Source organism: Selaginella moellendorffii, unplaced genomic scaffold (genome assembly GCF_000143415.4).
Source record: "Selaginella moellendorffii unplaced genomic scaffold, v1.0 SELMOscaffold_3, whole genome shotgun sequence".
Classification (NCBI taxonomy): Eukaryota; Viridiplantae; Streptophyta; class Lycopodiopsida; order Selaginellales; family Selaginellaceae; genus Selaginella; species Selaginella moellendorffii.
The window spans coordinates 3897779-3953640 of record NW_003314264.1 but is presented as its reverse complement, the minus strand read 5'-3'; the positions used below and the strand labels follow the sequence as shown (position 1 = coordinate 3953640).

General features: G+C 46.4%; 7 protein-coding genes and 1 non-coding gene across 9 annotated transcripts; 4 read left to right on the top strand and 4 right to left on the bottom strand.

Moving 5' to 3' along the window:
- Window positions 1-21457: 21457 nt before the first annotated feature.
- On the top strand, window positions 21458-23025 carry LOC9643676 (cytochrome P450 72A15). The gene is made up of 4 exons (XM_024668533.1): window positions 21458-22133; window positions 22191-22417; window positions 22471-22712; window positions 22758-23025. The coding sequence occupies exons 1-4, from the start codon at window positions 21863-21865 to the stop codon at window positions 23023-23025; spliced, it is 1008 nt and encodes a 335-aa protein (XP_024524301.1). The 5' UTR covers window positions 21458-21862.
- Window positions 23026-25777: 2752 nt separating this feature from the next.
- LOC9655458 (pentatricopeptide repeat-containing protein At3g26782, mitochondrial) lies at window positions 25778-28798 on the bottom strand. The gene is made up of 2 exons (XM_002963419.2): window positions 26182-28798; window positions 25778-26132 (listed from the first exon to the last, which is right to left on the bottom strand). Exon 1 carries the CDS (start codon window positions 28672-28674, stop codon window positions 26185-26187), a length of 2490 nt encoding a protein of 829 aa, XP_002963465.1. The 5' UTR covers window positions 28675-28798; the 3' UTR covers window positions 25778-26132; window positions 26182-26184.
- A 2249-nt stretch (window positions 28799-31047) lies between these two features.
- Window positions 31048-32196, top strand: LOC112344215 (polygalacturonase QRT2-like). The gene is made up of 3 exons (XM_024668532.1): window positions 31048-31546; window positions 31594-31803; window positions 31961-32196. Exons 1-3 carry the CDS (start codon window positions 31048-31050, stop codon window positions 32194-32196), a joined length of 945 nt encoding a protein of 314 aa, XP_024524300.1.
- Window positions 32197-32293: 97 nt separating this feature from the next.
- On the top strand, window positions 32294-33784 carry LOC9643675 (protein MRG2). Its single transcript, XM_024668531.1, has 8 exons — window positions 32294-32365; window positions 32428-32481; window positions 32542-32555; window positions 32621-32921; window positions 32985-33139; window positions 33190-33356; window positions 33412-33496; window positions 33557-33784. Exons 1-8 carry the CDS (start codon window positions 32294-32296, stop codon window positions 33594-33596), a joined length of 888 nt encoding a protein of 295 aa, XP_024524299.1. The 3' UTR covers window positions 33597-33784.
- Window positions 33785-37245: 3461 nt separating this feature from the next.
- On the bottom strand, window positions 37246-37317 carry TRNAQ-UUG. Its single transcript has one exon. It is a non-coding gene; the product is annotated as a tRNA-Gln (tRNA).
- Window positions 37318-37379: 62 nt separating this feature from the next.
- LOC112344154 (pentatricopeptide repeat-containing protein At4g33170-like) lies at window positions 37380-39567 on the top strand. Its single transcript, XM_024668408.1, has 2 exons — window positions 37380-37470; window positions 37524-39567. Exon 2 carries the CDS (start codon window positions 37618-37620, stop codon window positions 39271-39273), a length of 1656 nt encoding a protein of 551 aa, XP_024524176.1. The 5' UTR covers window positions 37380-37470; window positions 37524-37617; the 3' UTR covers window positions 39274-39567.
- On the bottom strand, window positions 39521-41473 carry LOC9643673 (amino acid transporter AVT1E). The gene is made up of 3 exons (XM_024668407.1): window positions 41207-41473; window positions 40288-40889; window positions 39521-40228 (listed from the first exon to the last, which is right to left on the bottom strand). The coding sequence occupies exons 1-3, from the start codon at window positions 41424-41426 to the stop codon at window positions 39698-39700; spliced, it is 1353 nt and encodes a 450-aa protein (XP_024524175.1). The 5' UTR covers window positions 41427-41473; the 3' UTR covers window positions 39521-39697.
- A 1648-nt stretch (window positions 41474-43121) lies between these two features.
- Window positions 43122-44791, bottom strand: LOC9643671 (mitochondrial outer membrane import complex protein METAXIN). Of its 2 annotated transcripts, XM_024668411.1 has the most exons (7): window positions 44628-44791; window positions 44230-44567; window positions 44077-44156; window positions 43953-44013; window positions 43705-43888; window positions 43432-43643; window positions 43122-43373 (listed from the first exon to the last, which is right to left on the bottom strand). In XM_024668411.1, the coding sequence occupies exons 1-6, from the start codon at window positions 44785-44787 to the stop codon at window positions 43474-43476; spliced, it is 993 nt and encodes a 330-aa protein (XP_024524179.1). In that variant the 5' UTR covers window positions 44788-44791; the 3' UTR covers window positions 43122-43373; window positions 43432-43473. The 2 variants fall into 2 exon arrangements, with proteins under 2 accessions (XP_024524179.1, XP_002963461.1); XM_002963415.2 differs by having other exon boundaries at window positions 43165-43643.
- Between the last annotated feature and the right edge of the window lie 11071 nt (window positions 44792-55862).

The window sequence follows — 55862 nt, the reverse complement described above, 5'->3', positions numbered from 1 at the left end:
ATTGATATTTTAAGAATTTATTGATAGCAGTTTAGCATTTAATAGATTACTTATGAAAAACTACTGCTTACAAGTAGATTAACATCACTATTAACCATTTTGGGGTTAATGAATTTTTGAATAAACAACTTACTTATAATCACAAGGATATGATATAAGAATCATAATGTCTTGATGGCTAAATAAGAAACATTACAAGTAAAGCCCATATTATTACTACAAAGATTGACACTAGTATTAAGTGTTAACTCTAATCAACAAAATGCAATATAAATGTTATACCCCATTAATAAAGATTTATAGGCAAGCTCATGCCACTCTCTTTCTGACTAAATTTAAAACTAATTTAATACTAAATTACTTAAGGAGTAATAGTAAAGTTTTCTAAAAAAGAATTAAGCATTACAACTCAAATATTCTAATAGCAAATGTAAGTAAAATGCTTTAATTCTTTATTGCTTTCTAATCTATGACATACCACTTGTAAGACCACCATAACAAATATATATTGAAGTAGGGACTCTCAATTGTATAATATAAATACAAGCAATGAGATCACATCTTATTACAAATTGCCTTTCAAAAAAGAGAAGATTATTTACATATTTGATCATTCATCCATGATGACTCTTTTTTCAAATTAAACCTTAAACTTATATTTGCACTACTTTAAATTTAATCTAAGAAAAGTTTGTAAAAAAGTATAATAATGACTACTTGAACCAGTAGATTAATCTCTATACTCTTGATTGATCCACTCATAATCATACCTAAGAAGGATTCACTAATGTCATGCTAAACAATTACAAACTAGCCTATTCACCAATTATATGGAGGTATACTTTTACCCTAATATAGTAGTAACTCATGGATAGGCTAATATCAATCCTTAAGTATAAGTTCATACATCTCAAAACCATCTAATGAGCCCAAGCAAAAACTCATATATAGGTGTATAAAATATTATGTGCCAAAATCTATACCCAAAGCTATATGTAAAGCTATAACAACCAAATATATACCCATTCGGATTATTATTTTCCTCTCTGCATATACAACAAGATTAACTACCCAATTTTATTACATAAAAATCATTGAGACTAATCCTTTTGATACTAAATATAGTGCACATGGTGTCATCTTATACTCTATGATAGGATAACCATAAAATAGAATCTAACTCTTAGATATGTGTGCCAAGGGCAATCAAGTATAAATTTTGGGCCACTAAATGAAGGATAAGCTATAAGCATATTGTAAGCTCTTGAATTTAAACTTCATGGGAGGTAACTCAACCTAGTACTATTTAAACCCAAGGACATGTAACCCTAAATATTTCAAGACTTTTAACTAATTAAAAAAGGGAGTGCACTCTTATTTTTTATAAGCCCTTTTCCTTTTTTATTTAAACCCTAATAGACCGTATTTTATATTGTTTTGTTTGGCTATTTATAATCTACCACACTTCTTTGCAAGTTCATGCTCTCATGAACAAAAGTTGAGAGCTACAACTCTCCCAAGAACCTCTCTCTCTTAACATCTTACCCTTCAAGTTGAGCCCAGTAGAAGGCAAACTAAACTTGCTAGATATCAATGTCAACATATAATGTGATTCCCCTAGCCAATTAACAGAGTTCGATTTGAAACCCTTTTAATACCAAATGTAAGTTCTTAAATTTGGACAATATTATTCAAACCCAAGGATGCCTAACCCTAAGTATTTTAAAACTATTAATTAATTGAAAAAGGGGGTGCACTTTTATTATAGGCTTTTTTCCTTTTATATTTGAGTCTTTATAGACCATTTTTAAAATTGTTTTCTTTGGTTGCTTACACATACTTAAGGAATGAAGGAATAAAACCACAAAACAACACTTAAATAGTAGCATCTTAACACTAAAACTAAACCAAAACAGAGTCAAATAGAGTTTTACACTATTACAACATACTGATGGCTTGATATGAGGATGTAGGTATACCACTAGCTAACCTGGTATAGAGCTTTAACTTAAGCTCAAGTTAGATGTAAACTAAGGATAAATATACCCAATAAAGAACTAGATAATATTTCAAATTAGTCAATCATACTTACTACCTTTAATATATATTTAAAACCCCCTATAGACCCTACATGAAAGCATGTTTTTAGTCTCTGAAAAACTCAAAAACTTACTAAATATGAAATGATGCTAAATTGTGAATTTGGACATAGGAGAACTTAAATTGGAATGACACATAGGGCATGATAGTATATAATAAATTATTATGTACCAAATATTAAAGGACTAAGCTCAATATCACAAGTAAGTGAAAACCAATGAATAAGTTTATATAATTAAGCTAAGTATGTTTAACTAATAACACTTAGAAATTCCATTATTATGCTTTTTTGGGCAAGTGCATATGTGAAAACTAGTTTCTCAACTAATTTAGGTAGAGACTAATAAAGGGAATCAACAATATTAATATCCTACTATTATAGTAATAAAAGAAAAATATTTGTATCAAACCCAGAAAAGATCTTTAACCAATTAAGAAAATAGGTGCACTTTTGTTTATTGGCCCTTTCCTTTTATATTTAAACCCTAAATCAAGTTTGTTTGTTCTATATTTAAACTCTAATAGATTCTTAAACCACTACACTTTTTTACAAATTCACATCTTCGTGAATAGAAGCTAAAAGTTATAACTCTCCTAAGAGTCTCACTTTCTTGACATCCTTTTTGGTCGAGCCCAACTAGAGAAAATTAAACTGGCAAATGTTAATCTCAACATTGTAAGTGACTAAATTTTTCCATTTTACTTTAGTCACTTAACCACACCTCCAACCACTTGGAGGAGTCTCATTCACAACCTCCATAAGTCCCACTCAGGACTTAGGGCTTGCTAGCCTTGAGAATGGCATCCATGCCACTCAACCTTTGCACTTGGTCCCAATGCTCCACGTGTTCAGTCCCATGACTGACACCCCAAAGCACCACCAACATACCAGCTTGTTACGCTAGGCCATGCCCAATCACCTTGGTCACATTGGTGGTCCAACACCATTTGCATTGCAATCCTATCTCTCCAAGACTAGGCCATTTGTCCATGAGTGGTCATCCCAGATCCACTCTTTAGCATCCTTAAGATGTCTGTAGACATGGGGAATAACCTTCCCCAATATCTCCTTTCTGGTCCCCACCAAGTCCCTTTCTGTCCTTGGCCGTATTTGCCAACACTGCCACTGGATCAGGGCCCACAGGCTCGACCACTAAGTCCCACGGTCCTCTGGGACTTCCTCACCACACGACTATATCTTTGGTCACTACACCACAGGACTATTCCTCTTCCTTTCCACAGTTTGGGCATTTGGGACAACATTTCGGAATACCGTGGCCTTACGCAAGCCTTGTGGGTACTCTCCCCACCTTCCGCCTTTGGGTGCTCTAGCCATGGGCTTTGAGCGAGGTTCTGTTGAGCCACACTAGGTATCCAAGTAGGTAATGCCACCCACACTTGGACTGGGAGCATCGGCCAGTCGATCTCCCGGGGGAACTATAGCCAACTCTTGAACACTTCACCAAGCTACCCCGCTTGTCGGTCCATATTCACTCTAGTCTTGGACTTCCCAATGGTCAGTTCATCACCCAACACTGGGTCTGGCCTTCCTGGGCCAAACTGGCCTTTCTTGGCCAAACTGGCTCCATTGCAGTCCTCCCCCTTACTATACTTTTAGAGCTCACCAAACCCCCCAGGGTCTAGGAGACGAACGCTTTGGGCTTTCACCCTCTCAGACTCGAACTCGGACTCGGACTCGGACTCGGACTCGGATTCGGACTCGGACTCGGACTCGGACTCAGACTTGGACTCAGACTCGGACTCGGGCTCGGGCTCCGTCTCGGCCTCGGCCTCGGTCTCGGTTTCGGCCTCAGTCTCGGTCTCGGTCCCGGTCCGGTCTCAGTCTCGGTCTCAGTCTCGGTCTCGGTCTCGGTCTCGGTCTCAGTCCCGGTCTTGGTCTCGACCTTGGACTCCATCTCGGGTCCTTCTCGAACTCCATCTCGGATTCCATCTCGGGTCCATCTCGGACTCCATCTTGGACTCCGTCTCGGACTCCATCTCGGACTCCATCTCGGGTCCATCTCGGACTCCATCTTGGGTCCATCTCGGACTCCATCTTGGTCCATCTCAGACTCCATCTCGGTCCATCTTGGACTCCATCTCGGACTCCACCTCGAACTCCAACTAAGGTCCATCTTGGACTCCATCTCGGACTCCACCTCGGACTCCAACTCGGGTCCATCTTAGACTCCATCTCGGACTCCACCTCAGACTCCAACTTGGGTCCATCTCGGACTCCATCTCGGACTCCACCTCGGACTCCAACTCGGGTCTATCTCGGACTCCATCTCTGACACTTCCACGTGTCATGTGTTGGTCCTTTTGGGTCCCTTTTTGGAGCCTCATTTATTGCTCACTTCATACTTGTTCCTTGAAAACTCCGTTGGGAGTTCCACTCCCGCTCTCAACCTTTCAAGTCGGAGCCTTTTAATCCAAACGTGTTATGCTCGTTTGGCTTTTGCTTCGGCCACTACCATGTGGCACCCTTTCGACTCCACTTTGGGGCTTAGGGATTTGTGTCTCACAACTCCACCACCTATAGACGAAGTTTGATGTTCTCATCGAACAGTAAACCCTTTTATAAAGTAACACCCGCAGGTATTATCATTTCCATCTTTGGAACTCTGCCAATATTTGTCTATGGTTTGACCCCGAAGGCTCACTATGCCTTGTCCATCCTCTAAGGGGCATAGTCTCTCCAACATAGAGACTCATTTGGCTAACTGAGGTGGTTTGCTCCCTTTTATTGGTTCAGTTCTCGCTAAACCTGTTAGAGACACCTTCTCTAACTCAATTCCACTACTCATTCTTGAGTAGTCCCAAATTCTATTGACATAACCAATTCACCTTGGAATTTTTTAATTTTGACTTCTCAAAGTCAATTTCTTTGGTGTCTTTGACACCTTTCACTACACATATTGTGCAACTTCACTTCCCATCCTAGGAAGCTCCCCACTTGAGGGCACCATTGTCCTCCTTTCTATTTTATACCACTTTTGGCACCAAGTTCCAACCATCGTAAGTTGTGCTAAAGCTATCCATAGCCCTATCCTTTGGCTACTTCGCTAAGTCATTCAGCCATTGTAACATGATTCATGCATAAGTGTGAAAGTCCTTAACTATCGAATTTCGTTCAAAGCCCTCTTTTTGAACACTTGGGAACTACTTCCCTAATCTTGATAGCCTCGCCTCATGGCAAGCTTCAAGACCACGCTTCTGTTGTGCCAATCTGATTTCGCGCGTTCTATGAACCATTTACACTTGGCTGACTAGGTACTTATTTACCTAGGGAAACGTTCAAGAAACTCTGTTCCTTAGCTTGCTAAGGCTTCTCCTTCGCAAACTCGCTACTCGCCATATAGTCTAACATGGATAATTCCACATTTTTGACTCTCCATAGCATCGTGGTTGCTAGTAGCAACATCCTTGAGCACCCTCTTGATTCTCCACTCCCAATTTGCATAACCACCGTTGGTTATGCCTTTTGATTTCTATAGTTCAATTCCATCCCAATACTACTTGCCTTTTGGCCTCATATGTTTCCTTTGGTTATTCTCCTCAAAACTAGAAGGATAGCTTTGCACCTTCTACCATGCCTTAGCAAGTATTCATAGGGATGAAACTACCTAATAGCTTAGGGAGTGGTTCCTCAATCTGGGCATACTCACCTTATAATCCCACATACCGGAATTAACATTGCTACTTATGGGCCTCTATATGCCCATTATTAGCCTTGCCAAAATCCCATTTTTGGCTTTGTCTAAATCGGGTAGACGGATTTCTCCCGTCTTCAGAACCTTGGACGTTTGGATAACACCTTCTATCCATCATTCGCTAGGGACTTAGTCCCTTGGGCCTTATCTAATGCCCTTGTGACTCCAAACACCACCTTTTGGTGTTCTAGAGTGTTTGGGTGTCCCAATGATGGCATCCTTGACAATGAGTATTTTCTTTTATGACATTGACTTACTATATCGTAACATAAGCAACTTATCCCCGATAAGGGTATATTTAACTTCTTTATGTCATTAAGAAGTCTGCTACCTTCTACCCATTTAACCAATTACCTACTCCTCATGCTTATTTGCCTTATAGTTGTCAAGTTCTACAACTCATTGTTTGGTGCTTCCACACCTCTATCATTATCTAGGTCACCACACTCCAACCACATGCCTTCCAGCATAGGCTATGCCATTCCCATTTCCATTGGGATTCCCTTGGCAAGGGGTTCTCATGAACCCATCAACATAACATCAAGGCATCACACCTTGGCCCATTTGGTGTCTCCACACCATCAGCTCCATGCGTTTGCCTTTATGACACTTTGCACTTGTGTCTAGGTTTTTGCCAAGACCAACATAGTCGTTTCTCATGCCAATACCTACACCTCATGTTAGCATTACACCATAGTGTTCGCACACAACTCTGCACCAAAGTTGTTTTTTCTAGGAACACCTTTCCTAAGACTTTAGGATGGCACATTTTGCCATCGATGAGATACTCTCTGTTCTCATCCTTGAATCCTATGATCCCCCCCCCCCCCCCATCATTCGTGGGGTACAACACACCTCAATCCAAATACTTTTATCAATCCCTCAGGATTATTCCTTGACTCTATTTGAGTCCTCCAACTTTTTGGACTTTATCATCCGACGACCTATGAGGTCCCACCTTTGAGGTGCCAGCTCACTGGAGTACAACTTCTTGTATTCAAGTCCTACTCACAAGGACCATATTTACAAGTGTTACTCCAACACTTGATTTGTTTTCTTGGGGCAACCTTTTGCCCCTTAGGACCACTTAGGACCATATGATGAGAATACCAACTCATCCTCTGAGTACACCCCCAACTCTTTGGGTTGTTCCAGCATTTATTAGAGGTAGCTCTGGCTACCATTTCAAGGACTTGTATCTGTAAGGAACCAACTCGCCGAGGTGTTGTAGGCTAAAGGAACCCCGAAGGCTTGACCAAAATGACAAAGAGTTCATCGGATGGGACCAAGTCGAAGATCGAGTCCAAGACCGACTCTAGGACCGAGTTCGAGATAGAGTCCGGAATCGAGTCCGAGGCCGACTCGGGGACCGAGTTCGAGACCGAGTTCGAGACGGAGTCCGAGATCCGAAATTGGGTCCGAGACCGGGTCTGAGGTCGGGTCTGAGATCGGGTTCAAGATCGAGTCCGAGACTGAATTCGAAGTCAAATCCGAAATCGAGTCCGAGATCGAGCCAGAGACTAAGTCCAAATACTAATACGGGTCAAGGGGCAAGGGGTGAAAGCCCAAAGCGTGCGTCTCCCAGGGGGGGGGGGGGGGCTACAGGGGGTTCCAAAAGTATAGTAGGGATAGTGAGGTCCAGGAACCAGTTTTGAAGGGACTCTCCAGTGGGGCTTCCAAACTGATTTGAGGTTGGGACTGGGATCGAGGGGCCTTGGGTGGGAGTGAGCATGGACTTGGTTGGTGTCGGAGGGGCCATCCAAGGAAGTGCTCAAGAGTAGCTCCCACTCCCGAAAGGGAAACCGATTGCAGTGCTCCCGGCTCATGTGGAGTGGTGCCCACTTGAGTACCATGCGGCTCATTGGTCCTCGCCCTTCCTAGGGGCTTGGGCCTTCCTTCGGGATGGAAGTGGGGGGGTAGAGGTATCCATACCAGGCCGTTAGGCCATGGTGTTTCGCCCCAGCGTCCCGAAGCAAGTGTTGCACTCAAGACTTGGGATTTAGAGGGTCCCATGATCAAGTCATGTGGTACTAAGGGATGTTAGGAACCTGGAAACTTGGTGTGCTTGGCTGCTTGTGCTTGCGGGGAGTGTAGCCGAACCTTAAGTCCAGTCTAACCCGGGGAGGGGGATTGGGAGTGATTTGGGAATCCGTGGATGGATGGCTAACACTCCGTTGCTCGTGCAGTGAGTAGCTGAAACCAAGTAGGAGTTGGTACCATAGGCGAGAACCTTGGCAAGGGAACTTGGCAAAAGCCAAGGCAGTGTTGGACGGATAGACGAGGTAAGCTGGCAAATTGGAAAGGAAAAATTTATGGCTTACAATTTGGGTATCAGAGCTTTTTCCTCAGTTCTAGCGAAGGATAGAGGCGGATTGCTGGGAGATGGCAAGGGCAGGGCATAAGCGAACCCAAGCGGAGACTCCGGTCGAACAAGAGGCTATGGATGAGGAATCCTTGCATGAGGAGGACTCTAGTGAGGAAACTTCCAAACAGGAGTCTGGTGGCGAGGTTCGGTCGTCCAAGGCTCGGTTGGACGTGCTAGAAGGACAGTTGGCACAGACCAATGCCCTACTTGAGACTCTCGTATGCAAGCTAAAGCGTGACGAGAAGCGGAAGAAAAAGAGAAAGACTACGGATGTTGGCAGCGCAGAAGGTGCGGACCCTTCGGCAGGGACTGAGGCAGAACCAAACAAGGTCGAACAGACCGAAGTAGAATCAGTCCCTCAGGCAGTTCCCATGTACAAACCAAAGCCCCCACCGGTCTTCAAAGGAGTGAATGACTATAAGGTGGTGGAGGATTGGTTTTACGATATGGAGGACTACTTCCGAGCGTTGCAATTACCGAGCTCAGAGAAGGTCCCATGTGCAAAACCATACTTGGCAGATAATGCCAAGTCTTGGTGGAGAACGACGGAGGCCAACGAAGGACTAGTGGCCACTTGGGACATGATGAAGGCGAGGATCCACGCAACATACGTTCCTCCGAATGCCACTCTGCATCTGAGAGATGAGCTGAGTAGGCTGAAGCAGACTGGAACCATCCAGGAATATGTGAATGGGTTCATGGCAAAGAGAATACTTGTCACAGACATGGGGGACATGGATGCGTTCCATGCCTTCATTTCAGGTTTGCAAACCTGGGCTCGCGGTGAGGTGATGCACTGGAACCCGACCAACTACAAGGAAGCGTTGGATGCGGCCATCAAGGTGCATTTCAACGATAACCTGCGAAAGGGGAACAAGACGGGGTCGGGAGCCACGTTTAGCAAAGGGGCCAAACCAAGGGGAACGTATAGCAGGGGGAAATTCAAGAAGAGTTTCTCTAAGAATGAGTCCTCGGGGTTCCGGAAAGGCAAATCCGGTAGCCAGCGAGCGAGTACGTGGGGAAGTCAAGCGAAAAGAGACAAACCCACGGATAAGAAGGTCAAGTCGTATAGCAGCGTGGGAAACAATGTATGCTACAACTGCGGTGAAGCGGGACACTTTTCGAGGGAATGTCCCTACCCGAAGAAGGCCAGAGCCAATATGGCCATCAAGTCGGGTGAAGTCCAAACTGAGGTATGTGATCTAGTCCCTAACTCAAAGTTACTCATTACACGAGCAACTTTGGTAGAGAGTCGTTCGCGACATCTACTAGCCCTCCGAGGAAAGCTCGGAGGTAGCTTTGTTAAGATCTTTATTGACACAGGTGCTTCGGATAATTTTATGGCTGCAGACATAGTCCGGCAAGCCGGACTAATGGTGCAACGGCTAGGCGAACCAAGGACTATAGAGTTTGTTCAAGGTAGCCAAAGCACCGATGAGGTACTTCGACAAGCGAGAGTCGAAGTAGGGACATGGAAAGTAGACATGGATTTCACCGTGTTGGACATGGCGGGATTTGACGTGATCTTCGGAATGGATTGGTTCAATCGGTTCATAATAGCCCTGCATGGACAAGGTAGGAACCTTGTGGTACTGGCGAATGCCCAAGGAAGAAGATCTAGGGTGGAGGCCCAGGATCTAAAGGTAGGGTAAAGCAAGGCCAAAGAATCCTGCTTAAACTTGGTGTCCACGAGAGGACAGCTCACTAAAGGAACTAAGGCAGCATTTTTGTGCTTACTCTCGGTGAAGAGTGACAAAAAGACAGGAACGGAAGAAATACCTTTAGTGATCCGACGGGTGTTGGACCAATTCCAGGATAACATGCCAGAGGAGTTACCGGCGGGGTTGCCCCCCGCACGACCGATAGAACATAAGATTGAGCTGGTTGAGGGTGCTGAGGCGGTGGTTCGTCCCCCCTATCGTTTGAACGAAAAAGAACTCAAGGAGCTCAAGTGCCAACTAGAGGAGTTGGTGGACAAAGGGTATGTTAGGTTGAGCAAGTCGCCGTATGGGGCGCCGGTGTTATTTGTGAAAAAGAAAGATGGATCTATGTGCATGTGCATAGATTACCGGTTGCTCAACAAGTATACAAAGAAGAACAAGTACCCTTTGCCAATGATTGAGGACCTGTTCGATAGGTTGGGAAAGGCAAAATACTTCTTGAGGATTAACCTAAGGTCAGGATACTACCAGATCAGGGTAGCTGAGGAAGATGTCGAAAAGACAACCTGTCGAACGAGGTATGGGAGCTTTGACTTTCTGGTGATGCCCTTTGGGTTGTGCAATGCGCCGGCAACATTTTCGGCGTTGATGAACCACATCTTTGTACCCTATCTGGATCACTTCGTGGTTGTCTATATCGACGACATCCTGATCTATAGCGAGACGCTAGAGGAGCATGCCAAACACTTGGTGAAGGTGTTTGAGAAACTAAGGGAACACAAACTGTATGCTAAAGAGAGCAAATGTGACTTTGCTCAACAAGAGGTAAAGTTTCTCGGGCATGTGGTGGGCCAAGACGGGCTCAAGGTGAACCCGAAGAAGGTCCAAGCAATCCAGGAATAGGAGCGACCATCGAATGTACATGAGTTGAGGGCGTTCTTGGGGCTATGCAACTACTATTGAAAGTTTATCAGACACTATTTGAGAGTAGCCCTGCCCTTAACAGACCAAACAGGAAAAGGGAAAATGGTATGGACAGCGGAATGCGAGGTGACATTCATCCACCTCAAAGGGAAGTTGAGGAAGGCTCCCGTGTTGGCATTACCAGACTTTGGTAAGGACTTTGAGGTAGAAACGGATGCTTCGGACTTTGTGTTGAGCACAGTTTTGAAGCAAGACAACCATCCAGTAGTGTTCTTCTCGAAGAAGTTGGACAAGGCTCAACGAAAGTGGCCTGCCCACAAGAAGGAATTGTTTGCGGTGGTCAAGGCGCTCAAGGAGTAGCGACACTACCTTGGGAGACACTTCAAGGTTTACACGGATAATGTGGCAACGAAACACTTCTTGTCACAGCTCGACCTGAGAGGGAAACAAGGTCGGTGGGCCAATGCCTTGGCCGAGTTTGATTGCGAGATTCTGTACAAGCCTGGGAAGAGCAACATCGTGGCGGATGCGCTAAGTCAAAAAGCAAGCTTGAGGTTGGCAATATCCAGCGCAATAACAACCTTTTAGGACAATGTGCGGACAGCATATGAGAACGATGGTCTAGCACAAGAAGTGTTGCTGAGGAATCTAGAGGCACGGGAAACTCACCAGAGAGGTGAGCTGCAAACGGAAGAGAAAACGGGCTATGCGGAACGCAACAGACTCATCTATTACAAGCAAACGAGGGTGTATGTTCCAGAAGGGGAACTAAAGAAGGTAGCCTTAGAAGAGTGTCATGACGGACCTCTTGCGGGACACGACGGAGTGCCCAAGACGATGGGCTTACTCAAGAGGAAGTACCATTGGCTAGATATGGCTAAGGATGTCTAAGACTATGTAAAGACATGTCCAACATGTCAGTAGGTCAAAGCCGTGACTAAAGCTAGTGGGGGCTTGTTGCAAAGCATCCCAATTCCAAATCGTCCGTGGAAATGTCTTACAATGGACTTCATCACAGGACTTCCCCCAAGCGAGGGGTTTGATACGATATTCGTGGTGGTGGACCGATTTTCAAAAATGGCACATTTCATACCCACCACAACGGAAGTGGATGCGGAAGGTGTGGCGAAGCTGTTCTTCGAACAAGTGGTTCAAGTGCGGGGAAGGCCGGAAGAGATCATCTCAAATCGAGATAAGATCTTCACTAGTAGGTTCTGGAGGACTCTCCTGGAACAGTATCGCACCAAGTTGAAATTAAACACAGCCTATCACCCACAGACAGGTATGGGGTATTAAGTCAAGTTTGGTGGCACTAACACTTCTTGACAGACGGACAAACGGAAAGGGTGAATAGGCAGCTGGAGGATTATTTGCGATGCTATGTCTCGGGAGACCAGATCGATTGGGTAAGTCATTTGGGACTTGCAGAAATATGTTATAACAACTCACCACATTCGAGCATCGGGGTGAGTCCATGGAAAGTCATCAATGGGCGAGCTATTGAAGGTCCTGTGGAACTCAGCGTGGCCGAGTATCATGGAGAGTTACCCGCAGTGGAGGCATTCACGGCGGAAAGACTCAACATTTGGAATCTAGTGAGGGATTCCTTGGAACGAGCTCAACAAAGGCAAACCAAGTACGCGAACCAGAAGCGCTGGGACGTAGAGTTCCAAGCTGGGGAGAAGGTGTGGCTAAACACCAAGAACCTTAGGCTACCAAGTGGGATCAGCTAGAAGTTGACCCAAAGGTAAAAATGCATGTATTCCTGTAAATGAATTGATCTTGAGTTCCTTAAGCAAGTTCGCGGGGCTTTACGAGATTGAGGCCCGAATCGGTAAAGTGGCTTACCGACTCTGACTTCCTCGAGAGATGGGGAAGATGCATCCCGTGTTCCACGTGAACTTACTCAAGCCATATTTTAAGGATCCGCTTCGCAAGGACCAAGTAAGACCTTTACCTGAGGTTATCCAAGAGGAAGAGGAATACAAAGTCAAGGCCATCCTCAATGCGCACAAGAGTAAACGACAAGGACGCGAGGTGAGAGAGTTCCATGTGAAGTGGAAAGGATTTCCACACTACGAAGCAACATGGGAACCGGAGGAGAACCTAGCTAACGCGCGAGATCTAGTGGAGGAATTTTTGCAAGGTAGAACTCTATGTACTTATGCAAAGTTCAATTAAAAGTATCAATTGGTGAAGTTGAGCAATGGCACATGTTAGGACCCGAAGGCGCGCCGAAGGTGAGCTAATTAGCATGGGTTAGCTAGGTCGACCAGGCGTAGGGAACTACGCCTGACTCCCTGCGGGGATGTCGAATTCGTAGACATATTCTACGGAGGTTGGGTTCGAGTCCCAACCCCCTAGTAAAGTAAGGCTGAGTTCAAGTCCCGACCCCATACTAGGGCGTGGTGAGGTGTGGAGTATAGGGACACCTATATTCCGTTGTCATGGGCTCTTGGCTAGGGAGGATAACTTAGGCACACCGCTAAGTGGGGGGATGCCCCTGGAGACATGGTCAACAAGTCGTAGGATCAAAAAGAGAAACGTACGATGTGGGCATCGAACTTCTTCTATGGGTGGTGGAGTTGTAAGGAACCAACTCGCCGAGGTGTCGTAGGCTAAAGGAACCCCGAAGGCTTGACCAAAATGACAAAGAGTTCATCAGATGGGACCAAGTCGAAGATCGAGTCCAAGACCGACTCTGGGACCGAGTTCGAGATAGAGTCCGGAATCGAGTCCGAGGCCGACTCGGGGACCGAGTTCAAGACCGAGTTTGAGACGGAGTCCGAGATCCGAAATCGGGTCCGAGACCAAGTCCAAGGTCGAGTCCGAGGTCGGGTCCGAGATCGAGTCCGAGACCGAGTCCGAGACCGAATCCGAAGTCAGATCCGAAATTGAGTCCGAGATCGAGCCAGAGACTAAATCCAAATACTAATACGGGTCAAGGGGTGAAAGCCCAAAGCGTGCGTCTCCCAGGGGGGGGGGGGCTGCAGGGGGTTCCAAAAGTATAGTAGGGATAGTGAGGTCCAGGAACCAGTTTTGAAGGGACTCTTCAGTGGGGCTTCCAAACCGACTTGAGGTTGGGACTGGGACCGAGGTGCCTTGGGTGGGAGTGAGCATGGACTTGGTTGGTGCCGGAGGGGCCATCCAAGGAAGTGCTCAAGAGCAGCTCCCACTCCTGAAAGGGAAATCGATTGCGGTGCTCCCGGCTCATGTGGAGTGGTGCCCACTTGAGTACCATGCGGCTCATTGGTCCTCGCCCTTCCTAGGGGCTTGGGCCTTCCTTCGGGATGGAAGTGGGGGGGTAGAGGTACCCATGCCGGGCCGTTAGGCCATGGTGTTTCGCCCTGGCGTCCCGAAGCAAGTGTTGCACTCAAGACTTGGGATTTAGAGGGTCCCATGATCAAGTCATGTGGTACCAAGGGATGTTAGGAACCTGGAAACTTGGTGTGCTTGGCTGCTTGTGCTTGCAGGGAGTGTAACCGAACCTTAAGTCCAGTCTAACCCGGGGAGGGGGATTGGGAGTGATTTGGGAATCCGTGGATGGATGGCTAACACTGTAGCTGAAACCAAGTAGGAGCTGGTACCATAGGCGAGAACCTTGGCAAGGGAACTTGGCAAAAGCCAAGGCAGTGTTGGACAGATAAACGAGGTAAGCTGGCAAATTGGAAAGGAAAAATTTGTGGCTTACAGTATCCTCTTCCGTATTTGACCTTCCACAGTCATTAATTCCGGTCTCAAATTCATGAGCACCAGCCTCAACTATATGAGGGTAATTTTGTGACTCCATTATCGTCTTGGAGTTTGCATCTTTTCCGTGATCCCAATTATAGTTGTTTGCCACAACTACATTAGCTTGTTTGCTGCGTCAAATGCTCATCTGGATCACATCCTCAACTCTCTGAGGAAACCCTCATACTATTCCCAAGATCCTAAAGTCGTTCCCTTACTGGCCCTTTTCCATCTACCACATCATGCACAAGTTCATGCATGAACTTGAGTGGAGAGCCATGTCCTCTCGACATGCTACTCCTCAAGGATAGGTCCATATCTAGGACTTTCCAATTCCAATACAAGTGGTGATATACTTTAGCACCAATAAAAGTCGGACTAAGGAACAGCTCCAATACCAAATTGTAAACGACTAAATTTTTCCATTCTACTTTAGTCACTTAACCACACCTCCAACCACTTGGAGGAGTCTCATTCACAACCTCCATAAGTCCCACTCAGGACTTAAGGCTTGCTAGCCCTGAGAATGGCATCCATGCCACTCAACCTTTGCACTTGGTCCCAGTGCTCCATGTGTCCGGTCCCATGACTGACACCCCAAAGCACCACCAACATACCAGCCTGTTACGCTAGGCCATGCCCAATCACCTTAGTCACATCAGTGGTCCAACACCACCTGCATTGCAATCCCGTCTCTCCAAGATTGAGCCATCCGTCCATGAGTGGTCATCCCAGATCCACTCTTTAGCATCCTTAGGATGCCCGTAGACATGGGGAATAGCCTTCCCTAATATCTCCTTTCTGGTCCCCACAAGTCCCTTTCTGTCCTTGGCCGTATTCGCCAACACTGCCACTGGATCAGGGCCCACAAGCCCGACCACTAAGTCCCACGGTCCTCTGGGACTTCCTCAACGCACGACAATATCCTTGGTCACTGCACCAGAGGACTACTCCTCTTCCTTTCCACAGTTTGGGCCTTTGGGACAACATTTCGGAACACCGTGGCCTTACACAAGCCTCGTGGGTACTCTCCCCGCCTTCTGCCTTTGGGTGCTCTAGCCATGGGCTTCGAGCGAGGTTCCGTTGAGCCACACCAGGTATCCAAGTAGGTAGTGCCACCCACACTTGGACTGGGAGCATCAGCCAATCGATCTCCCAGGGGAACTAGAGCCAGCTCTTGAACACTCCACCAAGCTACCCCGCTTGTCGGTCCGTATTCACTCTAGTCTTGGACTTCCCAGTGGTCAGTTCATCACCCAACACTAGGTCTGGCCTTCCTAGGCCAAACTGGCCTTTCCTGGCCAAACTGGCTCCACTGCAGTCCTCAACCTTACTATACTTTTGGAGCTCACCAAACCCCCCAGGGTCTGGGAGACGAACGCTTTGGGCTTTCACCCTCTCAGACTCGAACTCGGACTCGAACTAGGACTTGGACTCGGACTCGGACTTGGACTCGGACTCGGACTCGGGCTCGGGCTTGGGCTCAGTCTCGGCCTCGGCCTCGGTCTCGGTCTCGGTCCCGGTCTCGGTCTCGGTCTCGGTCTCAGTCTCGGTCTCAGTCTCGGTCTCAGTCTCGGTCTCGGTCTCGGTCCCGGTCTCAATCCCGGTCTCGGTCTCGACCTCGGACTCCATCTCGGGTCCTTCTTGGACTCCATCTCGAATTCCATCTTGGGTCCATCTCGGACTCCTTCTCGGACTCCATCTCAGACTCCATCTCGGGTCTATCTCGGACTCTATCTCGGTCCATCTCAAACTCCATCTCAGACTCCACCTCGGACTCCAACTCGGGTCCATCTCAGACTCCATCTCGGACTCCACCTCGGACTCCAACTCGGGTCCATCTCAGACTCCATCTCGGACTCCACCTCGGAGTCCAACTCGGGTCCATCTCAGACTCCACCTCAGACTCCAACTTGGGTCCATCTCAGACTTTATCTCGGACTCCACCTCGGACTCCAACTTGGGTCCATCTCGGACTCCATCTCGGACTCCACCTCGGACTCCAACTCGGGTCCATCTCGGACTCCATCTCGAACTCCACCTCGGACTCCAACTCGGGTCCATCTCGGACTCCATCTCGGACACTTCCACGTGTCATGTGTTGGTCCTTTTGGGTCCTTTTTTGGAGCCTCGCTTATTGCTCACTTCATGCTCGTTCCTTGAGCACTCTATTGGGAGTTCCACTCCCTCTCTCAACCTTTCAAATCGGAGTCTTTTAGTCCAAACATGTTACGCTTGTTTGGCTTTTGCTTCAGCCACTACCATGTGGCACCCTTTCGGCTCCACTTTGGGGATTAGGGATTTGTGTTTTACAAACATATGGTGTGATTCCCTTAGCCAACTAAAAGAGTTGAACTAAAACCTAATACCAAATATAAACTCCTAAGTTTGGATTTTCTGGGAAGTCACATAACCCAATATTACTCCCAATAACATTTAACCCCAAATATCCTAAAACCCTTAACCGATTAGAAAAGGAGATGCACTCTTATTCATGAGCCTTTTCCTTTTATATTTAAATTTTTAACGGATTATTTCTCAAGTCATTCTACCTATAGTCACATATATGACACCATAAACTATTATATTATAAGTTCTAGTGCTTTTTGAGGAATTTGTTCAAGAATAATTTGTTAATTTAGGGGGAATTTATAATGTTTGTCCTTGCTATTTGATTTAGCATTTGCTCCAAACTTTGATCAACTTCTTATATGATTTATCTTAATCTATATTACACCCTTATTAAAAGACTCAATCATACATTTTTGTCAACTGTTCATCACAAGATATATAGCAAAAACCTAAACTTCAAATACTCAAAGATGGGAGACTTTAGATTTCTTACCTATCCATGCCTCACAAGGAGTTTAAACATTGTTGATAAGCTCTAAAGTTAACATATATATGAAATGCCTCTCCAAAAACATGAAGTAATGTTTTTGGCTTTCATTATAGAATATATTACATTTCTAGAATGCCATTCTAACCACATTCATTTGCCATCGACTTTTATTGAGAAATTCCCCTTTTATATAAATAGCATCAAACTCCCTATTCAGGAATTCTAACCCTCCATCAATATAAATAGTTTTGATATAAGTAAATATATCTTTGTGATTCTACTCAAGAACAAAGCATAAATTTGGTCAAAGTTCCAAGTTTAAATGGCTAGAGTTGAGCATAAAACTAGAAATAGCTCATCCACAATGAGCAAAAGCATCTTGATCCTCCAATAGTGATGCTTTGACCCATTTGTGCGATATTAAGGTGAACAAGTTTTAAAATTTCTATACCTTATTGAGCTTTTGTTTTTTTAAAGATTTCTTTAATCCACTACAAAAATCTATACACTTATGGGGATTGAAAGTTTTGTGCTATAACTGTATCATTGAGATGTCCCCAACATGAGCCACCATGCTATAAACACTTTTATATAGCAAGATATAAAAATCACCATCTCATTGGGCAAAAGTCATTAGACTGATTTATCATTCTTTTCAGCATCATGATCTTGGCTTTGAACTTGCCTAAATTTTTTTAAATCTCACTTATACTAATCCACATCCTCCTCAAAAGCCACTTCATCTGGCTATTGTAATGTTATAATCTCCCCAGACATGACCTCCCAAATTCCACTATCCCCTAAAAGCTTACAATCATTTCATCACTAGTGTTTAGTAAAACTAAGCAAAAGAAACCATATAAAGACCCACTCCAATGGAACAAAGAAAATAGCAAAATAAAAGTATACTTTTAACATACTTTCATTTTTCCCTTGATGCTCCATGGTGTCTCATAATGCTCCAGTTGTTCTGTCCTTTGTCATTCTTTTGGCTGTATCTAACATATGGGATCAACATAAGAATGATGTGATGCTTTTAGGTTCGAGTGGTAAATATCATGCCTGGTAGGTAAAAGGAAAGAATTTACATTCTTGTATTAAGAGTTATTATTTCTCTAGAATGGAAAATTTTCCAAAAATATTTTAAGCTTTTCCAATAATTGATTTATTGATCATTTATCCTAAAAACCATTTTATTTTTATAAGTCATTATAAACTAGTGAAGTGACTTTAGTTTACTTAGATATTAATAAATGGTTTATTATGATGCAACTCAAAAAGAATGGGTTAAAGCAATTGAGTTGAATAAAGTCTAGAGTTTTAATAAAAAAAGTCAATAATATTTTTTTATAAAGGTGATCTTTGTGCATTTCTTATATAGTATTATATGCACCTTACATTTGGGTTAGACTCTATGGGAGTAATAAATTTTCATTGATCTTGATTTGATTTTAGTAGCCATTTATCTTGGCTAAGGATAGGAATGTCCAACTTAGTTGTTTATAGTTGAGGTGTTAATACTTGCACTATAGCTATGTTTATTAAAAGTTGTGTACTTATATAAGTACATCTGATGGTCTTTACTTTAGTTTCAGTTGGGTGTTGATCATTTATAGTTAGCCTTTTTAATTATATTTAGAGCTATTAACTAAATATATTAGTGAACTTATTGTGGTTCAATTGCATTTGAGTAGTTATTTGTATATACTTATCCATGTTTTTATATGTTATACCTAGATGTAGAGTATATGAATTTAGAGATGAACTCTAAGCCCATTGCATTATGAATTGAGGGTCTAATATATATTTAAATCCTCTATGAGCACTAGCTTCTTATATTCAACTTTTACATATAAAATAGTGTGAAATAAAGTTTGACATAATTTTAGCATATTGGTGGCTTAATGAGAGGGTAAGGGTACCCCATCTATTAAAGTAGTATAGAGCTTGGGTTTAAACCTAAGTAAAATGCAAAACAAAGAGTAACATATCCTAATGGAAGCCAAATTAATATCTTAAATGGTTTATCATGCTATAATAATTTATTTATTAAATGGTATTGCCAAGGATTGTATTATTAGGCTTATATGGTTTCCCATGTTGGCAGGTTGGTTTCACCTCTATTACTAATGTTTGGCATGGTAGTGGATTATATTAAGTCTTAGACATGGTGATTCACTCCTTGAGGATGTATTATTTATAATTAGGTATTAATAAAATATTTATCTTAGATATTAAATATAATATCTTTGACTTTGGTCAATTTAGTTGCTAGAGAGTTTTGAGTGGTGGTTTGCTTTTGCTTTCTTTTAACTTTGTTTTAGTGTTGATAGTGTTAAAGTAATCTTGATGTTGATATTGTAGAAGTTAAAATTAGAGTGAGATTAAATATTTCTCCATGGTATATTGAGGAAGTTAAATTTTCCCATCTATAATGATTCAAATGATTGATGATTGGTTAAACTCCCTTTAGAGATTGACATTTAGTTTTGCTAGTCTTAATGAAAATGGTGTTAATGGTTTGGTTATACTTTTATATTATTGACATTCAAGAATTTGTTAGATAGCAATTATATTAGCATTCAAAATAATTGAGTGATAAGTTAAGTTAATCTTAGTCTAAATGAGATTGTTTAGTAGAGTGTTGCTCTTAAAAAGTGGTTTAGTCATGAATTATACTAGCTTTATAAAATGAAGAATTAATGATCAATATTAAAGTTGTTGAATCATTGATAATTTGAGTTGAGGTTATATTAATTATTAATGATTCTCATTATGCTTATTATAAAATGAGTTGCATTTTGATATAGAGAGATGGATCACAAAGGAGCTGTTTAATGATAATTTGTTGAGCATCTTAACTTTGTTGTGGCTTAAAGTATGACTTTAGTCAATTTATTTTATGACAAATTAGCTCATGACTAATCAAGGGCTTTTAGAAGGTGAAGGAGTGGCATAGAGCTTAGGGGTGGCTGGGTGGTGATCCATTTTGCATTAGTGTAGTAATTCTTCTTTAGGTTCTAATAATTAGTATTAAAGCGTAGAGTTTGAGAATCTGCAAGTTTGCTATTATGGATTCTGCAGAGGAAGTTGCTCATCAATCTTTTGTGAAGGCTTGGATGACTGATAATGTAGTGTTAGAATTGCAAACCCTTAATAGCAATATTTAAATCCTTGAGGTTGAAACCTTTAGTAGATATTGTGAGTGCATTAAGAAAATGGAAAATTCTCAAGGTGGCAAGAGTTTTGTCATAGATTGAGCTCAAATACCTAAATTTGATGGCATTGATGTCTTTGTGGATGCTCAACTGGCTGCACAAAACCTTGAAACTAATCTAAGTTCAAGGATTGCTAAACAAAGATGCACTGATCCTTGTGGAGGTGGTGCTTAAAGGTTGAGCTACATGTTAGTGGGCTCACCTTTTCTTAATTTGACGATGGTACATATCAATTTACTTATTTTTGTTATCAATGTAAATTCTCCTTTTTAGAGAGATGGTTTTTTTTCCTTGTTAGTAAGGATTAACCTACTATATTATTTAGTTCCTTGTTAGGTGTGTTTATCTTTGTTTTGTGTCTCTGGGGTTTAATCCTAAGTTCCTTACCTTACTTGCTAGTGGAATACTTATATCTTCACATTAGGCTATTAATATGCTATTTCAAAAAAAAAAGTTTGCACAGACTATAAGAAATTCAACTTTCAACAATTACATATATAGAAATGACTTGGTCTTTCGTCAGGTACTATTGTCTATTCCTCTTTCTTCTTTGTTACAAATCCTTCTCCTTGAATTCAAAGAGCATGTATGCTTACTATGAAAGTGATTTTTTTGGGCCCACAAAGCTGTGCCTAGAAGTTTGTGAAGGGTTTGGCATAATTCACTCATTGAATGGGAAGCAACTTCCCAACGTAGAGGTTGAAGTTGGTCTGAAGCGGCACAGAAAAGCACCTTGGACGATGAGCTAGGCTCGAGGTCAACTTTGAAGACATGGTTCAGAGTGGGTTTATGTCAGGGTCGAGGTCAACTTTGAAGACATAGTTCAGAGTGGGCTTTCAAACGGGTCCGGACCACAACGAGAAGCCATTTCTTAATTTGAATAAAGCATAAGCCCCATTCGTTCTTGGTGTAACAGAAGAGAGGTGGGTTGGAGATTTGCTGAATTGGCGTGAAGAAATCGGGACCCGCTGAAGAAGTCTTCGGGAAAACAACGGTTTCTCGATTGCTGGGATTGAAAGAATGTACTTCAAAGAACTCGAATCTCGATGAATACAAAAAGAATCTCTTCTCTACCGTGTAGAAGCTGAAGAAGCGAACTCAAACACCTCTTCCTTTTGGCAGGCATTGGTCCAAATTCCTTGGAAGCGACAGCCAATGTGGTAAAACCCAGCCAGTCATCTCTCGCCACGGTAGGGCACCAAACAATTTTTTTTTTTCGCAGATCGCTTGGCGCTCAAGCAAGGTACTATAGTATATAAACTTGCTCACATTATTCCCTCAAAGGAAATCTCTTAAATCTTTTGTCCATGGCGCCACTGTGGCTATGGACGATCGCGGCGTTATGCGTAGGTCTGGTGTGGAAGGCGGTGACGAAGCTCTTGCTCAAGCCCTGGATCCTCGAGGCCAAGCTGCGGCGGCAGGGTATTCGGGGCCCGCCCAGGTCGATTCTCTCAGGAAATGTCAAGCACATATTTGAGATCCGGACTCACGTCGAGGCCAAATGCATCGAAGGGCCGATCACCCACGATATCATGGACTATGTCCAGCCACACCACCTCCAGTGGGCTAAACTCTATGGTATATGGCCAGTTCTTGTTCTTGTAGAGATTTCGCTTACATTTTCTTCTCTTCCAGGACAACCATTGCGGTGGTGGTGGGGAAGCGAGCCTGGCGTTGTTCTTACGGACCTCGACATGATCAAAGAGGTGCTCTACAACAAGGCTGGAGCGTTTTGGAACTCCAACTGGCAGCGTCAGCTCCAGATCGATCTCCTGGGCCGAGGCATGGCCGTCGTGAATGGAGACGAGTGGGCGTTGAGGCGTCGCATCCTCGCACCGGCCTTTCACGCCGACAAGATCAAGGCAAGCGAGCGAAAATCACTCCAAAGTTCTTCTCTTGACATAAAATCTTGTAGCTCATGGTCAGCGGCATGCGAGATTGCGTAGCAGACATGCTGGAGAAATGGAATGCTCTCACAGAAGGCAAAGAAGAGCCCATCGAACTGGAAGTTTGCAAGGAGCTCACGACACTAACGTCGGACATTATCTCTCGAGCGGCATTTGGCATCAGCTACAAGCAGGGCCACAGAGTTTTCGAGCTGCTGGATCAAGTGGGCGAGCTCGTCTACCGCAAATTTTCATCGCAATGGATACAGAGGTATAGACTTCGCACTTGAACTTGTCTCTTACAACTCCATCACAGCAAGCTTCCATTCTCCAAGATCAACCGCGATATCAAAGCCGTCAATGCCGAGGTGCGCTCGACGCTGGAAGAGATTGTCCAAGTCCGGAAGGATCAAACGGCGGCGGGAGAGATCGAGGGCTATGGAAGTGATCTCCTCGGAGTGATGCTCAAGGAAGTCGACGCGGAGCACTATGATGCAAAGACCGGGCTCTCCTTCACCATTGATGGCTTGATGGAGGAATGCAAGACGTTCTACATCGCGGGACACAATACCTCGGCTAAGTAGCTGGCATGGACAATGATGCCCCTCACCATAAACCCATCCTGGCAGGAGCGAGCCCGAGAAGAAGTCCGCCAAGTCTGCCAGTCCAAAGCACCAGATGCCATGGGCTTAAACAAGCTAAAAATCATAAGTTCTTCGTTCTTCGTTGGACTTCTCCTCTAAACTCTATAGCTATGGCGAATCCAGGTCGGGATGGTGCTCAACAAGAGCTTTGCAATTGTATTCTCCTGCCGTTGTCATCGTCCGGAGCTAATTCAAAGATGCCAAGCTTGGGCATTTGTCATTCCTGGAAGGGAGCGGAGTGATCGTCCCCATCCTCTACCTCCTCCACGACACGGATCTCTGGGGCAATGACGCCAACGAGTTTAGACCCGAGCGCATTGCGGACGCACTTCCAAGACACAGCACCTCTTCGCATTTCTCCTGTTTTCAAAGGCCAGCGCGTGTGCCTGGGCCAATCCTTCGCCCAGAAGCCAAGATCGCCATGGCCATGATCGTGCAGAGATTTAGCTTCCAGCTATCGCCCAATTACCGCCACATGCACCGGATCGTGCACCGGTGCTCCAGCCGTTGCATGGCATAGATAAAAGAAGAATATGCTTGCATTTTGGACTTTTTTTCATTTTTCTTTTGTTTTCATTGGTACTGGTTATACACCAAGACTTCTTGGTGTTTGATGACCAACAAAAAATTCAATAATTTATTCTAATAATTATATTTCTGTGCAACAACAATCATGGTTTGCTGATTCCAAAAAGAAAAACTTATTAATTATAAAAAAATCAATAATATTAATAACAGTTTATCTATCTTGAGGAAAAAGAACACTTTGGTGTGTAAGAAAATTAAATGAAAAATCATCTCTAGTAAACTAGTAATCTTATCCTCTCACTTTGCACTTTTCAGTCTCTTGACCATTTATCATCATTCCATTGCTATCTGGAAACTTTGTGTACTTGACCATCTTCACTATGGTATTCTTATAAGTTTCAAGTGTACCTTGATAAACTTCCTTACCCTTTCAGCCTTTTCATGTCATAATATGTGACCATTGATCACTACTTATCACTGTCTAGCAACCTTGGTAATTCTTGCTGCATAAAAATCTGGCTCCTCCTACTAAACTTGGGGCTAAAGTTAGGCAAGAATGTCCCAAGAGTGTCAAGGCATGGGAAACATGCTGCTGCAATGAGGAATTCCCTATCGAGTTCTTTTCCATCTCTTCTCAAGAGCTATCTCTAAGTGGCCAGAATAATCTTTGCAATTCATTCTTCTTTTTCTTGCTGAATCTACATGTTGTTCCTCTTCAAAATCCAATTTTCTAATGTTTAAATCAATAATTACAGTGTTTATAAACATTTGAATGTTTTTACCAACTTTTCATAGTGGGGAAGGTCCCTCTAGATTTAGTCTTGGGCTGCATTAACTATATTCTAGGCACCAAAAGTCACTCATCAAAGTAGTGACAAGGAGATGCATTTTCAGTTGGTGGCAGTGGCAAAGTATAGATGTATCTCATACCTTATTTGCAAGTCGATGGAATTTCCTCTTTGCAACTAGATCATATCCCAAAACTACTAGGGTAAAAAACAAGTGAGCCCTGAAAGAACAAAGATTTATTGCCTCTAGATTACAATGTTGCTAATGCATCTTGGCTGCTTTCTTATAGTGATGTTTCAGAGGTTATGGACTATCTTTGGTTTACATATTGGTACACCATAAAATTGTTTTATTTCCCTCTAACACCATAATAATATATTTGATATTTTCTTATGGCAAATCATGATCAAACAGAGTAAACAGTAAAAGTAAATGGTTTAAGATTGTATAAGCAACATAGAATGATTATCTTATAAGAATACAGTTTAACAATATCTTAAATATGCTTCTGGTATATTTTTCAATCCAATGGTTGAGATTGTCCTGCTCTTAAAATTTGTAGTCAAGGTTTAACTTTACTTATTACTAATACAGGTTTTCTTTTTGTATTCAGTATTTTGAGAAGTGTGGGAATAAAGTGTATTGGATACTATTGTCAAAGCTGATGAACAAATCAGAAATCCAACTAGAGCAACTCCAATATTTGGTGAGAAGCTGACTGGCATCTTTTATACAGTGTTCATCAGCTTGAAAATTAACTTCAGATCCATTTCAAAAGCCTCTCCCACATTTTCAAAATTGTTATTTTAGGAAGCAGAACTAAATACCAATGTCACTGACTCCAACTTCATCTTTGCTACAGGTGGTGGCCACCCCCAACCCTTAATTCATACACAAACAAGAAGTCTTAAGATTTTTATAAGAGAAGAATATGGGTAGAAGTTTATCCTTTTCAAGCTGTTTCTTGAATTTAAATAAAAGGTATATTAGAGACATAAAAAGATTTTATTGTGTAGAAATATAAAATCTTACTAACTTATTACAATTCATGAGCGAATGGAGGAGCACCTGGGGTTGTGGAGCCATGGAACGAGCAGCACACCCTACAGAAAGGGAATGGTGGACTCATGTTTAGAGTAATACTATGGCTAGACTTGCCTGATCTTTGCAGGTTGACTCTTTACCCTCTTGAGGGGGTTGGCCAACTTTGTGTTTCTTCTCGCGCTCTCTTTTGTTACTTGCCTTGCCAACTTGCGCGCTCCCGTACCATCGATTTGAGTCTTTGGCCCTTAATCTATACCGTCCAAAACGCCACGCGGCAGAGTTTAACCCCGCAAAGGGGTTAGTTACGGTTTTGGAAATTTAAAAAAAAGTAGACGAAGAACGCGGAGCGAGAGCCTTTCTTCCGGGTGAATGAACGTTTGATCAGATCAAGTTGCGTAATGGCATAGCGGTTTTTGCTGTTGCTTTTGAAATAATACTAATGGAGTCGGATGGACTGGCACCGGCCTCTTACCGATCACTCCCGAGAGAACGGAGAAGATCCACTTTCCAATAAGGTGTTGCTTCCAGGATTATACAGCAGGACGGTTTAGAGTGCTGGGGCGGCGCTCTTGCCGGCTGGAGATCTGGTTTCCACGAGAAACGATGGAACTAATGCGCTACGACGCTGCCTCGAAGTGGCAAGAGGGAAGCCGGAGCTCTGGATCACGAGGGTGATTGCTTCGAGCCTGCAATGAACTCCCTGTTATTAAACAAGATATATTGAATGTGTCGAACCTGTCACCAATAATCCTGGCAGGAACACTTGCCATCCTTGAAAAGATGGAACCGAGTTGGATCTCGGACCACAATCTTTCTTCCAGCGATCTTGGAGATCAGCTTGGTTGCGGTGTGACAGTCACTACACACCCGGAGATTCTTCGTGACTCGCAGAGGAGTTCCGAGAGGAGTCGAGATGAGACCCAGAGCTATAGCCAGCCTCTCACTGTGCGAGAAGAGCAGCCTCTCCTTTTCCTGCTCGTCCACAAAGTGGAGCACCATCTTGGTATCCGGGACATAGCCACATTCCTTCATCTGCGAGTGGAGCTTCGCAAGCTCCTCACGTATCTCACGGTTCCGAGGATGAGCGTCGTCGCCGGTGGCAAAGTCATGCATATACTTGCCAATTTCGATGGTGCTCACGCCACGCTCTTTCTTCACGCCTTGCTCGGCCATGAACTTCCGGACTTTAGCCACGGCGTGCCACTTCTGGAGCTCGGCATAGATGTTGGACAGCGCTACGTATCCCGTGGCACACCTCGGTTCCAGCCTCAACAGCTTGTTGGCCACTTCCTTCGCTCGTTTCAAGTCCCTGTGGTTCCGACAAGCGGCCAGCAGCGACGTCCAGGCCACAGCATCGGGCTTCACCGGAAGCTTTTCCAGAAACTCCTCGGCCTCTTTCAGCCTGCCACCGCGACCGAGAAGATCAGCCACGCAGCCAAAGTGCTGGATCGTTCGCGTCACGTTCCTGTACTCGGTCGTCATGGAAGTGAAGTAGCTCTTTCCTTGATCTTCCAGCCCCGTGTGGCTGCACGCCAGGAGAATGCTCACGAAGCTGAAGCTATCCGGCCTCACGCCCTCCATCTCCATCCTCCAAAACAGCTTAAGCGCCTCGTGACTCTGTCCAAATTGAGCGTACACCGCGATCATCGCGTTCCAGAGCTGGACGTCTGGCCTACTACAAACCCCGTCGAAAATCCTGCGACCCTCCTCGATCTCTCCACACTTCCCATACAGATTCACCACTGCAGTCCCGACGGCCTTGTCCGAGCTTAATCCACAGCTAGCGGCTTGCTCGGACACCATCTTCCCTTGCTCCAGTGCCGAGACGTCGGCGCAAGCGTTAAGAATCGTGACAAATGCCAGAGCGTCGGGCTTTACTCGCTGAGAGGACCCGTTCTTCTCCAGTTCCAGCATCTGCTGGAAAAGGTGGCAAGCCTCCGCAACCAGCCTCCGCCTCACGTAAGCCGAGATGATCGTTGTCCAAGAGATAATGCTCCGCTGCTCCATCTTGTCAAAAACAGCTCGAGCTTCCGTGTGACTTCCACACTTCGCGTACATCGAAACGAGCGCGTTCCCGACGATCACATTCTTCTCGAGCTCATCGTTGACGATCTGCTTGTGGAGAACTCGTCCCAGTCCAACATCCTCAGCGCTAGAGCACGCGCTGAGCAACGAAACGTATGTCACCTTGTCAGCTCTCAGTTGCATCCTCTGGTAGAGCTGAATTGCATCCTTACCTCGATCATTGTGTACATAGGCCGAGAGCATGATATTCCACGAGACCACGTCCCGGAGAGCTTCGTCCATGGCGTCAAAGACCTTCCTCGCCTCCTCCACAGCTCCACAGCGTCCATACATGGTCATCACCGCGTTGGCAACGAGGAGCTCCGACTCAAACCCGGAGAGAGCGATGCACGAGTGGATCAGCCGACCATCTTGGACGAGGGCCGGACTGGAGCAAGCGCTGAGGATCGTCACCATGGCCGACTTGGTGGCCTTGATACCCAGCAGCAGCATGAATCGAAAGTGGCGAAGAGCCTCCCAGACATTTCCGTGGAGAGCGTGAGCCCCGGCCATGATACTCCAGCTTATCACGTTCCTCGTTCTCTCCATCTTTGCAAAGACCCTCTTGGCGTGGGAGAGACTTCCACACTTCTTATACATGTTGAGCAGCGCATTGCTCACCTTGGGATCGATCTCCAGGCGGCTGTCCACCACCATCTGGTGGATCCGGATCCCATCCCGCAGACTCTCTGGATCGCCGCAAGAGCCCAAGGCAGTGATGAAAGTCACTGCATCAGGACGAACACCATCCTGCCGCATCCTCTCCAGAGCTCGCAGCGTCTCCTTGCTCTGGCCGGAGATCGCGAAGGCCGCGACCAGCCCTGTCCACGAGTAGAGATTGCGCTGCTCCAAGGCGTCGAAAGCGGCCTTGGCATCCCCGGGGCTGTCACAATGAGCATACATACTCACAATATGGTTGCCCAGGATGAGATTTCCGGGCAAGAGATTGTGCTTGACAGCCAGGGAATGGATCTTTCTGCCCTCGGGTAGCGCTTGGGCCCGTGCGCAGCGCTGGAGGAGCCGTGCGTAGGTCGCATTCTCTGCCCGCACCGCCTGTTTCTCGAGATCCAGCACGGCGGAGGCGATGTCGGAACGATCTAAGCTGGCGGTGTGGAGGCACCGCTTCAAGCCGCGGCTGCTGCTGGAGGCGAGGAGAACTCGCATCGCCTCTCATCGTGATCCAGAACCCTAGCGCATGAACCCTAAAACAAGAATGTGGACCTCCTTGTCTTTAGCCATTACTAACGGGCATCTTGATCATGCTTTGATTCCGATTTTCAACCACAGCCATTTTGACAAGGCAGAGCACTTCTTTACGCCTCCCGTTAAACACCATCCTGTTTCACTCTCTCTCCACCTAGTTGGCAATGATGAGATTACATGGCACTTCTCTCTTTCCACTCCCGTCCGACTCTCTCTCTCTCCTGCTGCCACACTACATTACTTCCAATCACTTTAACTTGGACCAAAGTCTTTTTCACAGGACAGAGAAGGGAGAGAAGAGGGTTTTTTTTCCTTTGTGTCCAATGCTAACTAGTGTGTATTTCTCCTTTTGCTTTGCTCCTCTGGATTGGGGGACTTTGGGATACCCTCTTCTCTAGGGGGTTTTAGGTTCTTCTTTGGAATGGAAATGCTGGTCGACCCAAGCAGCAGCAGCGACGCCAGCTAGGTTGGAAGCGCTCTTGTTTTTTGCTCTCAAGGGGCAGCAACAACGATCATATGGAAGTTTCTATGAGTTTGTGGAGCTCAATGGTACTGTTAGCTCTGGCATCATGGAATATGGGCATCTTTGCACAGCCTTCTCTGCTCTTCATCTTTGCAAAGCCTGGAGCTAGTAAATGCTACATAGTCTTCTCCTCTTGGATCATCCTTAGTCGTATTTTTCAAATAGATGCCTTGCAAGCTTTCAAGCACACTCTTGGGGAGCCACTGGAACTTTGCAGGTGGATGGGCAATGGTCCTTGCTCAGCTTTGTTGTCATGGAGAGGAATCAAATGTGGTGGAGATAGCTATGCCATTGTCTCGCTATTCAAGTTCTTTTCTTTCTCTGTGAAAGACAAACAATAGAAAAAATGCTTCCAAACTCCAGGACGTCAAAGAAGTGCCGGTCAAAAGCCGAGAAAGACCACAGTCTTCGGACGGACGGGAGGGGAAAGAGAGAAGTGCCATGTAATCCGCCACATCATTGCCAGCTAGGTGGAGAGAGAGTGAAACAGAATGGTGTTTAATGGGAGGCCTTCTTTACCTGAGGGATATTGTTTCTTGGATGGGCATATGGTAAAAAAAAGTTTTTTCCTTGAAAATCACGAGGATTGAATTTTTGTAAGCTGCGAAGAAAGCTTTTGAGAGTATCACGTTTTTGTTAGCAAAGTTTTGCAGGAGTGTTTTGGTCTCCGGAGTGGCAGCAAAATTCCATAATGCGGACGGCCGAGATGAAGGGGTTTCCTGAGTCGCATCCTCGCGCCGGGCCATGAAAGTGTAGCAGACATGCTGGAGAAATGGAATGCTCCACACAGAAACAGCATACATTATCTTTTAGATTTTAGAGTTTGTTGTATCTATGGCCAACAGAATGGTTTTATGTTCGTTAATCTGCTGCGAGTGCAATGTTTCAGATCTTGAATCATTTGGGTGATATGCTAGCGACGACTTTCCAGTGTTGTTCTTGCTGTTGCGGGGTTTGTCCAAGATGTTGCTAACGACAGACTTCGCAGGCTGGGATTAGATCACCGACATGTCCCCCGTTTTTTCCCGTTCTTCAAGTGTGCCTTCTTGTGGAGCGAGGTCGAGTGCTCCCATCCGACGTTATGTCAAACGTCCGGCGTTTCCGATCGGCCGACTTGGTTCGAGTTCAATGACCATGCAGGTAGCCTTGCTTTACATACTAGCTTGCACTTTCAAAGAAGAGGTAAGACAAATTTTTGGTCTGTGTTCCCTCTTTTTCCGTTTAAAAAAAAATTGATGGAGATATAACAAGCCTAATCATTCATAAAAGTAAAACTACGCATAATACAGTAGTTAAAACACATATTTTTAGGGAGATTAAGATATATACTTGCAACTTCTGGTCTATTCTGCTGGGGGCAATGGCAAGTAAAAGAACTCTAATACTTTTGTTGATTGCTGTTGTTTTAGATCCATTCTCAAGGATAGATGCTACCCCGTCACCAAATCAATCTCCTCGTCCATTGCAAAACATTTGCCAAAGAATTCCCCTCTCCCCCCCCCCCAAAGAAGTCTCCCACTCCCTCATCTTCAAACTTCAATGTGATTGAGTTTGGAGCTTTGGGGAATGGAGTCTATGATGATTCTCAAGTTGGTGTGCTTTGCTTATCATTTTTGTTTATTTTTTCTTTTTTCTTCTTAATGTATAACTGCATGCACTCAAGGCAACAGGGCTAGCATCACCATTCTTTACATGACAGGCAGATATTACCTCACGCCCATTGTATTTGAGAAGTGCTCTAATGTCACAAACGCTGGTCAATGGTTGAAGCGAATTTTAAAGTTTGGTTGGCCAGGTAAACGCCACCCTCCATGCCAACCCTAGAAGCGCGTTGGCTAGCCGAGTCAGCTGCAAAAGTTTGGCTCGAATTCGTGGGGGTGACGGACTTCACGTTGATTGGCGGCACGTACAACGGGAATGGCGCTGATTGGTGGGCGCAGTCTTGCAAACGCAACAAAACACAGGTACTCTCTCCATTGTATGCAACGATGACTGAATCTTTTCTTTCCCAGGGTTGCAGTGACGGTGATGCTCCAACGGTAAGCCAAGCTCAGATTATCGATAAGTTTCCACTGTGTTTGCGGCGCAGGGTATCAGGTTTAGCGGTGGCAAGAACATCAAGGTCGATGGCACCACCGTTCGGAACACCCCCTCAAATCCACCTCACATTCTCTAAGTCGGATGTTAAGTCGGATGTTGTTGAGGCTGTGAATGTCGTGATTGATTCCCCCGGGGACAGCCCGAACACCGATGGAATCCACGTCTCTGGAACCACCAACATTGTCATTGACAAGGCAGACGTCTCGGCTGGTGAGTAAGACCCTTCAATTGATCTACTGAAAGTTCTACTTGAAAAGGTGACGACTGTGTGTCGATTGTGAGTGGGAGCGACAACGTCAAGGTGACCAACAGTAGATGCGGGCCTGGGCATGGAATCAGCATCGGCAGCCTTGGAAAGGGCGGGTCTTTCGACACGGTGACCAATGTTTTGGTCCAAGGAATCAAAATCTGGCGGAGCCACGGCGTACGGATCAGCACTGTGATATCCTTGCTTTTGTTGCTAAACTGTGAGCAACCAGGGTGGCTCTGGTTGTGTGAGGAATGTTGTTTTCGATGATATTGTGATGAACAACGTGAAGAACCCGATTACAAAACTACTGTAATGGTGCCCAGAATTGCCAGAACCAGGTAAGTTTCACCCGAAAGCTTACTGCCACTCAACAGATAAAGCTTACCGCGACTTGCAGGGAACCTCTCTGGAGATCAGCAACATCACATTCTCAAACATCCGGGGCACCTCGGCCTCGCCGTACGGAATCAGCCTCCAGTGCGCCAGCGCGACCACATATACGGACATCCGCTTCCGTGACGTGGAGCTGACGCTGGCCAACCCCGGCACGCCGGCTGGCTCCGTCTGCTCGCACGTAGCTGGCTACTCCCTCGAGTGTATGGAGACGTAATACGTACGTGCGTACATAGAGAATGGTACGCGAATGAATTTCAAAACGAAGTTGTACGCCATCATTGCCACGTCAGTGTACCCGCCATTTCGAGTCCATGGAGCCTCCGGCGCTCAAGCATGGCGACGATGTGCTTGTTTCTTATGGGGGGCTCTACTACAATGCCAAGGTGATTTCAAAGGTTTCGAAGCTAGGGTTTTAGCGATCTTGGCGATCCCATGGCAAATGCAGGTCACCAACATCAAGTTTCGAGCGAATGCTTGGCGGTATTTAGTGCATTACACGGTTTGTTTGAGACTACCAAGAAATGTGTCAGTGGATTTTTATTGTCCTGTATTTTTGCAGGGATGGAGCAAAAAGTAGTGTAACCCTTTGATATTAATCTCGGCAACAATTTTCTTGGCCTCGATTCTTGGTTTTGCAGATTTGACGAGTGGGTTCGCAGCAATCGCATTTTCGACGAGAAGGTCAGGGGCCAGCTTAAGATCGCCCCAAAGGTAAAGCAGGAGCTTGGTTTCAGCGATGGATTGAACCGGCAGGAGGCAAATCCTTCGGACTCGCTGTCCAAAATCTCCAAAGTTGAGCAGTCCAAGCGTTGCAAGCGTCGGCCTTCTGTGGGAGCCACTGCTGAGAGGGGAAAGATGATAAAAACTCCTAAACAGGAGTTTATAATCGAGAGCCCTAGCGATTTGGGAAAACAGGACGCGAAGCTTCTTCCAATTCAGGTACCGTAGTTTCTTTCAATGCTACTTTACTATTGCTTTGTCTCTTTTCGTTTCTGATGCTAGATTGTTCTGCCGAGAACTTTGCGGCGACATCTGCAGGATCACAAGGATCGCATCGAGAACCTCCAACTCACAAGACTTCCCAAGAAACCCAGCGTGGAGGACATTCTGAAATTGTATCAAGACCACAGGATGCTCAAGAGAGGAAAAGCTGAGAGGTGTATATATAATGCCGTCAAGTTTCATTGTGCAAACTTTTGCCTTCCAGGATTGACGTCGAGGTTTCAAACGGCCTGCGGTATTACTTCGACAGAACTCTCAAGAACTTGCTCTTGTACCCGGCAGAACGGAAGCAATACGCAACCTTGCTTTCGCTCAACAGCGACGTTGTACCGTCCACGATCTATGGAGCCGAGCATTTGCTTCGTCTCTTCCGTAAGTGATGAGCTTTCCACCTTTAAGCCCTCTTAACAAATCACCTAGATAACAGCCAAACTCCCGGAGCTTCTCGTGTATGATCAGCTCAAGGAGAAAGAGGTGTCCGAGCTCGAAGACAAAGTGAGGGAGATAATGCTGTAAGTGAACCGTTGCAATCTTCTTCTGTTTCGTTTTGTTTGCTTCACACGCCATGGCAGATTCATTGAGCGAAACGAGTCGCAGTTCCTGTGTGCTTAATCGAACCATAGACGTATCAGGTGGTGAAACGATCGCCAAACGATTAAGTTCGCTTTCATCGTTTCATGATGTGGTAGCTTGTGATTTTTGTAATTTTATGGTTATAGCACTCTCGCGCGAGCGACGAGCTACTGGAAACTAGATAGCTTTTCACTGATGCCATTAACAATTCTCAGTGAATTGACCGACTTTTGGCTCGAGAACAAAGCTGCTAGCGATCGATAATCATTGCACGAGAGGAGTGTGGCTCCCTCTCTTGTTACTCTACTTTGTCGATATTTCTATAGTAGATTGGAACACAGGCTGACAGTGTGGACCACACCTCGACCATTAGTGAAAAAAGAGAAAGTTTCTTCCTTCTTTATCTTCCCAAGGACAAGCAGACCTCTGTACATGTCAACGTTCACTTCTTTTCTATCAGCAAGCAAGCGAGCAAAACCAAAGAATCGAGCCAGGGGTCGAACACTGCATCATCTCTTTTTTCTCTTTTCCTCGTTGCTTGCTCTTTTGGCGGCCTCTCAAGGAGAAAAGAAAAAGAGGGACAAGCACAGTTGGATTCGATCGGATTCCCCCGTGTTTCTGTACCTCCCCTCGGCTACCGCGGCCTATATGCTACAATCGATCACGATACGATTGCAAGGTGACAATGGCAAGCGGCCAAACACAAGTTCCTCAAGCTAGCTTAGCGAAACGAAATCGTCTGAGAATGTTTGAAATATTCCGTTCAAGGTACATGACAAGATCTCGGTAAACTTAAACTTTTGCTGCCTTTGAATCAATCGATCAGACAGCCAAACACCCTGCTCGGTCGTCGTTGTCACCTCCGTACGCAGCGTACGGCGTCGAACAAACACGCGAATATGGTCGGTGAGATCGAGCAGCCCATCACCCTCCAAAGAAAAATCCTCAATTCTTAAGTGTAATTGGAACATTCCCATAATCTTTGTTAATCCATGGCTAATCTAGTGTAGATCTTTCATCAGCAAACAGGAACGGGAGCAGAGTTTTCCTAACTAATTTTTTTTGCTTTTCTTTATTTCCAGAAATGTTTTATTTTGCAACAAGCTGGCTATGCCTTCCTAAATCTATGCCTAAAAAATATATGCATAGCAGTTTTCTTGCTTTCAAAAAACTAGCAAGAAACTGTGTTGAGTTCCTACCCTCCCACCATCAACACTTTTGTACAGAGCTGTGGCAAAAAAAAGGAGAAAAACATGGGCGTGTGTGAGGCGTCCGATCTCTCCCAAGCCCTAGATCGTGCGGCACCGCTGCGCTGGATTGCTTCAGACGTACTCTCTCTCCTGGAGCAGCATCTGGTGTCGCGTGTGGGCGATGAAACTATCGATGAAGCGCTTAAAATCCTCGTCCTCGAGCGAATCCGTGGGATCCCCCACGGGATCTTTGGGATGCTCCTCGACAATGTCCGGCACCACCATTTGCTTGCTCGGAGCTGCCGCGGATTTTTGCATCTTCTTGACGCGCTTCACTCGCGACTTGGGCGGGCTCACATTGCTCGGCCTCGGCGATTTCTTGAGGACCTCCTTGACCGGGAGCGAAGAATCCGTGCTGGGGCTTGGAGCCGGACCCGAGAGATCTGCTGTGGAGCTCGGGGCGATTGGATCCTCCGGTTGTGAAGCCGGCGCTGGATCTGGCTCTGGAGCCGGAGTATCGCTCTTGGATGACTGTTCTTCGAGAGACTTTGCGGTGGTGGTGCTGTGCGACGACCCATTCATCGAATCAGTGCGAGAGAGAGAAGAAGTGCGAGAAGAGCACGGGGTAGACGAAGGGAGATCATCTGGAGTGGAGGAGCAACCATCTTTGAAGAGGCCCGAGGGAGCGAGCACGGCGAAGATCACGGAATTGAGGACGAGGAAGAGGAAGGGCTGCGTGCCGAAGATGGAATCCCTGAGATGGGGAAGCCTGTCCAGCGACAGCCGATGCGCCATGAGCGAGAGGTGGTCGAAGGATCCGAGGGAGACGAGGAGAGCGGCCATTGCGGCGAGGAGCAGCAATGGCCATGACGACCGAAGCATTCCTCCGCCTCTGGCCGCCGCTTGGAGCCCGATCTTCCTGAGCCTGATCTCCACCGCCGCGATGAATGCCATGCGTGATCGATCTCTCCCTTGTTTTTGATGCCGCCTTTCTTAGTCTTGACGGGGAAGGAGCTCTAGGAGCGAGAAATCACGGAAGAGAAAACCAATACACCGGGATAATCGATCGCTTGCAAGGGGGATCTTCGTAATCCTTGAATTGCAATGCAAGCAAAGGGGAGTGGAATCGCGAGAGGAGGGGAGAAAGAGGAACGATTTTGCGGAGGGGAGAGAGATTTTGCGAGAGAAGAGGAGATTTTGTGATCGCGATTCCAAGATCTTGGGAAGAACGCGAGGAGAGAGCGATAGATCGAGAGAGGCAGAGTGATCGAAGAGAATGGAAGAGCGGCGGAGAAGAGGAGGAGGAGGAGAGGGATTGGAGAAGATGGTGGAATGCCGAGGGTCCCCCAATCTAAATACTTCTCGCCCCAACAACCAAACAGTGACAATCCAGGGTTTTTAATCTTTTGCTCTTCTTTGCCTCGCCTTTCTTGGTGGTTTACGCTCTTGGGTGGACGCTGCGTTGTTTGGAGAAATGGTCTGGACTTTGGCTGTGAATCGCTCGATCAACGCGTTAGACTAAAATCACGCAGCAATGCGAGGAGAAAAGTATTCGGGATTGGCCTATTCTCCTCTCTTTTCCCCGAAGACGCCGCCGCCTCCTCCCCGAGAAAGCTCGCCAGCTATGGCGGATGGAAGAGGGCCGGAAATTTATACAATGGGAGCAAGCGGCGCCGCTGGTTGCGCCGCCGGTGGCGCCGCTTCGACCCGTTGGGGCAGCTTTTCTCCGGCGTGGCCATACGGCTCCATGGCCATGGCCAGTGGCCAGGATACGGCTCTATGACGTGGATGGGCGGCCATTTGTTACTGCCAGCCGCCAGCCTGTTGTGTAGCTAGGGTTATAAAAGACCATACAAGACCATATAGAAATTCAGATATTATGTCTGGTTTTGTTTCTTCTATCTCGCTAGATTGCTAGGGTGCATTGGCTGTGTACTTGGTGCCACCCCGATGATGGAAAGGGAATAAAAAACAATGGGGTGAAAAATCGTGGTCCGTTCCGTACGTACTCCGCCCAGCGTACCGGGGAGGATCCGGCTTTGAAACGTTTCTAAGTCCAGGGTGTTCTTTGTATTGTTACATGCCTGGTGGCGCCCAGTACGCGTACGTACTCTGGCCGTGGCGCCATGGCGGTGTAAAATTTAGGGCAAGGAAACCAAAAGCTACAGTGAGTAGGAGACAGGCTGATTTCTGCCCGCCCATATCATGCTTGCAAACAAAAAAGGGGGCCCGACGTAATGAATGAGACAACGGATTGGTGGAGGGGAGTGCAATCCAGCACAAGCAGGGAATAGTAAAACGGCTTTTCCCGCGCCAAGAGATTCGCAGTAATAGAATATTCGACGAGAATCTAGGGCAGCTAGCCCTAAGGTCCCACCGAGATTCGAACTCGGCCCCTTCCACTAACTAAAAAGCTTGGCATATTCGCCAGGAATGTGGCTGGTTTAGGGCAGACAGGGAGCAAAAGAATATGCTTATAGCATCTAGGGGGAGCTACTAGGTCCCACCGAGATTCGAACTCGGGCCCTTGGAGTCAAAGTCCAATGTCGTAACCACTTGACTATGGGACCGTTTTGCTTGAATAAGGTTTAGAAGCTTGGAATATTCGTCCATAATTTAGGGCAGCCAAGTTCATCGCGTTTTCGTCCATCGATCGGGCGCTTCCGCGAGGGAAGGAATGCCGGGCGGGGACTGGGATTGCGATGGAGCTCCGGCCCAGCAAGGTGAGGTCCCGGAGTGTTTCGCTGCTGCTAGCGGCGCTGAGATCGTGTCGCAGCCCCGCGGAGCTGGAGCGCGGGAGGAGGCTCCACGCGGAGGCGATCGACGGCGGCAGCAGCACGAATCTCTTCGTCTCCAGCGCGCTGGTGGACATGTACGCGCGGTGTGGCAGCCTGGCCGACGCTCACCGCGTCTTCGACCGGATGGTTTGCCACAACGCAGTGGCGTGGACGTCGCTGCTGCTCGGCTATGCCCGGCAGGGGCAGGGGGAGCTCGCGCTGGAGATTTTCGCGAGAATCCAGCGGAGGCAGGGGTGTGAGCCCGACTCGCGGTGCTTCGTAGCGGCGCTCAAGGCCTGCTCGAGCTGTGGCATGCGAGAGAAGGGCCGGGAGATCAGTGGAAAGGTGGTGAAAGCCGCGGCTCTGGAGAGAGGGATGGAGATCCACGCGCAGGCTTGCGAGCGTGGCTATGGCGGGGACGTGTTTGTGGCCGGGTGTGCTGTGGATATGTACGTGAAGTGTGGGAGCTTGGCGGACGCGAGGCGGGCTTTCGACCGGATCGAAGAGCACAGTGTGGTGGTGTGGAACTCGCTGCTGCTGGGACTGGCGGAGCTCGGAGAGGCCGATCTTTGCCTGGAGCTCCTGGAGATTGGGGGGGTCTTCGAGCCGGACGAGGCCACCTTTGTGGCGACGCTCAAGGCGTGTGGAGCTCTGGTGGCGCTGGAGGCGGGGAGAGCTCTCCACGGACAGATTTGCCGGCTCGGTTTTGATGGAGATGGAATTCTCGGGACTTGCCTGGTGGATTTCTACGGGAGGTGTGGGAGCCTGGAGAGCGCCGAGAGGGTGTTCTACGACGTCTTGGACGCGAGGGACTCGGTGGCCTGGACTGCCCTCATAGCCGGGAGTAGCCGGCGAGGCGAGACCCCCAAAGTTTTCTCGCTGTACGAGAAGATGGTGGAGGAGGGATTACAACCCGACGAGGTGACGCTCGTGTGCATCATCACCGCTTGCAGCCACGCCGGTCTTGTCGACCAAGGCCGGGAGTTCTTCCGGGCTATGGAGTCGAGGCACAGGATAGTTCCGGTCATCGGGCACTACCTCTGTTTGCTCGACATGCTTGGGCGATCGAACAGGCTTGAGGAGGCGGTGGAGGTGGTGGAGACGATGCCATTCCAGGCAACTTGGTCGACGTGGATGACGCTCCTCGGTTCGTGCCGCAAGTGGAAGAACTTGATAGTAGCCAAGGTTTCTTTCGAGGCGTTGCTCCGGATCGATCCAAGAGACTCGGCTCCATACATGCTCATGGCAAGTCTCTACGGCAGCTTGAAGATGTGGAGCGAGCAATCAAAGATCGAAGCTTTGAGGATTAAGAGCGGTGCATGGAGGAAAGCCGAGGAAGGACGAAGCTGGTGGACGGATTCCTCGTCGAGAGTTCACTCGTTTATCGCCGGAGATCGTACCCATGCTCTGATCGAAGCCATCGAAGCCAAGGTAAAGATGGTGACTTGGAGGATGAAGCAGGAGGGACTTTACGTCGCGGACTTGGACAGCGTCGCACGAAACATTAGCGACGATGCCAAGGAAGAAGTTCTTCGTGGTCACAGCGAGAGGCTGGCAATGGGCTGCGCTCTCATTAGCACGGCTCCGGGATCGACCATCCGGATCACGAAGAACTTGCGAGTTTGCGACGATTGTCACAGGGTGATGGAAGTTTTGTCCGGGATGGAAGAACGGGAGATAGTTTGCAGGGACACGGCCCGGTTCCACGTTTTTAGAGACGGGAAGTGCTCGTGTGGTGGATTCTGGTAACAGCAGAAGCACAGATTCTCTTTCTCCTCTTCCATGGGAAAGTCTTCCAAGATCGTGGGATGGCAACGCGCAGGAAATCGTGAAAAGCGGCGCTTCTTTCTGTCACTTCCAACTTACGTGATCAGGATCCCAAAACTTGTTTCGTAGCGGAGGAATCAACGAGCTCACGCTTTGTGCGGTTCTTCCCTTTCAGGCCTACAAGGACTCTACTATACTACGAAAGCTGGTGTAATTAAACTATAGGCTCTTGGTTTAATCATTTAAATGGTTTTAATACCAAACAAAATCAAAGAACATCCAGTATTGAATCTGCTCTTATCATCTATTAACACGAGAATACCAGTTAGTTCTTTTCTTCTTTCTCTCCTCTTGGTTCCTCTTGGTTCCTCCTGGCCGATATAAAAGAAACCAAGAGAAAGTTCTCTTACTTGTGTATCAAGTCCTGGATGGAAACAATGGTGCCCGCGACCCCCGCCAAGGCGCTCACGCCAATCACCACGCAAATGCCGGCAAACCGCGACTTGGGAATCTTGTGGGAGAAAAGCTTCAAGTAGAAGACGCCGGGGAAGATAACGCAGAGCGTTACGCTCACCGAAGATCCTATGAGCTCGATGATGTTGGCGAAGTACGGAAAGAGCAGAGCTCCCATGGCGATGGCGATGAGCAGCGTTGTCCGGAGCATGATGCAGGCTCCAGAGGTCATCCGCGACTCGGCCTTCCACGGCAGATACTTGATCATGACCTGCTCCAGCTCACAAGAGATTGGCGAGAGGAAGAGCGCGAACTGAGTGACCGGAGTGAGGAGAGTGGCCCAGATTGCTACCTTGGAGGCGATGAGCGCCGGTGGCATGTTGAGATGGACTTGGGCTTTAGTCATTGCTCCAAACATGACCGAGCCGATGATGCCAACAATGACGTTGAGCAGTGCTGCCATGGAGAAGCTCAGTGTCATCACCTGGACGAACAGAGCAGCGTTAGAACAAAGAATAAGGCAGGCTTCGAACTTGAAGTTACCTCGGTGAATCTGCTGGGGTTCTTCATGGATTTGTAAACGCTCGGAAACACGGCGGTTGCTCCGAAAGTGAAGGTGTAGACCCCTGTAGCGATTGGAACGTTGGCCGGGCGGAAGATGGCAACGTCCTGGCTGAAACCAATGTGATCCTTGACCCCCGCGACGAGCAGGCAGATGATTGTCGTGATGATGCTCATCCCGCACCAGAAGGAGAGGTAGGAGATGGTGCTCAGCTTCCGGAACCACACCGACGGCAGGATGACCAAGAAGGCGAGGAGAGTGAAGAGCGTCTTCCCCTTGAATCCCAGAATGTCGAGCTGAGGGTGAGGAAAGATGTGCATCATGGTGTCACCCATGGACACGAGGTACCCGACCAGGCATCCCAGGATGTCGATGTAGAAGCACGTTGTTATGAGCAGCCGACCCCAGCGAGGAAAGGCTTTGTTCCCGACATCTTGGTAGTTCATGAGGCTCTTGTCCGCTTCCATGCAAATGACTATCAGCTTGGAGCCGATCCAGTAGAACGCTGCAGTGATGCATAGCACCAGCAAACCAAAGAATCCGGCCTTCTCGATCGCATAGGCAGAGGAGAGAGTTCCCAGGCCTGTTAGCGCAAATGATTAGTAAAAGTAGATCAGTTGAGAAAACAGAAACAGGGAACAGTTCTAGAAGTATCTGCCGACTCACCTGGTGCGGCACTAATGAAAGGAACAAAGAAAAAGAAATCACGAAAAGATGCGGGTTCGAAAATGTACACCGGACATGCAGGCAATCATTCCATAATTCAACACTGACAAACTCTTCCATACAGATCAAAAACACCCGAAGAGAATCCCTGCATGCATATCAAGTGACTGAAACATGACAGGGAATCAGCAGGAAGAATGGAGAAACGAGAATGGAGAAACGAGAGCTTCTTACCGATCAGCAGCACGAAAGAATTGACAACGGCCTGGAAGAAACTTGACTGGCCAGCCGAGTGAGCAGCAGCTTTGGTGTCGCATGGACAGCCTCCCTCCGCGCAGTGCCCGGCCTCCAACTCTGCTGCGGAGTAAGCACTCTGCTTGTCGTTGCTGCTGAGAAACTCCAAGCTCTTCAAGCCGGCTTGCTTCTCTTGCTCCAGGGGAGGGAGGCTTCCCATTTTCGCAGGAACTAAATGGAGAGGAAGTTTTTTGTGAAAACTCCTCCACCACCTTACCGCCACTGATGCCCGTCTCGGCCTCGTTCCTTCTTATACCACACAACGACTGAGGCCATTGGGTCACTCCCCCCGGCCCCGCAAGATTCTAGTGCACGCGTGAGTGGGCCAAGATATACTCCTCTTGTTGCTACGCTGTTTTCTTCAATGCAGGAGCCTCTAAGAAATGTACTTAAGTGGCAGTCCCCCTGTTGTGTGGTTCCCTGTGGCTGAAAGTTTTTTTCTCCGTTGCCTTTCACGCTCCCTGTAGCTTTTTGTCCCTGTGATTCTCCCATAACCACATTCCCCATCCCTCTTGATAGTTATGCTCTGGTTTGCTGTGTCATTTTTGTCCCCGTTGTTGCTGTTGCTGTTGTGCGCCCTTTGGTGCGTTTAACAGGCACAAAGGCGAGAGTCCCGGGCATATTCCAGCTCCACAAAACCGTTTGTAGAACCAGTGCCTCTCGGGCCCAGCCGTAACGCCGAATTCCATGGCATCGCCACCGTCCATAATGGCGTGGCTGGAAAGAATTTACGTACCCAAGGAGGTGAAGGACGGATCCTGCTTTATCCACCAACTGTGGGGTGTTCCCCTCGTGGCAGCAAATTCCCTTCCAGCACCATAGGGGCCTTGGATTATTGACCCTCCAGACTCCAGTGGCATGGATTTTGCAACTTGAGTGTTCGAAAATATTGTTCTTCGACGCGGAACCTATCCAAACAAACAAGACATCCATTGAATGCTCGGAAGTTTTATGCAAGTAAGTAACACAACCACGAAAGCAGGAAGGTCTCGCAAGCAAAAGTTTGAGTGACATCCAGCAAAAAGGGGGAGGGCTAAGCAACAACAAGGAGAGGGAGAATGCTTTTACCGAATCCACTTACCGGATGAAGTTGACGGCACCAATCGTAATAGTAGCGGGTACTAAAGGACACTGATTGATTGAAAACGCGCGCCAATGATAGGCCAGCAAGCAATTCCTGTCCCTGATTATACGCAGAAAAAAGAAGTAGGCATTTAGTCCAAAGTACTACAGACATGCTAGCCACAAGAGCGGAAAAAAATATCATATACCGAGACAGCCTTCGCGAGCCTGGACAATAACTTAATCCAAAGTCAGTATCTCCACGGCAGTAACGTAAGCCCCGCAATGTGATACGCGGTTTACACCTTTATCCCTGCCCTTCAACGTCGAGACGATCCCTTCAGGCCCACCAGAAAGCATTACATTCCAACAGGGCACAAGCAAACACAAAGCGCGCAAACAAGACATTGCGTCGCAAACGTACACTGCCCGCAGGAACCCTAAAACCCTAAGTTTTGGCGGGAGATTTTGAAAAGCGTTCCCGCCCAACCCCTCCCCTTGTCTGCTGGGTGGGCTGTTGTAATCGCGGAGATTCAGCACTGACAAGAGAGGAATTTCATCTAATCTATTCAATTGGTGTGGGTTGATCCTCTGGGAGCCCAGCGAGAAAGAAATGGAATGATTGACTTGGATGGCTCCCAAAAAAAAAATTCGCTTTTGAAGTGGCTTTCGTGGCGACTGGAAATGTTTTGCTGTAGTTTGACGCCATGATTTTAGTGGAGACAACACACACAAGTTAGACGACGACAGCAATCACAAATCGCTGTCGTAAGCCAGGCAAACTCTATCATCCTTTCAAGCTTTGGTCGTGATTTAAGACCATTGCGTAAATAGTGTTGATTCAGCACTAAGCTTTGTGTGATTCTTGGCAGATTTGAGAGCTTTTGCTTTACCTGTTCAATTCCGTGGCGACTCGGATTGTTGCTTTTTGGCTGATATCTGTGAGACCAGCCGCAAAACCATAGAGTTTTTATTTTCTCGCATCCATTCTTTGTTTATCTCCAGCCACCAATGGAAGCACAAACGGATCAGTCTTTAGCTTTCCCTGCTCGCACCAAAGTGATTATTCCTTGAATTGTCAATGCATTTTCTTCTCAAAAAACCTTTCGATGTTTGTTTGTTAGTGCTTTTCCAGAGGGCTGGCATCAATCGTCGTCATGCCCATTGTCGTCACCATCGTCTTCTTCGAATGGAAGGCCCGAGTATACGATGTAGGCCATGAGAGCTGCTAACTGAGCCATAACAAACATCTTTCCCCTTTTCCGGAACTCTTTCTCTTTGGGAGTTTGCTTGCGCTTGGGTTCAGGGTTTGTTCCTGGAAAAATAGAAAACAAACCAGCAAATCAATCGAATCAAATCGCCTTGAAAAAACAAACCTTTATCTTTGTCTCTGGACGATGAACTAGCGTGACTTGATGCTCGGGGTGATGTCGGTGGCGACTTTACACTGTCCGATGGCGATGGTTCGTTGCTCTTGAGGAGAGTATCCTTCATGGACTCGGCATACTGGACCAGCAATGGATGCTTCGAGACCAGCTCATCCTTGAGAATAGATCCTACCTGTCATGGCAGGATCAACACAACATCATAAGAATAACGAGAAAATTGAAAGTGGCCAGCATACCAGAGGCACAGATAGAACGAATAAGATGTGTGCGAGTAGCATCGCATCGAGACTCGTTGGCCTTAAAAGCACAAAAATGAAAAAAAAGAAAGGAGTCAATCTCAGCAGTGAATACGGTACTTACTTGTCGCTCACAAGATAGAGCGAGTCCATTTGCTTTTTGGCCGAGAAGGCCTCGTACGCATCGAAGGCACACTTGTAGATCTAAAACCACAACCAAGGAGACGTCAAACCACTTTTTGTTCCAATCTCTCTCCCCCATGGGATAAAAGCTCACCTCGGCTTCTCTGTCCTTGGCATTCTCTTTGTTCACTCCGAGCCTGTTCATCAACTTTCGCCTCATGTTCCACTCGATCGCCCTGTTGATCGGCCATGGAAGATGCGAGACGTAAATCTTGTGCGCGATGCTCTCATTCTCCCTGGACCAGAGCTCCAGCTGCAGCGCGTCACTGAGCGGCACCAGCAAAGACTTGAATGCTTTGAGCTCCGACCTGTCCACCTCCGCCAGATCCGCGTCTAGATCGCCCAGCTTCTCCGTCCGCAAGAACTCCTCCACTCCTCCCGGCTCGCTCGCGAATCCAACCAGCAGTCCCAGCTCCACCATGGGAAGATCGTCTGCCACGCAAAATAAAAGAGAAAAACACCAAGATATAACGTGATGGATTCTCGCCTTACCGGAATCAGGCATGGCGGCGCTATACTCGGGCCAGAATGTGATGTTGGCAAGGCGCAAGTAGAGAAGAGATGCCAAACATTTCGGGCATGCCGTGGGAAGTCCAAATGCCGGAGGCCGGACGCGCAGCGCCATGCCCCCATTGTTCTTCTTCTCCGCCATTCCCTAAAACCCTAAAACCTGGCAGTAGAATATTCCCCTCCCTGGATCTATCAAGGTTTTAGGTAGGGTGATAGGCTTCCTTTTCTTTCTCCCCAGGCTGCTTCATTCACGCAGCGTTTGAAACCGTATTTCGAACCAATGCACTAGAAAATTTAATAAAATTTAGTTTAGCTATCTTGCCAGTTAAATTTGTTGGGGATTGATACTGCTTAGTTAAAAAGTAATTACATCTTCATTCAAGTGTGAGTTTTAAATGTGCATAGACATACATTTTGTTGTTGCTAAAGTAAGTATCACTATTTTACTTGGAAGAACTAAAAAAGTATCTAAATTCATTTAAGTTCATAGTTGATAGTTAACAAGTAAAATGATATAAATATATAAAAATTTGAATCAAATTTATTTAGAAATTGATCATATTAAAATAAAATCTTATCTACTGAAAAATTCTATCTTACTAGAAATATTCTTAAACTTTAAAAACTTTGATTAATTGAGAAACTAAAAAATATCAATTCCTAAAACAAAAAATTCTAAATATTTGAAGTTTAAGGAAATTAAATCCATTTTAAATTTAAGATAACATTAAATAAAAAATTAAAGACTTAAATATAATAAAATACTAATATGTTTATAAAGGTGTGAGGTCCAAATGTATATCTATAATGTCGTATACTAATATTAACATAGTGGGGTTTTAGTAGTTGTCAGATTGGTTTCAACCCGAACCACTTGCTTTTATATATAAATTAGGGTTTTTGGGCTAATTGATATACATGTTTTTTGTATTCTCTTTCTATATTCTATGCACTCACATTGGTGGAGGAGAGGGGCATTTTTCATTGTTCCTAAGGAGTGCTTGGATTTGGGATTTTGGTTTAAATTTAGCTTTTGCATTTTCTAGATTTAACATTTTCCATTTCTTTTCTTTTGTTTTTTCCTTTTAGGATTTTGGTTTATATTTAGCTTTCTATTGTCTAGATCTCCCTTTCCTTCTAATTTTTTCTCATTTATGTTCTTTTACTCTTTCCTTTTCTTTCATTTTCATGGCAAAGTAGCAATTTCCTCCTCTAACTCTAGAGCAACAATTGGTGCAATTGCTTGATGCTATATGATTGCAATTGAACAACCAAACTTAGTTGATGGTGGCACTCACGGCACATGGTATAGCTTTTTTTGCACTTTGTGCTAATTCTTGTGTTCGGCCGAAGTTCTTTCGTGGGAATTCTGGGGATGATGTGTATCATTTGTTCGATCACTTCACGATGATTATCACATGTCATTCTTGGGATGATGCTTGACGTTTGCATGAATTTCCCATATGTCTTCAAAAGATGGCATTACAGTGGTCTAATGGTTTGAGTGCAGCCACTTGTGGGGATTAGAGTGTTTCCCTAGACATTTTCAAATGCATATTCGGACATGCTGACAATTATGATGATGCCTTCTAATAATTGCATTGTTTTTGTTAAAGGCTATTTGAGTTGGTGATGCAATTTGGCGTTCGTTTTCGAAGCCTCTTGCTTCATGTGGAGCCAAATATGTTAGAGCGGATCAAGTTAGGAATGTTGTGGCTAGCATTTTGTCAACATCTTATTAGACTTGTGCATACATTTGCTTCAACCACCCATAATGATGTTCTTTGTTTGGCACAACGTTATGAGATATTGCCTCTTCCACTTCTCACTGCACATCCTTTTGCTCCACTTTCTGTGGGCGATGGTCTTGTTCTAATGGAGGTTGATGCTGCTGCTGCTTGAGTATCATCAAGGGGTTCATTCGGTATCGGTTCATCAAGTGTTTATTTTCTAAACTCGTTTTTATAATAAACAATTTCCTATTATTCTCTCTGTGTTGGTTGATACAGGTTTGAGTTTATCTTGTATTGCTCGATTTGTTGTCATACATTACCGTCTAAATTTACGTCGTGCAACAAAGCTAGTTGTCATTATTTATGGCAACTGCCGTACACATGCATGTGCACGGGATGAGGCAGACTTAATTGTGCGTATGGGCAATTTCGAGTTTGGGTTGCAGTTATTGTGGGTAGTATTGAGTCAAGTTTTTGACCTCATCTTTGGTATAGATTGGTTGCAGTGCAATCATGCCAAGTATGACTTTGAGGCTTCTCCCCCTTGTCTCATACTTCCTTATATTTTATCCATTCCTCTCACTTTTGTACTTTTTCATCCCTTCGCTTCTACCTCTACTTCAATTACTTTTGTCTCCCCACTATTTCCTCCTATATTTCTATTTTGTTCCGTTGTTCCTTTTTCCAATCCCTTTAACAATCTTTATATTCTAGCGATTCATTGGCTCATGAAGGAGTATGTCAATCTCTTTGAATTTGACCTCTTGTCTGAGGTAAAAATTGCCACACGTCATCCGATTCCAACTGAGGATGTTCGTCTAATCAAGGTTCCTGTTCGTTATTGGTCATCCAAAGTGATCAAGATTTTATGTGGAAACGTCAAGAAGATGTTGGAAAAAGGTGTTATTCGAAAGTTGTAGAGTCCTTGGGCATGTGAACCTCATCTTGTGACAAAGCCTGATGGGAGTATTTGTTTTTGCATTGACTATCGTTCATTAAACGAAGTGACAATTTTGGATGTATACCCTTTTCCTCATATTGTTGATCTTTTGGATCATCTAAGGAGAAGTCATTGGTTCACCAAACTAGATCTTACTTTTGGGTATTGGCAAGTATCGATAGCCAAAGAAAATATTCCTAAAATTGCTTTATGTATACCATTTAGTTTGTATGAGTTCTTGGTAATGCCATTTGGTTTGAACAATGCTTTAGCAACTTTCCAGCGGATGATGAATAAGGTTATTTGCAATATGCTAGAGGTAACTATTGACTTCATTGATGATGTCTTAATCCACTTGGAAGAGACATGGGAGGAACACGTTCATGATGTTCATAAAGTGTTAGATCGGCTACGAGAAGTTGATTTAAAGTTGAAGTGGTCGAAGTGTATGTTTAGGTCCAAAGACACAACTTATCTTAAGTACCGTATTTTTTGTGAGGGTTTGCAAGTAACTTGTGGTTGTTCTCAAGTTCTCTACTCCGAAGTGTGTAAATGATGTATAGCACTTACTGGGCAAGGTGTAGTATCTCAGTCGTTTTGTGGATTATCTTTCTGATCAGACTGCATTGCTAAAGTCATTAACATCATCTTTCATCTAGTTTCCGGATTGTGAATGGGCATTCATGAATCTCAAAGAGTTATTGATGACTCCTCTGATTTTGGCATATCATAACTACACTCGACCTTTCATTTTGTGCGTGGATGTTTCTAATATTGGTCTTGGAGGTATGCTGATCTGAATGTGCCTAGTCAGTGTCATTCCATTACATATCAAAGCCGTACATTACAACCAATGGAGGTAAACTACTCCACAATAGAGAAACAATGTTTAACAGCAATTTGGGGTTTTAAGAAACTTTATGCATATCTACATAGTTCACGGACATTACTAGAAAGTGATCATGTTGCCATTATTTCATTATTGAAGTGGAAGAACTTCGTTGGTTGTATTGCTCAGTAGCCTTTGAAGCTTTAGATATATGATTTTGATATTGTTCATTGCCCGGGGAGTTATATGGTTGATGCTAATACCCTTTTTCGAACTCCTTTTTCTTTTTCACTTTTTTATCATGTTTTTAATGGGCCTGTTGTTCTAGCATTTGTGGATTTTCTCGACAAAGATTTTATTTTGTCGGTAGTTGTTGTACTTGACGTTCAGTGTCCACAAGATGCAAAGCAAAATTTATCTTCTCTTGATGAGGTTCACAAAGCTCAAAAGATTGAGCCGTGGATTCGAAGGCTCTGAGATGGGTTTGAGAATTCTATATCACTTCCTAATGACTTGCTATTCCGGCATTTATATTTTCAATATTGCCTTAAAGACAACCTTCTTTATTTTGTGGGGACAATTCTTGATGATCCTTTACGGTTGGTAGTGCCTTCTGTTTTTTTTTCCGCAATTTCTCCATGCCTACCATGATTCTCCTATTCTAGATGGGCATATAGGACATCATAATGTAACCAAGAAGTTGCATATATCTTTTTATTTGCCGGAGATGTGACGTGATATTATCCAATATGTGAGTAGCTACGTTTGGTGCTAGGTGTAAGCGACTAAATTTCCCATTCTACTTTAGTCACTTAACCACACCTCTGACCACTTGGAGGAGTCTCATTCACAACCTCCATAAGTCCAATCCAGGACTTGGGACTTGCTAGCCCCGAGAATGGCATCCATGCCACTCAACATTTGCACTTGGTCCAAGTGCTCCACGTGTCCGATCCCATGACCGACACTCAAAGGTACCACCGACATAGCAGCCCGTTACGCTAAGGCCATGCCCAATCACCTTTGCCACACTGGTAGTCCAATACCACTTGCATCACCGTCTTGGCTCTCCAAGACTAGGCAAACTATCCGTGAGTGGTCATCTCAGATCCACTCCTTAGCATCCTTAGGATGCCCACCGACAAGGGGAATAGCCTTCCCCAATATCCCTCTGTCAGTCCCCACTAAGTCCCTTTCTGCCCCTGGCCGTGTTTGCCAACACTGCCACTGGATCGAGACCCACAGGCCCGACCACTAAGTCCCACGGTCCTCTGGGACTTCCTCACCACACGACTGTGTCCTTGGTCACTACTCCAGAGGACTGCTCCTCTTCCTTTCCACAGTCTGGGCCTTTGGGACAACATCTCGGAACACCGTGGCCTTACGCGAGCCACCTGGGTACTCTCCTCGCCTTTTGCCCTTGGGTGCTCTAGCCATGGGCTTAGAGCGGGTTCCGTTGAGCCACACCAGGTATCCAAGTAGGTAGTGCCACCCACACTTGGACTGGGAGCATCGGCTAGTCGATCTCCCGGGGGAACTAGAGCCAGCTCTTGAACACTTCACCAAGCTACCCCACTTGTCGGTCCGTGTTCACTCTAGTCTTGGACTTCCCAGTGGGCAGCTCATCACCCAACACTGGGTCCGGCCTTCCTGGGCCAAACTGGCCTTTCCTGGCCAAACTGGCTCCACTGCAGTCCTCCCCCTACTATACTTTTGGAGCTCACCAAACCCCCCAGGGTCTGGGAGACGAACGCTTTGGGCTTTCACCCTCTCAGGCTCCGGACTCGGACTCGGACTCGGACTCGGACTCGGACTCGGACTCGGACTCGGACTCGGGCTCGGGCTCGGTCTCGGCCTCGGCCTCGGTCTCGGTCTTGGTCCCGATCTCGGTCTCGGTCTCGGTCTCGGTCTCGGTCCCGGTCTCGGTCTCGACTTCGGACTCCATCTCGGACTCCATCTCGGACTCCATCTCGGACTCCATCTCGGGTCCATCTCAGGTCCATCTCGGACTCCATCTCGGACTCCATCTCGGGTCCATCTCGGACTCCATCTCGGACTCCATCTCGGGTCCATCTCGGGTCCACCTCGGACTCCATCTCGGACTCCATCTCGGACTCCATCTCGGGTCCATCTCGGACTCCACTTCGGACTCCAACTCGGGTCCATCTCGGGTCCACCTCGGACTCCACTTCGGACTCCTTCTCGGACTCCATCTCGGGTCCATCTCAGACTCCACTTCGGACTCCAACTCGGGTCCATCTCGGACTCCACTTCGGACTCCAACTCGGGTCCATCTCGAACTCCACTTCGGACTCCAACTCGGGTCCATCTCGGACTCCACTTCGGACTCCAACTCGGGTCCATCTCGGACTCCACTTCGGACTCCAACTCGAGTCCATCTCGGACACTCCCACGTGTCATGTGTTGGTCCTTTTGGGTCCCTTTTTGGAGCCTCGCCTTTTGCTCGCTTCGTGCTCGTTCCTCGAGCACTTCGTTGGGAGTTCCACTCTCGCTCTTGACTTTTCAAGTCGGAGCTTTTGGTCCAAACGTGTTACGCTCGTTTGGCTCTCGCTTCGGCCACTACCATGTGGCGCCCTTCCAGCTCCACTTTGGGGCCTAGGGATTTTGTGTCTCACAACTCCACCACCCATAGACGAAGTTCGATGTCCTCATCGAACGGTAAACCATTTTGTAAAGTAACACTCGCGTGTGTTACCATTTCCATCCTTGGCACCTAGCCAATATTTGTCAATGGTTTGACATTGAAGGCTCACTATGCCTTCTCCATATTCGTCAATGGTTTAACATTGAAGGCTCACCATGCCTTCTCCATATTCGTCAATGGTTTAACATTGAAGGCTCACCATGCCTTTTGCATAGGCCTCCATGGTTTGACACCAAAGGCTCACCATGCCTTGCCTATTCTCTAAGGAGGGTAGTCTCTCCAACTTAGAGATTGATTGGACCACATGTAGAGGTTCTCTCCTTTTATTGGTTTAGTCCTCGCTAAATCTCTTAGAGACCCTTCTCTAATTCAATCCCACTACTCCTTCTCGAGTAGTCTTGATTTCCATCGATATAACCTTTGCACTTTGGAACTTTGAATTTTGACTTCTTGGAGTCAATTTCCTAGGTGTCTCCGACACCTTGCCTTGCACCTTTTTGTGCAACTCCACTTCCCATCCTAGGAAGTTCTCTACTCGAGGGCACCATCATCCTCTCTTCTATTTCGTGCCAAAGTTCCAGTTATCATACTTTGTGCTAGGGCTGTTCATGGCCCTATCATTTGGCTACCTTACCGCTCCCTCCCTTGGAGCTTCCACTTTCGCCAAATCGGAGCATTTCGGAATCCCTCCTTGGAAACACACTTCCTTTCCCGCAACTTGTTAGCGTCCAACACATTAGTGTTCCTCGCCTAACTTTGTCACTTGGATTCCTTCCAAGGGAATCCACGGCCCTATCTTGGCCACTCATCTTTTGCTCCTATCCGTTGATTGTTGCACCAAGCAACATCGAATCTCTACCTCCCTCCTTGAGGTATTGTTTCGGTTCCATAGCAAAGACTCTTCTTTGCCAAGTTCGGAGGATGTTCACCCCTAGTACGTCTCTTTAGCATCTTCTGCTATGGGCTCTATCCACGGCCCAACTTCGTGACCCTCCCATGGGTCTTTTATAGAGACTACTTTCCTCGGACTCACTATGCCATCGCACGGACATAGTTTATTTCCCTTAGATGCTCTTCCCACTTGGTCATCACGACCAAGCCACACCACCTTAAACAGTTCAATTTCAACATTTTGAACCAGGAACTTCATTCCTTAGCCAACCAAGGACCTTGTCCTTATCTGGCCATAAGATCACCTAGTGATCTCACCTTGGCACCTTAACAGAGTTGCCAAGAGGTACTTGGTCTTCTAGACCTCCAAGTTGTTGACTATAACCCCGAGGGCATCCCCCACACTTGGCAGTGCACCCAAGCCAGCCCTTACGGCCAAGGGTTCATAGCAACTGAGATTAGGTGTCCCCATCTCACTCACCACGACCTTGGTGCCACTTGCACCAAAGTGTTCAAGTTAGATATGCTGAGCTTTCACACTAAGCAATCTAACCGTGCATCACGACTCCGAGGCATCCTTCGCTTGGCGGTGTGCCCAAACCAGTCTCCCCACTGAGAGTCCATGACCACCGAAATATGAGTGTCCTCATATTCCAAACCATCACCACACCCTAGTGATTTAGGACTCGAACCCAAGCACTAGAGGGTCGGGACTCGAACCCAACCTCCGTATATGCATCTACGGACGGCATCACACAAGATGCCTGGTGTGACTCCCCACGCCGGTGCACCAACTTATTTTTAAAGCGCGCTACAGATCACAGCTTAGGAACCTAGTTCCTCCACACTGCCAAGTCCTCTCACTTGACATGTTTGTGATCATGCATGGACTCCTCCATGCTCGGCCCCATGGCCCACCCCTTTTTGAAGTTATCACCTTCAACTAGGGTTTTTGTTCCCCCGACGTGCCAATCTCACTTGGCAAGTCCTCCGACCACTGTAACATGGTTCCTGCATAAGCGTGAAAGTCCTTGACCATCGACTTTCGTTCAAAGCCCTTTCTTTGAACACTCGGGAACTACTTCCCTAACCTTGATAACCTTGCCTCATGGCAAGCTTCAAGACCACGCTTCTGCTGCGCCACTCTGATTTCGCGCATTCCATGAACCATTTACACTCGGCCTTTCTAGGTATTACGCTACCTAGAATCGTCTTTGGGAACCTTGAAGGAACTCTGTCCCTCAGCTTGCTAAGGCCTCCCTTTTCGCAAGCTTTATAGTTGCCATATAGTCTAACATGGACAATTCCATATTTTAGACTCTCCATGGCATCACGGTTGCTAGCAACAACATCCTCGAGCACCTTCTTGATTCTCCACTCCCAACTTTCATAACCACTGTTGGATATGCCCTTTGATTTCTATGGTTCAGTTCCATCCCCTTACTTCTTGCTTTTTGGCTTCACACCTTTCCTTTGGTCATTCTCCTCCAGACCAGGAGGATAGCTTTGCACTTTCTATCATGCTTTAGCAAGTATTCTTAGGGATGAATTTACCTAATAGCCTAGGGAGTGGTTCCTCAATCCGGGTATGCTCACCTTATAATCCCACACACTGGGATTACATTGTTGCTTATGGGCCTTTACATGCCCATCACTAGCCTTGCCAAAATTCCATTTTTGGCTTTGTCCAACTCGGGTAGACAGTCCTCTCCTGTCTCCGTAACCTTGGACATTTGGATAGCACCTTCTATCCATCATTCGCTAGGGACTTAGTCCCTTGGGCTTTATCCATTGCCCTCGCGACATCAAACACCACCTTCTGGTGTTCTAGAGTGTTCGGGTGTCCCAATGATGGCTTTCTTGACAATGAGTATTTCTTTTTATGACATTGACTTACTATATCGCAACACAAGCAACTTATCTCCCGTAAGGGTGTATCCGACTTCCCTATGCTATTAAGAAGTCTTGGGTAGCTACCTTCTACCCGTTCAACCAGTTATTTTGCACCTCTTGCTTAGTTGCCTCATAGTTGTCAAGTCCTACAACTCATTGTTTTGGTGCTTTCACACCTCCATCATTATCTGGGTCACCACACTCCAACTGCATGCTCTACAGCTTAGGCTATGCCATTCCCATTTCCATTGGGATTCCTTTGGCAAGGGGTTCTCATGAACCCACCAACATAGCCTCAAGGTATCACACCTTGGCACATTTGGTGTCTCCACACCATCGGCTCCACGAGCCTACCTCTATGACATTTCCCCTTCGTGTCTAAGTCTTTGCCAAGACCAACACCGCTCTTTCTCATGCCAACCATCCGTTGGCACTGCACCATAGAGGTCACACACAACTTTATGTCAAAGTTGTTTTCTTCTGGGAACACCTTTCCCATAACTTTAGCATGGCACATTTTGCCATCGATGAGATACCCTCTATTCTCATCCTTGGATCCTATGATCCCCCCCCCTATCCTTTGTGGGGTACAACACACCACAGTCCAAATGCTTCCATCAGTCCTTTTAGGACCATCCGTTGACTCTACTTGAGTCATCCAGCAATTTTGGACTTGGTTAATCCACAGACCCGTAAGGTCCTACTTGTGAGGCACTAGCTCACTGGAATACACTTCTTGCATTCCTGTCCTACTCAAAAGGACTATTTTCACAAGTGTTACTCCGACACTTGATTTTGTTCTCTGGGGGCAACTTTTGCCCATTAGGACTACTTGTCCATGTGATGAGAATACCACTCATCTCTCAGTACACCCCCCAAATCCTTGGGTTGTTCCAGCATTCATTAAAGGTAGCCCCGGCTACCATTTCAAGGACTTGAGTCCTCTTCCGTATTTGACCTCCCACGGTCATTACCTCTGGTCTCACATTCATGAGCACCAACCTCAACTATATGAGGATAATCTTGTGACTCCTTTATTGTTTTGGAGTCTCTATCTTTCCCGTGATCCCAACTTTAGTTGTTTACCACAACAACCTTAGCCAATTTGCTGAGACAAATGCTCATCCGGATCACATCCTCAACTCAATGAGGAAAACCTTGCACTGTTCCCAAGATCCCAAAGTCGTTCCATTATTGGCCCTTTTCTATCCACCACCTCATCTACAAGTTCACACATGAACTGTAATGGAGAGCCATGTCTTCCCGACTTGCTACTCCTCAAGGATAGGCCCACTCCTCGGACCTTCCGATGCCAACACTAGTGGTGATATACTTGAGCACCAATAAAAGTCGGACTAAGGAACAGCTCTGATACCAAGTTGTAAGCGACTAAATTTCCCATTCTACTTTAGTCACTTAACCACACCTCTGACCACTTGGAGGAGTCTCATTCACAACCTCCATAAGTCCAATCCAGGACTTGGGACTTGCTAGCCCCGAGAATGGCATCCATGCCACTCAACATTTGCACTTGGTCCAAGTGCTCCACGTGTCCGATCCCATGACCGACACTCAAAGGTACCACCGACATAGCAGCCCGTTACGCTAAGGCCATGCCCAATCACCTTTGCCACACTGGTAGTCCAATACCACTTGCATCACCGTCTTGGCTCTCCAAGACTAGGCAAACTATCCGTGAGTGGTCATCTCAGATCCACTCCTTAGCATCCTTAGGATGCCCACCGACAAGGGGAATAGCCTTCCCCAATATCCCTCTGTCAGTCCCCACTAAGTCCCTTTCTGCCCCTGGCCGTGTTTGCCAACACTGCCACTGGATCGAGACCCACAGGCCCGACCACTAAGTCCCACGGTCCTCTGGGACTTCCTCACCACACGACTGTGTCCTTGGTCACTACTCCAGAGGACTGCTCCTCTTCCTTTCCACAGTCTGGGCCTTTGGGACAACATCTCGGAACACCGTGGCCTTACGCGAGCCACCTGGGTACTCTCCTCGCCTTTTGCCCTTGGGTGCTCTAGCCATGGGCTTAGAGCGGGTTCCGTTGAGCCACACCAGGTATCCAAGTAGGTAGTGCCACCCACACTTGGACTGGGAGCATCGGCTAGTCGATCTCCCGGGGGAACTAGAGCCGGCTCTTGAACACTTCACCAAGCTACCCCACTTGTCGGTCCGTGTTCACTCTAGTCTTGGACTTCCCAATGGGCAGCTCATCACCCAACACTGGGTCCGGCCTTCCTGGGCCAAACT

Excerpts from the sequence above, each read along its gene's own strand:
- LOC9643676 (XM_024668533.1), top strand. The coding sequence starts at position 21,863 with ATGGCGCCACTGTGGCTATGGACGATCGCGGCGTTATGCGTAGGTCTG. Across the intron at positions 22,134-22,190 it reads CCAGTGGGCTAAACTCTATG|GACAACCATTGCGGTGGTGG; the intron begins GTATATGGCCAG and ends CTTCTCTTCCAG. Across the intron at positions 22,418-22,470 it reads TTCACGCCGACAAGATCAAG|CTCATGGTCAGCGGCATGCG; the intron begins GCAAGCGAGCGA and ends AAAATCTTGTAG.
- LOC9655458 (XM_002963419.2), bottom strand. The coding sequence starts at position 28,674 with ATGCGAGTTCTCCTCGCCTCCAGCAGCAGCCGCGGCTTGAAGCGGTGC.
- LOC112344215 (XM_024668532.1), top strand. The coding sequence starts at position 31,048 with ATGCCAACCCTAGAAGCGCGTTGGCTAGCCGAGTCAGCTGCAAAAGTT. Across the intron at positions 31,547-31,593 it reads CAAGGCAGACGTCTCGGCTG|GTGACGACTGTGTGTCGATT; the intron begins GTGAGTAAGACC and ends CTACTTGAAAAG. Across the intron at positions 31,804-31,960 it reads CTTGCTTTTGTTGCTAAACT|ATAAAGCTTACCGCGACTTG; the intron begins GTGAGCAACCAG and ends GCCACTCAACAG.
- LOC9643675 (XM_024668531.1), top strand. The coding sequence starts at position 32,294 with ATGGAGCCTCCGGCGCTCAAGCATGGCGACGATGTGCTTGTTTCTTAT. Across the intron at positions 32,366-32,427 it reads GGCTCTACTACAATGCCAAG|GTCACCAACATCAAGTTTCG; the intron begins GTGATTTCAAAG and ends TGGCAAATGCAG. Across the intron at positions 33,357-33,411 it reads GCATTTGCTTCGTCTCTTCC|CCAAACTCCCGGAGCTTCTC; the intron begins GTAAGTGATGAG and ends CCTAGATAACAG.
- LOC112344154 (XM_024668408.1), top strand. The coding sequence starts at position 37,618 with ATGTACGCGCGGTGTGGCAGCCTGGCCGACGCTCACCGCGTCTTCGAC.
- LOC9643673 (XM_024668407.1), bottom strand. The coding sequence starts at position 41,426 with ATGGGAAGCCTCCCTCCCCTGGAGCAAGAGAAGCAAGCCGGCTTGAAG. Across the intron at positions 40,890-41,206 it reads TTCTTTCGTGCTGCTGATCG|GCCTGGGAACTCTCTCCTCT; the intron begins GTAAGAAGCTCT and ends TTGCGCTAACAG. Across the intron at positions 40,229-40,287 it reads ACCCCAGCAGATTCACCGAG|GTGATGACACTGAGCTTCTC; the intron begins GTAACTTCAAGT and ends CTGTTCGTCCAG.
- LOC9643671 (XM_024668411.1), bottom strand. The coding sequence starts at position 44,787 with ATGGCGGAGAAGAAGAACAATGGGGGCATGGCGCTGCGCGTCCGGCCT. Across the intron at positions 44,568-44,627 it reads CGCCGCCATGCCTGATTCCG|ACGATCTTCCCATGGTGGAG; the intron begins GTAAGGCGAGAA and ends TTTGCGTGGCAG. Across the intron at positions 44,157-44,229 it reads CCAAGGACAGAGAAGCCGAG|ATCTACAAGTGTGCCTTCGA; the intron begins GTGAGCTTTTAT and ends TTGTGGTTTTAG.